The sequence below is a fragment of the Phyllostomus hastatus genome, unplaced genomic scaffold (genome assembly GCF_019186645.2).
Source record: "Phyllostomus hastatus isolate PE091 unplaced genomic scaffold, TTU_PhHast_1.1 phas_contig_524, whole genome shotgun sequence".
NCBI lineage: Eukaryota > Metazoa > Chordata > Mammalia > Chiroptera > Phyllostomidae > Phyllostomus > Phyllostomus hastatus.
The window spans coordinates 12430812-12502900 of record NW_025333900.1 but is presented as its reverse complement, the minus strand read 5'-3'; the positions used below and the strand labels follow the sequence as shown (position 1 = coordinate 12502900).

General features: G+C 45.2%; 1 long non-coding RNA gene and 1 pseudogene across 1 annotated transcript; both read left to right on the top strand.

The window, feature by feature from the left end:
* Positions 1-38285: 38285 nt before the first annotated feature.
* Positions 38286-54589, top strand: LOC123823934. The gene is made up of 3 exons (XR_006786625.1): positions 38286-38333; positions 38444-38557; positions 54440-54589. It is a non-coding gene; the product is annotated as an uncharacterized LOC123823934 (long non-coding RNA).
* A 4623-nt stretch (positions 54590-59212) lies between these two features.
* LOC123823974 lies at positions 59213-69661 on the top strand (annotated as a pseudogene).
* The last annotated feature ends 2428 nt before the right edge of the window (positions 69662-72089 follow it).

Here is a 72089-nt window from a genome sequence, read left to right as displayed (position 1 = left end):
TTATGAATTTGAGTCCATTGATGCCCTCTCAAAGTTGTACACATAGAAAAAAAAAAAACCCAATTTGGAAAGATGACTCTATAAAAAGGCAAGTCTAATAGAAAAGATAACTAGGCGTGGGATTTCTTAGATAAAGAATTAAAACATTAGTGAAATAACCAGTGTAAAAGCTTTGTATAGGAGGCTTTATAGTTTTTAGATAATTCATTTGTTGATATTTCATAAAATAGCATAATTCACAGATGCTTCAAAATTTTAACCTATTACTCATTCAGTCACTTGCTGCCTTTAATGGATGATATTCCAGCCTGTTATGCCAATTCCTCTGTCAGAACTTTTAAGCTAGGAAGTAATTCCTGGATAAAGAAAGTTATTTCCACACTGGAAGCATGTTAATAATGGTTGGCTAGTTGTAATTGCCATCCTAAACCATTACCTTTTAAGTTATGATATTATAGCAACTCACAGTTCTAAATCAGCTACGAACAAACCATAAAATAACTCATACTCCCTGTGGTAAGGGAAGTAAGAAGAAATGTACTATAGAGTGTGTAGTGTCACCATGACGGTGGCCGGGTTTTCAGGATTCGGTAAACTGTATGGACAGCTGTTAAAATGACCAAATCAAAAGGACTGGTCTTAAGCCTGGACCTTAATTTTAAGAATAACATTTGTTTTAGAGCTCTTATCCTATATGGATAAGATTTGTTAACCAAGATCCTGCCTTATACAGGTTAATACATATTTACTGAGGGATTCCTATGTGTAGGGCAGTGTGCCAGGAACTATTTTGCAAGTCCCCTTTCTAAAATATCTTGGAAGCTAGTCAGGAAGCTGAGACGAATATATAGGCACCCAGAGGAGAAGGCGGTGTAAGTGAAGTTGGACATGCAGCCACGTCCCGCACCGGTAGGTTGAGAGCTCTGTGCCAGCAGAGACTGTCTGGCATAGTGCCTAGCACATAGTAGCAGGTCTTCTCTCCATAAAGCTCTGTTTAAAGATCTGAAAGGTAAAGATCTAAAAACTCTCGGAAAGGAGAGTACTTTTCACTGGCGTTGTGAAAGAAGGTCCCCCTGAGGGGAGTAGTGTCTGAGCTGCACCCCAGAGGAAGGGACGAGACAAGGGCAGGGGTGTAAGCAGAGAGGGACCATGCATGATAGGTTTAGAGAGCAGGGGTCTTGCCGGAGAGAAATGTGGCTGGAAGCTAGAAAGATGCTTGTGGCCAGTTTTGCGGGCTCCCCTAAGAAGTCTGAGCTTGATTCAGCAGACAGCACCTTAAGAAGCTTACTCTTCTGGTTATGGTATGTCAGAAGAATTGAGTCAGGGGGACACATCGAGGAGCAAGGCCTCTCCTTGACATGGTGGCTGAGGAGCAGAAAGGAAGGACAGCTGTAGGAGACAGTATGAAGGAAGAACCAGTAGGATTTAGTGCCCAGTTGTGGGCAGGGCAGGAAGGAGAGAGAGAGGAGTTAGGTCTTGGGACAGAGAAAGGCAGCCCCACAGGTCAGGAGAGAGCCTGGAAGAGAGGGTTGGCAGCTCAATGATGATGAGCCTCAGACATGTTGAAGTCAAAGGGCAGTGGACTTCCAGGAAAAATGTACAGCATGGAGAGCTGGAAGAGGCGTACATACCCAGGCTTGGGAAGAGATCGAGGCTGGGGATAGAAATCGGGAGCCATTTGCTTAGAGGTGTTGTCTGAGATGTAAAAGTGGACAATGTCTCCAAGGGAGGGTGTGTGGTGACAATAATCCCCTAGCAGGCACAGTAACCTGCTCATGTGAAAGTGGAATGTATAGCTTTATGAAGCTGGGGAGCTCATGGCCCAGTGGAAGGGCTGCAGAAGGCAGGGCCTCCGAGAAGGGGTCTCTCTCTCTTGGTCTTGCATGCTCTGTCTCGCCTCTCATTTCTGCTGATCTCCATTTTTTTTTTCTGCAAATGAACTCCATGTAGTAGGGCCAGATGGTGCCAACAGCCCCAGAGCCACATCCTCTCAGCTTCATCGCACCAGGGTCCAGCTGTGGGGGTCAGGGAATGACATTGGTTGTCCCTGCTAGGGGCACATGCCCACTCCTGGGTCTGGGTCACGCGTCCACTTTGGTGCAGGGGATGGATTAGCTACAGAAGCAAGCAGGTTGATAAAGTTAGTGGTCTGACAGAAACAGGAGATACCGCTGGGATGTGACCATGTTAGGCTGCTGGAGGAGGAAGACCACCCAGGGGAAAAAAATAGAGGAATGTCCAGAGAGATTGGGGCGAAGAGGGTGGGACCCTAACACTGAAGGAGGAGAGTTTTGGTGAGAAAGAAGAGGTCCTGGCAATTAAGTAGAAAACCAGTTATCTATGTAATCTTAATGGATACTAAAAGACTCAATTCCTAAAAATAACTTGGCTACTGATCTTGGTAGGTTTCTCACTTGTTTGGGTTAAAGTAAGAATGGTCTCTACATTTGAATAGGGAGAGACACATCACATTTTATCAGATATTTCAATAAACATTTATGGATCCCCTACCCACCCCCCACCCTATGTGCTAAGCATGATGTGAGGTGCTGGGGAACACAGAAATGAAGATCTTTTTGCTCTAAAGATTATGGGGTAAAGAGCAACATGAAACATACATCACAGCGCAAGTGCTGTGTCCCTAACTCTGTGAATGCTTGTTGAACTTCCAGTGTGTGCCTGATCTGTGCTGGGCACCTGGGGGTTACAGGGCTGTTGAAGATGCAGCCTTCCACTTGAACAACAGCCAGAAGCCCACACTTACCCTCTTACCACATTCATTGCCCCCTATTGAGGTTGCTTTTATGTCCTTCCCTTCTACTCTGATCTAAGTCTCATGCAGTCCTGTAGGTGCGAATGTGTCTGCCTTGTTCCTTCACTGAAGGCCAGCACCTCTAATGCTTAGATGCTACTACCATCAAATATTTACCATCAAATATTTTCCAAATGAGTGGATGATAAATTGGACACAGTCTTGCTGTGATGTCACTTTCAGAGAATCCAGGAAATCTGCAAAGTAACTTTGTCTTCTCAACATTTAGTCTCTTTTACTTCCTTTCAGCTGATGTCACGATGCCAGTAGAAAAGCAAATGATCATTTGGAAATATTCAGCAGCCCTCAGTAGCAATATAAAAATGACCATCAAATACTATTCTAGCACCCTAAAGTAGTAACTTATTTAATCCTCAGGACAACCCTGTGAGAAGTAGTAGAATTTTATATGCATGAATTAACCCAAAGCCCAGAGAGGTTAAGTAACTTCTCCAAAGTTCCGTAGCTGAGAAGTGGCAGAGCTGGGATTTGAAAGCAGACGGTTGAGCTCCAGGGTGTACCTCCCTAACTACCAGGGGCAACCTCCACGTGGAGTCAAGACTCTTTTCCCTTTACCCTAATGTTCCTTGCCTTGTGAAGCTGGTCCTCTCTGAAGTTTCTGGCTTCAAAATAAGGGGAAATTCCAAAAGAAAGCCAAGCCAAAACCTGGTCTTATTTGAGAATAAAGGGCTGCTTCTTTTGCTTTGTTTCCAACTCATATAGTTTAATATTTTTCCACATCCAGATTATTTTTCTTCTCTGGAGCAGAAAAAGAAAATATTCGCCTGAAAGTGGCTCCTTCCCCCCTACTCCCACCCCAACAACATGAAATAAATTCTCAGCCTTCCTGTTATTCATTAAGAAATATGGGTCGTGATTACAATGAATAAACTAGAGTTTAGATTAGAAGGACCCTTCTGACTGACTTTCTGTTTATGGCATAATTAAGCCGATGAGTCAGTTTAATCCATAATTACCTCCACTTAGCCATCAGCCTTCCACATGCCTTTTCTACTGAAAAATCTGTGTCCTGTTTGCCGTCACGCTGCAAATGTCCGGGCTGAAGACGGAGCTTGCAGAACAGTCGCTGCGGCTCCTCCCGGCCTGTGGGGGCGCTCCACATCACCGGTAACGCTCCTTGGGGAATGTTGCTGGTGTCTGAAAACTCCTGACTGAGGTTGGCCCTAAGGAAAATCACCGTCCTATCAGAAACGTTTTTATCACTTGGCAATCAGGTTCCAATAATCATTAGGGCAGCCCTGAGAGAAAAGTCCCGTGGGGCAGCAGGAGTTGAGTTAGTGTGTGTGATGTGGGACTTGTGGGGAAAGACGGAGAGAACTTTACTTTTATAACTGAGAAGAATTTGGAGCTAGCTGTATGGACATGAACTACAAGTTCTTACTGGCTGCCTCCAAATATCCCAAGTGGGAAAAGAGCACCTTGTGCCCATATGAGAAAGTCACTTTGAGAAAGTCACTTTGCCTCCATCCGCATAGTCCAGAGAAGGTCACACTGTAACTCCATTTCTACCTGCAGTGTTTAGTTTCTGATTTCCAGCTGCTTTTTAGCCCAGGGGGAGGGATGCTTACCACAACCTCACACAGCAATGGTAACAACAGCAATGGCTGTGCACAAGGGGTGACCTCCGAGGTTCTCTTTCATAGAGAACCCATTCTAAATTACCCAAGAGAGCGGCTTCCTTCGCCACAGCCTTTGCTCTGGCCACTGTGCTCTTTCTCATGCTATCTGGTGCCTCCCCAGATAACCTCCACTTACCTCTGCCTCTGCTTTGCTTTCTGACCATGGTATGCTGGCTCTCACACCGGCCCTCTGAAGACCTGGTCCCTGGACCTCTGGCCTAAGCACTTTCTCTTGCTAAGGAAGGGTACATGCTGACTCTACTCCTGTACCTGTGGCCTTCTGGGCAGGACGCTTACTCTCTAAGTCAGCATTTCTGTAAGAAATTAAGAAGTTAATCCTTTAATTCAAATACTTCAGTTAATCCCAGAGAAAAGTAAAATGGACTTTGAGGCCTTGTGAATAGCTAAGTCTTACAGTTATAAGTGGTTGTGGGAATGTGGTGTGTGGGGGTGCCCATGTGTGTAAGCCATTTGGTTTCTTGGGTTTTCAGTTTCTGTCTGTGTGAGGTGGTCACAATGAAACCATGGTCCAGATCTCACCTTCTGTGTTTTGCTATCTTAGAGGGGTGCACATGTGGGCCAAAGTTTATTTTCATGGCTGATATACACTCATATTGAATAGTTAATATTTCCAAAATTTTTGTTTAAATTTTAAAAAAATATTTTATTTATTTTCAGACAGAGGGGGAGGGAGGAGAAAGAGAGGGAGAAAAACATCAATGTGTGGTTGTCCCTCATCTGACCCCTATGGGGACCTGGCCTGCAACCCAGGCATGTGCCCTGACTGGGAATTGAACCGGCAACCCTTTGATTCGCAAGCTGGCGCTCAACCCAGTGAGGCACACCGGCCAGGGCTTTGTTAAATTTTTAAATTGATAATTATCTTCTTCTAAGGATTACAGTTCATAGTTTCTTTGAATATGCTGTCTAAATTGACTTAGTTCAAAGCATCAAATATTTCTAGATATAAACTGGTTATGGAGTTTAAGACCAAATTCAGACCTACCATTTCTTTTTTTTTAAATACTTAAAAAAATCCTTGCCTGAGGATATATTTATTGATTTTAGAGAGAGAGGAAGAGAGAGAGAGAGAGAGAGAAACATTAATGTGAGAGAGAAACATTGATCAGTTACCTCCTGTACACGCCCTGACCAGAGATCAAACCTGCAACCAGGTTTGTGGCCTGACTGGGAATCGAACTCATAATGTTTTGGTGCACAGGATGACACTCCAACCAAGTAAGCAGCCCTGCCAGGGAATACCTACCATTTCTTTGTCACTGGAATTCAGTCGGATGTTAGGAGTCATTTCTTTGTAAGTGTTTATTTTAGTTCAGCATTAGCACGTGCAGTAACTGGTTGCTTCAGTCCTGTCACTGTCCACTGTTACTGAGACCAGGCCATGCAGTTGGTGCACAGTGAATGCACTGCTCTCGGGGCAGAATAACTGAAGCAGGTACACCTGTAGGACACATCACACAGAGGGGACAGGATGGTTGATGTGCTGGGGGGTGGGGCTAGGTGGCAGCTGATTGTATGATAGGCTCTGCACCTGCTTCTCAGTGTTTATCCCTTTCCAAGTTCAGCAGGGAGGACTGTGCCATTCTGGCAAGTGCGCGGTGGGAAGGAGAGAACTTGAGAGGGGCAAGCCAGAGAGGAAGACACAGAGCAATTTTCTGGAATTCTCCTACTTGCCTCTAAAACTTCCAGGTAAATTCACTGGATTCTCCCTTCAACTAAGAGCTCCTGAGACCTCAGTTCTTCAAAGCCTTCTTGATGATGGTGGACAAGTAATGGTGGTTTTCCCCCAGTACCCTCTTCCCACTTCCTAAGTTTTTCTCTGTGCCAGTCTAAATGAGTAGATTTCTCTTGGTCAGTATACTGTTTTACCAGTACTGATAAACATTTCTGTCTAGATTTATTTATTTTTAGAGAGAGGGGAAGGGAGGGAGAAAAAGATGGAGGGAAACATCAACGTGTGGTTGCCTATCACATGTCTGCTATTGGGGACCTGGCCTGCAACCCAGGCAAGTGCCCAAACTGGGAATCGAACCAGTGACCCTTTGATTTGCAGGCCGGTATGCAATCCACTGAGCCACACCAACCAGGGCATACTTGAAGTGTTTTGAGTGCTTACTATCTACACAGATTATCTAATTTACTTCTTATGACGTTCCTGGGAAGCAGATACTATAATTTCCCCTGTGAGAAAACATTGAGATATGGCAGAGCTGGGGCTCAAAGTAGGTTGTTTGGTTCCAGAGCATGTGCACTTGACCCTGATCCAAACTGCCAGCACCTCACCCTGAGTGCTCAGTATGCATCAGCTCAGGGTGAGGGACTGTGAGGGCACCAGAAAGATCAAGATGTTCCTGCTGCCCTCAAGGGGTCTTTGGTAAGAAAGACAGAAATATGTGCGATGACACAGGAAACACTGTGCTGAGTCTGTGACTCAAGTAAAACAAAAACTGCCGCAGAGGCCTGAGAGAGGGGTTTTCAGTTCTGGTGAGGAGCTATTTTATCTTCGCAGTCTCATCTGGCTAACTTGAATTATTGTATATGTTAAAATGACAACCCAGACTTTGAAAACTAGAAAAAAGGTGTCTTTACAAAAACAAAATGAAACAAAAAATGGTTGTATGGCTTTAAATAAAATTCCAGAGCCTATTTTCTTTTTATTTTTTAAATTACAGTTTACATTCAATATTATTTTGTATTAGTTTCAGGTGTAGAGCATAATGCAGGGGTGTCAAACTCATTTTCACCAGGGGCCGCATCAGCCTCGAGGTTGCCTTCAAAGGGCAGAATGTAATTTTAGGACTGTATGAAGGTAACCACTCCTTAACAGTTAAGCGAGAGCTCGGCTGCCAGGTAGAAACAAGGTGCCGGGTTGGATAAAACAAGGTGGAAGGCTGGATTCGTTTGCCACCTGTGGTATAGTGGTTAGACAATCATATACTTTACAAAGTGTTTCCCCTCATATTTCAAGCACCCACTGGCACCGTACATATTGAATAATACTGTCATTACATTATTATCTGCTCTATTACCCGTGCTTATTCTGTAACTACCAATTTGTGCTTTTTATTCCTTCACCGTTCTCACCCAGACCCTGATGCCCTCCCCTCCTGCAACGGGGAGTCTGTTCTCAGAACCTATTTTCTCATTTGTCTTCCGTGGTAGGTGGTTGGCAGGAATGTTTGGAAGCTCTTCTGTTCATTTTAGGTTTTTCTTGTATTGTCTATTCTCTTATTCTCTCCAAGGGTGGATCCAGCTTGCTTTGACAGCTACTTCATTAATTCTCATGGCGTGAACCTTGATATAAAACCTTTTAAAGTTAATGCTGAGAAGGGCAGGTCCTGGAGCTGACCTTGCCCTCCTATACCTGTTAGACTGCCCAGGCTGCTTGAACCAACAAGCCAAAGAAGCAAACAAAACAAAATCCACCCAACCCTCAAGTTCAGCCCCAAAGAATTGTTGGATTTATGTGTGATGTTCTGACTTGGTTGCCCTGGTTAATGACAATAGTGACACTGTTTTGATCTTGCAGAAAAACCCTAAAGCCTCACTGAGGTCTCTAGGTGCTGAAAGTATTAAAAAACAAAATTCCACTGAGTAAATTTGAGTATTAAATTAGCTTTATTCAGTGATTCATGAATTAGGCAGCAACCTATCTAGGAAACAGAAAGGACTCTGAAGAGCTGCAGGAGAGGTTTTTAAAGGCAGAAATGGGGCAGGACAAGAAAGCCATAAACAAAGGATTATTTTAGGCAAGGCCACCTTCCTGTGGAGGAGAACAGGGGTCTGTCAGGCAGGTGCCCTGCTAAGTCTAGCGCTGGCCAGGAAAGTCCAGAATGACTGGGTTGGATTACATTCCTGGGAGAAGCTGAAGCTGTGATTAGGTTAGGTATTAAGTCTTTGTTTGCTGACATGGGACATAGCATAAGTGATTCCATTTGAGGCCTGTTGTTTCTCTTTAACAAAGGTAACAAAAATCCTTAGGTTTATGTTATGGTTAAAAGGCCGATTAAGAGCAGATCAGGGTAGGTTAACTTTTTCTCCAGACACACTCACTTAAGATGAGGCAGCGGGAAGCCCTGGAGTAAGAGGGGCCAGAGTAAACCAGAGACGCATCCTAGGCAATCTCACTAAGCCGCAGGCTGTGGAGGGTGGGGAAACCCCGCAGGGCTCCAGCAGCCCTTATCTTTTCTGGAAAACAAACAGATTGAGAGTTCTGTTCAAACTGCTACGTGATACCCAATACTCTGTAGCTGAGTAAACAGATCCACCCTTGGATAACTAAGGCCCTGATTATGCTTAAAAATGTAACTTTCAAGGCTAACAGATATTCCGGGAAGCAGACCTTCTATCTGCGCCAAGGATACCCAGGGGCAGGGCGCGCAAGGTCGTGGCTTATTCCCTGCTATGAAACAGAGGCGTAACTTTACTTTTAAGACACAACAGTACTTTCCCAAGAATTTCAGTTCTGAGCATAACAGCACGAGAAACAGTATCTTGAATAATGAATTTTTCTTTAGGAACCCAGAGGAAATATTAAAAAAAAGAGAGAGAGAGAGATTAACAGTGTAAGAAACTTGTTCAGATCAGATGTATCTTTTCCCCTAATTACTAACAAATCAAAAAGTTAATTATAGTATGGGACTAGTTTAATTACCTAGATGTTTTCTGCAAATCTTTATTATAAAGGAGCAAATTAGACTAAAACATACTGGGGCTGGATCCCTGCCCCTTTGATTGGGCGGAGAGAGACTGTGAGGCCTCCGTGCAACTGCCTCCGGGCCCCTGCAGAGCCGCTCAGCGGCCTGAATCCTGTCTGGCTGGCCCTTCTAGGGAGTTGACTCAGCTGCTGTCTTGCTGAGACATTGTATTTTTTGTCATTCTTTTAAAATTAATACTTTATTTCTAAGAGCAGTTTTAGGTTTATGGCAAAATTGCGTGGAAGGTACAAAGATTTCCCGTGCGCTTCCCGCACTCCACACATGCACTGCCGTCCCCATTACATTCCCGTTCGCCCCTGGTGTTGTACATTCTGTGGGTTTGGGCAAATGTGAAATGACATGTATCCATTATTAGGGTATCACACAGAGCCCTAAAAGTCCTCTGTGCTTCACCTGTTCACAAAAATGTGAAAATGTGTCCTGGCTGGTGTGGTTCAGTGGATTGAGTGCTGGCCTGTGAATCAAAGGGTCGTTGGTTCGATTCCCAGTCAGGGCACATGCCTGGGTTGCAGGCCAGGTCCCCAGTAGGGGGTATGTGAGAGCAACCACACATTAATGTTTCTCTCTGTCTCTTTCTCCCCCGCCTTCCCCTCTCTAAAAATAAATTTAAAAAATATTAAGAAAATATGGAAATGTTTCATGCTAACCTTCTATTGTTCTACTGTATATACTACTGAAGAGAGCACTCAACTTCTTTATGTCAGGCAAAATCGAAAAGGCCCTTCTTTGTTGAAAGTCAGCGCACAGACATGGTCACTGGAGGGGGCAGCTGCCTCAGGTTGTCTTCACTGGGCCCTGACCAGTACCCCCACCCCTCGGCCCTGGTGGGGAACCACTCTCCACCCTCTACATGAACCTGTGGAGGACTCAGGTCTCCATCAGCAATTTCCAGATTTGAAATTTGATGAACTGGCCATTCCTACAATGCTGAGGGCAGGGCCAGTGCTTTTAAAAGAAAATCTTTATTGCTGTAGCTCCAGTTCTAGGCATTGAATTGTCATACAATAAATATTTGTGGAGTTGAACTGGGGGAAAATATCATTGTTCTTAATAGTAATATCTCTATTAATGAAGCACATACGTCTGTTCCTATTGCACACTTAACTGCCATTAATGTGTCTCCCAGAATTGGGAATAGCAGAAGGAGGATGAGTATTCTCTCTTCCCACACCCTGCCAGGACACACCTTGTCTCCCTCTCCTCCAGACGGGGTGGACGGTACTGCTTTGCCTTATACAAGGGGTGGGATGTTCCTACTCTCTGTGTTTTATCTGCAGTGGTCAGAATAGTGCCTGGTACACTGCAGAGGCGCATGGTAGGAGTTCAGTGAATGTCTGTGAAATGAGTGAATAAGTGATGACTACCCATCCCAGGGACAAGAGGGCCTCATGTAGGGGCAGCCTGTGCAGTGCCCTCCACCATCCTGGACTTAGACGTGTGGGAGTCCCATGTATAACCTCCCACCCTCCGCTAGAGTGGGGGCTGCCTCTGCCCTGCTGCAGCTGCTCCACCTCAGTCAGCTGCCGCTTTCAATCTGCATCCTTTTAGATCAGCTTTATTACAATAAAGTGTTTGCAAAGCAAGCATGTGTTATTCTGTAATACTTCCTTGGAGTTGATGCTTCCTGGATTTTAGCCCATTATTATGGCCTTCTTCCTCACTTTCCTAAAAGCACTCTATTTGATAATCACTTTTGTGGAGGGATGAGCAGAAGAAAGTCTTTGCATGTTACCTACCCCTTTAATCGGTGGCCCACAGTAATACTTTCAATCTCTCTTTTTTCCACCCCATCCTACCCATCACCACATTTGCAGCCTGTTCGCCACCACATTGTTGATTTGTGCATAGTGGATATTTGCCCTTAGATTCAACATTGGTCCTCCTCTGTTGAGCCCTATGGGGTAGGAAAATGCATTTCCCAGGCTCCTTTGCCCTCCAGCTTCTAGGTTTAGTGATTGGGAAGAGGAACTGGTACAAGACTGGAGGGCAAGAGGAAGGGAGAAGCCAGGGTATTTCTCCCCATCTCCAGCCCTCTCTTTGGTCAGCATGCCCATTGTTGGCCTCTGCTCATCCATGGACCCAGCAAGGCAGTCCTACCCTGGGATCTGGCAGCATCACCTGTTGCCCCTCCATCCCTGGGGAGAGTAGCAGATATCTACTCTGTTCCTCTTTAGATTGCTCCCCTGCGTCCTCTTTGGTTTCTCAGTTCTTTCATTCCTTCTGTAACTGGTTCTCTGGATTAAATACACTCTGTTTGAGAAACCTAGAGAGATTTCTGGCTTCTGACTAGACTCTAATAGATACAACTTGCACATACTACTGCTGACTTCATGTAAGCTTCTCAGTTTCCTTCTGACGGCCCTGGGGAATGAAACACCTACCTCATAAGATACTGTCATAATCAGTTGCTTGTGGAAGATCTCTGAAATCCTAGAATGGCTGGTGAGGTATAAGTGCATTATGTCACTAATTAGCATTCATCCACATGCTCTTTGCATGCTAAAGAATGTTCAATTTCTACTCCTTTTGGAGCAGTTATTTAAGAAGTCCCTGATTGAAGAGACTGGGTCACCCCCTTGACAATGGTTTTGCTCGCCTTCCAAGCCTGGATGTAGCTATGGTACCTGACTTGTCATTCAGTCAATGCTAGGCCACCTTGTACCTGTGCCAAAGCCATTTTCCCCCTCAGCTATGGATGTCCGTGTGCATCCAAAGCCAGGTTCAGGACGGATATCCCCAGACACCTGGCAGATGACTCAGGGCTGCAGGTTTGGGTCGATGAGGCTCATTGGAAAGAGCATGGCCCTTGGGTTTGAATCCCAGCTTTGCATCTCCTAAGCTGTGTAAGATTGGGAAAATTATTTCACTTCTTTAATCTTAATTTTTTTCTGACATCAAATGGAAATAAGGCTTTACATGAGGTGGTTGCCTCAGAGAAAAAGGCTTGTCTGTGGCCCCAGCCAGCATTTACAAATCTAAGACCTGGCTGTTGAGAGCTGGCTCTTCTCCTGTCCTATCAGCTCACTAGTATGTAATGTGACTGCAATTCTATAAGGGCTATAAGAGCTCAGAGCCCACGCCCATCCAGTTCCAAGGACGTTCAGAAGTAACCCAGAACATAAGACATTTGCAGGAACACAGTAACTCTGTTTTCTTTTTAAAAAAATCTTCACCCTGGGACATTTTAAAATTGCTTTTAGAGAAAGAGAAAGGGGGAGAAAGTGAGGGAGGGAGGGGAAGAGAGAGAGAGTGCATGTGAGAGAGAGAAGAGAAAAGAGAAGCATCTATCAGTTGCATCCCGCATGTGCCCTGACCAGGGATTGAATGCAAAACCTAGGTACGTGCCCTGACCAGAAATCAAACCCACGTCCTTTCAGTGTATGGGACAGTGCTCCAACCAACTGAGCCACCAGGTCAGGGCAGATGTTTCTACTAAAATATCAACCTCCCTAATTTATTTCTTTTCTGTTTACTCGTCTTGCCTGTTTATTAAACACGTTTGATGGCTTAGTCTTTGAAAGTAGGATATGAAAAGGAAGAGGTTAGGAATACTTACCCTTGCATAGCTCTGAGCTCAGACCTGGCAAATATTGGATGGTGCTGACAGGAATACGGGTCCTGAATGTCTGACCTTGAGGGTCTAGACAGGTGTTTTCCATTATGAGATGTAGTCTAAGTCCCCGCCTGACCGAACTCTAAGCTGGAGGGCTCCATGTCAACAAACTCTCATCAGAGTGCTATGAGCTCTGTTGAAAGGAACTGATTTCTGTCATTTGGGGGACTGAACAAACTAAAACTATACCATTAACTGAATTTTATTTAATCATTCTGTTAAATATTTTTAGTCATTGCTTTAACTACTTAACAGGAAAAATGTAAGCCAGTCAATTTACAAGATGATCTTCTAGAAAACAAACCTAGGTAGATGAATGGGGAGTGTGCGGAGGAGGAGTCCTCATCCTAAACCACCCTACTGAGTGCTGGTTTGCATAGGTTTGAAAAGCATGGTTAGGAAAGAATCTGGAGCACAGCTGTTCTAATGAGCTATCGCAGATTTAAGGACGGAGATATTCTGAGATTAAGAGACACAGAACTTCCTAATGAGAATACCATGAGGACCCAAGTGAAATCACCCTTATTTAGGATAGATGTGATCAATATACGTAGCGTCTCTTTTCAGCTTTCTTCCCTGGTCTGTAGGTTTTACCGATTAGCCTTATAGGACATGTACATTTACTTGTTTACTCTCATGGCCTGTGCTCAAAATGGAAATAAGATAGACAGCACTCAGCTGAGCCTTTTTAGTTCTGCAATCTGTCCATCAAGCACTCTTCATCTCCTGAGTGGAACTTCTTCAGCTCACTGTTTCCCTTCTCCACACAAGCAGTCTATACAGCTCTCCAAAGTGTGGGGCTGTGGTTAGCTCACTGGACTTGCAGATTCCATGCTGGGAATCTTAGCCAGATTAGAACATGATTCTTTGTGCACACTGTTGAAGAATGTATTGGAAGGCAGTGCAAGTTAGTAACACAGAGGGCTCTCAATAGAATGAGTACACTAGTTGGACTTAGTGCATTTGCCACTTGAGTGAGTCTTGTAGCCTTAGAAACACAATTCATTTATGTGCTTCATTCTAGGAATAAATTCCATGCTTAAAAAAAAATCCCACGAGAGATAACTATCTCCATCTATAAGTCCAATGAATTTACCAGGCTGGAAAAATATAACTCATAGGTAGACTAGATAATCAAATTGAGCTCACTAGCATGGTCTTTTCCATTGAAAAGTTGCATAGGCAGCCAAAGTATCAACTTACGGATACTGGACTCAGAACCAGGGAACACAGTTCTAGGATGCAGCTGTTGGGTGGCCCAGGCTCCCGACAGCTGGATGCATCCTTCTCCACAGCTGGGAATTCTAAGCTCTCATTGGTTTCCAGACCATCTCCACTCAGTACACCCTCTAGTGTTGTGGGATGTGCTAAAGTTTGTCTCTGAAACATTTCTTTTCTGCTTCTGTAGGTTATTAGCACATTCCTCCATGAAATATGCCAATACTTCAAGGAAATCTTGTTCTAAAATCATTCCTTTACTGACTCTTAGATTAGACATGCAGGCAGAACATTAGTGGGTCTTGAGTGTTCACTCCAGGTTTACCTGTGCAGATGCCTCCTCTCTGATCACTTGGGTGATTTGACTTGGTAGGAGGGCAGAGCAAAGGGACTCTGTGACCCAAAATTCTGATCCCCAACAATTTGTTTCTTCCTATAAATTAGGTAGAAATTAGCCTTCCTAAAAGGCTGAGTTGCCCTTTAAGTGTGTATGGCCACCCCTGGTGAACTTGAACAGTTCAACTTATTCCCCAAGAGTTTAGTCTTTCCTGGGAAATGAGATGTTGGAAAGTCACCTTAGCATTAGGAGAGGTGCGGCCTGAGGTAATCACATTAGCGGCGGTCTCTGTGAGGCCTCCCAGCCCATTTCCACATGATAGCCTCACTTGTGTGAATCCATCGACTTTTGAGCCTCCCAGACCTGGTGTGGTGGATCCACCCAGGAGCTTTCTCTGTCCTGTCTAGGTTTGGGGCCCAACCCAAGACATATTCAAGTTAGGGAGGTGAAAAGATAAATTAGCAAGATACCAGCCAGAATGACCCAGAAAAACCCGTTCTTCTGGAAAGTCACTGTTCTTATACCAAGTCGTGAAGAAAGTGTCCCTACAATCTCAGTTGGGAAATTTACCAAGCACATGTTCTGAACCTGTGAAGCTGGGGACCCCAGGCCCGGGGCCCCTGAAGGACAAGGCCAGCGTGGAAGAACCATTTCACGGTCTTCCCAACCACGGGGCTGCTGAGAGACGCTCAGAATGAAGCTTTAGTGATGCAGAGGCACTGACACATATTAACTGAATTCAGTTACATTAACTATGTTTTGCATATCTTCGCTTATTAAAATCTGAAGACTGACAATAAATTTTAGAAAAATTTTCAGTAAGTCTTGAAATAACAAAAGATTACTTTGTATAATTCAGTTTGTAATACCAGTGCTGTCCAATAGAAATACAGTGTCAGCCACAAGTGTGAGTTACATGTGATTTAAAATTTTCTAGCAACCACATTTAAAAAGTAAAAGTAAACACATTTTTCTATCTACTTCTGTCATGTTCTCGTAAAATATAAAATATGGAGGAAAACAGGTGAAAAGAAACAGGCGATGTTCATTTCAAGAGTATGTTTTTCCAGTCCTGATGAGCACCTGCCTCCTCCCTGTTGTGAAGATTCCCCTGAGTCCTGATGTCTGGGTTCCACGAACCTGAGGGCGAGCCTGGTCCCCCCATCACGGACAGCACTAAACTCTCTCACAGGGACCAGGAGCAGCAGGTGGTGGGGACCAGAGGTAGCAGGAGAAAAAGGGAGAGCCTGTTACCAAAGGCTTTGACTTCATTTGGAAAATGTCCTATCTTAAGGGTGTGATTGCTTTCCTTTATCTTTACTTTGCCTAATTAACTCCTTTGAGAAGAGAAGCTATGTTATTCTTTTTATTGCAACTGGTCTATCGGTTTCTCCACGAATGATAGTATAAGGTGAACTGGTTCTCAATAATTCTGTGAGCAGCTTGCCAGCAGCTTAGCATTCATGACCTTCCATTCAATACAAGGTCAAGCATTTTCAAAGCACATATGGTGTGATTAACAGGCTACTGGGCCCTGTAATGTATAAGGAAAGAAATACAAGGCCTGGTCATCTTATTGAAGTTAGGCTTTTGCTGGAAAACAATACAATACTGAATAAAATGCACATGCATGCTGTATGTAATAAAAGATCTGAGGAGAGAAAAAGAGTCTGGTTTACCTAGCCCAATATATCAATACATTAGCATTTCAATATAGAATCAGTGTAAAAGTATTAATGATATATTTCACATTCTGGTTTTTGTTTTTAGTACTATGTCCTCAGAACTCAATGTAATTTATACTTATAGAACATCTCAGTTCAGACTAGCTGCATTTCAAGTTCTCAAGGGACACCTGTGGCTAGTGGCTCATATACTGGGCAGTGCAGTCTAAGACTCTTTCATCCTCTGAACTTTCTCATTAATTGAAATGCTATGGTTTTATAATTTGACTCAAGGAACCCATCTTTTAAAAAAAGATTTTATTTATTTCCAGAGAGAGGGGAAGGGGAGGAGAAAGAGGGGGAGAAACATCAGTGTGTGGTTGCCTCTCACCCACCCCCTACTGGGGACCTGGCTTGCAACCCAGGCATGTGCCCTGACTGGGAATCAATCTGACGACCCTTTGGTTTGCAGGTTGGAGCTTGGTCGAGTGAGTTACACCACTCGACCAAGTGTACCAGGGTGACTCACGGGACTCATTTTTAACTCACCTTGGTCTGGGCTTCCTGGTATGGCTGATGAAACTCATGTTAATAATGTACTAATAGTCTATCACCCTAGTCTCCTTCCTGGGATATTCTAGATTCCACTCTGTTTTGCACACACAGCCAGAGTGATCTCTATAAAGCCTATGTTAGATACCATCACATCTCTGCTTTCCACAGCTGCCATCCCAGTCCTTTCATAGCCTACAAGGCCCCACTGGATCTGGCCTCTGCCTATATCTCTGGTCCCATTTCCTTCTAATTTCTTCTGCATTGCTCAGACATGTGATCTTGTTGCTATTCCTTGTAGTGACAAGCACACTCTTGCCCCAGGGACTTTGCACTCACTTCTCCCCTTCTGCCTATAACCTTCTCTCCCACATCTCCTTGCACTTTCTGCACTAAGGTCACTTATCAGAGTGGCCCTCCTTTACAACTGTATGTAATAGCCCTTAAATAGGGTTTCTTTTACCCTATTCTTACCTGTTCTCATCACTCCGCACCTTCACTCCCTATCACCTGCTTTAGTGCTTTTCATAGACTTGCTTGTTTATTGGTTTATTTCCTGTATCCCCCAGACCCCTCCTCCCCAACCAATGCAATGTGAAATCTATGAGACACTGCCTCTGTCTTCTTCAGAGGCACTGAAGACCCAGCAGTAATAGTATCTGCCACATAGTAGATGCTCAACACATTTTGGTGAATGAATAAGGGAAAAATCCAACCTTGGTGCGACGTGCTTGTAGGAATTGCAGGCTCTCATAACAATGATAGATTTACATCTAAGGTCCTTGTTTGCATTCCATCTTAGAATCGAGTGACTGTTTTCCCCAGTGGTAAATAACTTGTCTGAACAGAAATTCAATGGCCACTGACCTAAGTCACTCAGCCCCACTTGGGGTCTCCCTGCCTGACTCCTTTATTGCTTTTCTTGTCATTTCTCACCTGTTGCAGGCCCAGAGTAGGCACATATTGTTTTTATTTGATAAAACATAAATTAATAGTTGTCCAACAATCCTAGATGTGTTTCTTTGCTAGTGGCTCCTAGTACCTCAAATTGCTTAAAACCAGGTCAGTAAACTGTGTCAAAAAACTTGTGTTCTGTGACTATCTGATTGCCCTTATCTTTATTACTATTTACGCATTTCCTTCAGGAATGCAGGGAGGGACGCCCCACATTTATTTGTAGGTCACTGGAATTCATGGCAACTTCCCTGACTGGCTGGGCCGGGTGTGCACAGGCACAGCCATCAGCAGCTGCTTTGTGCTTCTCATGCAGATGTGTTTTCTCAGTCCTGCTTCTGAGAGGATTAGAGTTGCTGTTCTAGAATGAACCATCTAATTGAACTCGTAAGCACTCCTGTAACTACCTCTGTGAGGGTGTGAAGAATCTGCCTTAATTAATCTACATTTTCCCACGGTCCCCCACAGGGCCTATAGCACTGTGAGGGAACAAATCTGTGGAGTCTCTGGTCCGGGGTGGAGTGAGGCCTGTGGCCCAGGGACTGGCGTGGTCACCAGGCTCCACCCTGAACGTCCCCCAGACATTCCACAGACACCGTGTTCTAACCAGGTTACTGGCCGACCAAAAGGGCTTCTGATGTGTGGCCATGGGATTGGACTGAAGTGAGCCCACAGAAAGCTGCACACTTGGAACTACTCAGAGGGAACAATGTCATCAGTAAACACAACCACAGATGCAGTTTCGTAACCAGTTAAATGAATGACCAAGAATCTCCTTGGGAAGTACCGTATTTTTTGGACCATAAGATGCACCTAGGTTTTAGAGGAGGAAAACAGGAAAAAAATTTTAAGGCAAAAAAATGTGGTAAAATATTTAATAACATAGATAATGTAATATTTCACCAATGTAAATGTAAACAGAACTCAACAGCAGCATTAACAACCATTATTCCTCCCAAATTTGTGGGGGGAGGCACGTATTATATTCTGAAAATACGGTATGCTTATTCCACAACAACATAATACACTATAAACACACAGTGAGTTCTAATTAATGGGAGGACAAAGCTTTTTATAAGAAAGTAGAAAAATGGAATGGGCACAGGACATTGGAAACCACCTTTTGGAATTGAGTAAATTGTTTAGAATGTGTTAAGGGCTGTGAGATCCATTGCTTCTCTGCACAGCTGAGTCCAGGTTTAAACGTGTCCCCTGACTGCGTTGTGCCAAGTTCTCTGTCATTCGTTCTCCTGGGTGCTGTTTGTTTCTTCAGCAGCAAGTATCGTAAGCACTAATTACACACACGTTTGTTATCTTGTTTCTTACCTGTATCCCCGACAAGACTGTAAACTTCACAAGGGCAACCGAATGTATATATTTTATTCTCCCTGGTAAGCCCAGGAATATGTACGGTACCTAGTGCACAGAATTGCCTAACATATTAGTTGTTAATAATATTAATTGAATGGCTAGATCAGTGACAGTCTTATAAAAAACATCTTTAAATAATACTACTAAATCAAGATGAAGCATTTTTCATAAGTCACTGTCATGTCAATATCAATTTCAGAAGTTTAAACTATGGACAATTTTAATCCAGAAGTTAAAACATGTTCAGTCTTGAGAGGAAAGTTATTCTAACTAGGCAAACAATAGTTTGTGTTCAGGATTTTATATTCATGTGACATTGACTTATGAAAGTTTGTGTACTTTGCCCAGTTTTACCCAGAAGCGGTAGGAGCAGCTGAGACGCCGGCTTGACCAATTCCGGGAGCGTGAGTGAGGGCTGGGTTGTGGCGCAGCAGTGGATGACTCCACCTGCCAGGTCAGGATGCTGAGCATTCAGTTCCATTCCACAGATAGTTTTCATTGATTAACAGCACTCCAGGTAGCCTAACACGGATTAGGTTGGGTTCTTGTACTGCCTGGATTTATAATCTTTTGGAGGAAGACAAACTCCACTCTTTGACAAGCACTCAAATAAAAGTATGGACACTGTGCTTTAGTCACTCAGAGGAGAGGTGGCCTGCTTCCCTGCTGTGCTGGGGAGACTTCCCAAAGGAGGGGCTGTGTGGAGCCTGCCTGTGAAGGGCTCCATGTGAGGGTCCTTCCAGTCCATTCCTGGAACAGACCCCAGATTTTCTAGACCATCTTAGGTTACCCCCACTGTCTCCCTTTCTCTAAGTTATCTCCTTGGCACTTATCATCATGTGACCTTACCTTGACATTTGTTTGTTCATTTGTGTAGTGTCTGTCTGATTCCTCAAGAACGTAGGCTCTGTGAGAGCAGGACCCTGGTGTTCATTGTGCACGAGTGTATACACAGGGCCTACAGGAGTGTCTGAGGCATAACCAGAGTCTAGTAAATGCTCGCAGAGGAACCGAAGGACTCAGCTGCAGTAGGGAGCCATGGGAGCTCCTTGATTGTGAGGCGATGTGATGAAATTGTTCTGGACAAATTATTTTAGCGGTTTAGGGTTTAGGGGTTTAGGATGAATGATGTGGGACAGACTCAGGGCAAGAAGAACAAAGAAAATTCCTTAAAAAACGTAAATGTGAGGGCTACAAGTAAGGATGTGGGATGTGGGATGTGGTGGAAGGCATCGAAGGGCAGGTGAGTCCAAGGTGCATGCTGAAAGAAGAGCCCGTACTCACACTGGCCTTCTTATGCACCCTTCAGGCGTAGCCCATTCCCACCTCAGCTTTTGTGGTTGCTCCCTCCTCCCAGAACTCTCCTTCTCCGGCCTTTGCGTTTTATTTAGGTTTCTGTTCACGTGACACCCTCCCAGAGCTCTTTCCTGATACCTTTCTTCAAAGCACCCTGCCCTCTAGGCTGGTTTTGTTTTTCTCCCTAGGACACTCACCCTGACATCACATTACCTGCCCTACATGTCCATTCTTGCTTCTGCCGTGTTCCCCACTGTGTCTCCAACACATGGCACAACACACAGGCGCTGAATGAACAAGTAGGTCAGGCTAGGTGTGAAGATGGTTAGTGGGAGAGACTGTCCAGAGAGACCTGAGTCATTAGGAAAGGGAAACGCCTGAAAGAGAGAGAGCTTGCTGGGAGTTACAGGTCCACGAGGGCAGCTTTTCAGTAAGGCAGATCCAGCCAAACCTCTGTTTCTCTGTTTTGTGACATCAGACAGTGCCTGACACAGAATAGGCCGTCCAGTAGTCCAAGGTGAGCTGCTGGGTGCTGCTCGGGGTGACCAGTGCTGTCAGGGAACACAGCCGCCTTGTTGGCTCTTCCAGCTACTGTGCATGGAGGAATTAGTAGCGAGAGCGTCCTCAGTGAGGCATTTCCTTCTGTCGTGGATTTTCCTTCCTCCCCCGGTGTGTTTCTCATTTCAGTCAAGAAATGAAACCTCCAGAATTTCTATTTGGTTCTTTTAAAAAGTAATTTCTCTTTATTTGATAAGATAGCCTTCTCATAGTTTCCTTTATTGTTTTAGATGTGGTTTCCTCTAGTCCTTTAAACCTACTTAAAATAACTAATTTATTTATTTTTGCCTACTAAGTCCCACTTCTGGGCTTCCTCAGGGACAATTTCTAGTGACTGATTTTCTCCCCCTGAGTATGGGCCATACCTTCTTGTTTCTCTGCATGTTTCAGGTTTTGCTGAAAACTGGATGTTTAAGAAATATAATGTGATAACCCCAGGAGTTAGATTCTTTCCACTCCCGGGATTTGTTGTTGCTTTTTTATCTAGTGATTTTCTGTAGAGTCTGCATACTTTGTCATGTGTGGCTACTGAAGTCTCTGCTCACTTGGCTTGGTGGGCAGCTAATAAATGGACAGTAATTCCTTTAAAACTTGGTACCAGCGAGCCTCACGGTCCATGCTGCGGAGCTCTGTGTGAGTGCTCAGGGCCCCATGAGCACTCGGTCAGGTGGTCTCCCTCTCTGCCTTCCTTTCCTGCTTATGCAGAGCCTCAAGGCCGGCCAGAGGTGGGAATTGAGGGCCTTCTCAGGCCTTTCCTGAGCATCTGCATAGCCTTGGGCAGGCATGTAGCCTTCTAGATTCCCAGAAATATGCCGAAGGTTTTCAAAACTCCCTATAGACCCCTCATTTCCCAGCTTTTTCTTTTAGGCTCTTTGGTGAGCCTGATGTTTGACCCAGCTGTGATGCATCTCCTTAGACAGCTGTGATGTCTTTGACTCATGTCCTGGGGAAAAGGCTCTCTGCAGGGGGTGAGCACCGAGTCAGTTCGAATAAAGATCGCTTTGTGAATGGGGTGTTCAAGAACCACCAGATATATCGTATAATGACGGTTCCCTGGGAAGAAGGCTTTGAAGGAGCCCCAGCCACAGCGTGCCCCCTCCAGTGGCTGCCAGGCTGCTGGATTTCACTGTGCTTATTAGTCACCAAGGTTACCACTCAGTGGAGCAGGGGAAATGTAGATGGAGCAAGTCACAGTGTCACACATCTTGCTGTTCTCACTGGGATTCAGTCTTTTTTCTTGAACGAATTCTTCTCAGATGGCCACATGCCTTTGATCCATCTCCAGATTCTGAAAAAATTGACTCTGACAAGTTTTGCCAGCATTCTGGTTTTAGGGGGAAGGTTTTCAGAGGTCCTTACTCTGCCATTTCAGTGGAATTTAACCTTTCCTTGACATAAACTATTATTTTCAAAACATTGACAATCTGAAATCCCAGATAGTTTAGATTATAAGTTTTTAAGCAATGAGTTTTCTGAGACAAATGTTTGTTCATATAAAACCAACCACCAGGGAAACAGGGCAATTAAAACATGTAAGTCACAGAAAAAACTGCCCATGGCTATCTACAACTCTCTTCATTGTTTATCTTGTTTTGCTCGTTTCCTTCGGCCTGGGCCTGCTTAATGTGAAAATGCTGGTTAAGGTTCAACTCTGTGTCAGCTCCCACTGTCCTCCCTGAGCCCAGGCAGGCCTGGGGCCACTGGGACTGAGGTGCCAGTGGTCTTTAGCAGCCCCCTCGCTGCTGGCTCTCCTTGTTGTATCTGTTAGCTCGGACTGCCATACAAAATACCACAGAATAGGTGGCTTAAATCAAAGAAATTTATTCTCTCACAGTTCTAGTGTTTGAAGTCGAAGATCAAGACACCAGCAGGTTTCGTTCTTCCTGTGGCTTCTCTCTTCGGCTTGTAGATACTTGGCCACCTTCTCGCTGTGTTCTGACACGGCTTTTCCTCCGTGCAAGCCTGCTCCTGTCACTTCTTCCCCTTTTAATAGAAACACCAGCTCTACTGGTGAGTCTAACACACTATGAGCAGGTTCTTTGTAAACATTTTCATTGACAATATGCATATTCCCATTCCTAGCCCTTTATGCTCCTGTACTGTCATAAACCCTCTGTAAGCACCTCCCAGAATAGGCTCTGTGGCTTCTGGCCTATTGGGAGAGCAGCCCTGTATGGAGCTGCCAGGCTAATCTTGGTGCCAGAGTTCAAATCCCCATGCTGGTACCAAAACATCTGTGTGACCTTGATTTTAGCACAGCCTGCTCTAGCTGGAAAGGTGGGAGGAGAGATGTACATACTCGTGGTAAAAGTTTTTTGGGAAAAAATTAATCCTACAGTTCACTCAGAAATCTTGGAAATGAACCTTTTAAGAAAACAAATATTTGCATTCTTTTATGGCCCTTTGATGGTGTTATTCACGAACACCTCACATGTGGTAGGAAAGAACTCACTTTAGCATCTTAGTCCAAGAGGGGTCCACCATGGACCCCTAACCAGATCAACCAGGTGTTCACCTGAAATGCAGACTCAAGGGGCAAAACCGCCATCTGCCCCATGTCACAGACGCTGTCCCCTTGTGCTTATGTGTTTTGATGTAGGAACCACATTTTGTTGTCTTCCCCCTTCCTAGCACCTAGAAGCTTAGGCAGACCTTCTGTGGACATAACAGTCCTGTTCTCTGAGTGAAATTATCTTCATGTCAGCTGCTTAAAAAATGAGGCAAAGCCGAATCCAAATTTTAATACTGACATTGTCGCTGAATTGTTGGAGAACTAGATTATACTATTTTCAATGAATCCAATGGGAGCTTTCCTGACCTTTGGAGTTAGCAGGTTAGCCCTTTGGCTGTCCTGGGCCCAGTGGGGCCTCTTTGTTCGCAGGCAGCGTGTATGGTGGGGGTGGTAGAAAAGAGCAGTGAGCGAGGCCTGGGCTGCAGGCCACAGCCAGATTCAAGTTCTAGCTCTGTCCTTCTCCACTTTGGAACTTCGGCAAGGTGCTAACCTCTCTAAGTTCAGTTTTCTCATCTGTGAAATGGGGAGGATGCTATTGCCTGCCTTGTAGAGTCATTGTGAATATTAATTTTGAAAAAGCATTAATTAAAGTCGCAATGACTGGCAACATAGTGAACTGGAAATGTTGGCTTGGAGAACCAACCTCTTGGGCAGGAAGGAGGGCTTTCTGTTTCTTCCATTTTTTCAGGATCCACAGAGCACGCTATGATTATTATTATATTCTTAAAATTATTTTAACATTATAATGATTTTAAATATTATTATCACATTTTTTGTTCTTTAAGCCTCCCTATGAACTTTATCAGGAGAGTAGGATGTTCTTGAACCTGGACACAGGCCATTAATTTGTCCTCCAGATGTGCTTTTAGAAACAAAACCACCTTAGCTTACAGGTAGAGGGCCACCATCTTGTCGTTTGGCGGGATTTGAGTGCTTTTGTAAGAACAAAAAGATATTTGTAGTCAAGGCGGAAAAAATAAAAAATATAATTAAAAGCTTCAATTCTTTAAAAAAATGCTTACAGTCATCATCTTGTACATTTGTGCTTATTAGCAGTAGTATATTCTTTATAAAATAATGCCTAAAGCCTTCAAGAATATACATATAATTTCTTCAAAGCCATGCCAAAAAATGAAACACATATTGGTTCTTGATACTGATAGAAATATCTGCAAAGTCTTTGCAAACCAATGAGTCCAAACACTGCACTTCCTTCTCTTTTCCCAGCCTCCCTCCTTCAAGGGAGCACTCCTGTTTTGTCAGATCCCAAAGGGACTTTGAATTTATGTATTGGTCATCGGAGAGGAACATTTCAAGAGTTTCCTTTCCCACTTAGGAATATTTTAAACCATTACACCCGGATAAACAGAGACTGTATGGAACTAAGCCAGCTTCGCCTTGAGTTATTGGAACCCTAGTGAGCCGTCAGCATTTCCAAGTCCCAAAAAGAGATCTTAAGCAGGGTCGTTGCCATGTCCTTGGAGAAGGGAACAGGGGTGAGCTATGTGCTAGAGAGGGTCTCGATCATAGTAATATTAGAAATAGGAAGGTGAATCCACCAGGACCTGAAAAGTTTTCTTGAGAAGTGGGGGTGAGAGGTGGTTGGATAGTCACACTTATTGCGTTGCTAGAGACTGAAGTCACAATAACTTGGGGTTCAGTGAGGCATCCCAGCTGCTCTGATATGTACAGAGGAGGTTCTGATAACCAGCGGCATTTCGGAAGTTTACACACATGTGCAAATTCCTGTGTCCACACCTGCAGACCCCGGGTTCTCCCTTATGTTCTGGAACTCTTGTAACAGTTATGCTCTCACAAGCATAACTCACTATTTTTTCCTGAGTCTGGGGGGCAGGTAGGGGAAGCAGAATAGAACAAAGTTAGAAATCTAAGTAAGTGAAATGACCCCTCCCTTTTCTTCATCTAGGTTAGCATGAAAATACTCTGAATGTGTCTCTCAAATGCATGATTTTTTTTTAGCAACTTCCCAAACCAGAGAATAACCTTTGGTTCACTATGTATAGATGAAATGTCTATCAGTAATAGAACAAATAATCTGGGGTATATTCAACACAGTGGAATGCCTGGCGACAGAAGGAATGGCCTACTGCTAATGAAACAACACGGTGACGTTCATAAACATGCTGAGTGAAGGCCACTAAATCATAGACACTAGAGGCTTCCTTTGATATAAAACACAGAAGCAGGCAAACTAGTCAGGTAGCTTCCTTTTGTAGGAGGAGGTTTAAAAGGGTCTTCTGGTGATATTCTCAGTTTTTGTTTGTTTTAAGTGCAGTTTACACAGCTGCGTTCTTTGTAAAAATTCATTAACCTGTATACCAACAATAATAAGTATGTTTTCTGTATATTTCATTTCATTAAAATAGCCCACTTTAAAAAAAATAATACATGGAAAGCAAGAAACTCAAGCCATTGGCCAAAATATTTCCTGATTTCAGTCTGATTCCCTCACTTAAGTTTTGGCCCTGTCTGCATTTGTAACTTGGGTAGGGAGAAAGCTCTTTAAGACTTTTCAAAATTTTCCACGATAGCATCCCTGGTAAACACCATCAGCGTCTGTGGTTTTTGGAAGCCTTATGATTTATGGCTTTCCGTACAGGGATTCTGGATGCTTTTGACGGATAAGTTATTACAGACGCCCGGATACTCTGGCTGGGATCATGCGAGCTGCCAGCTGAACTGTTCTTTTGTTGACAAAGATTTAGGGGAGATGCAGGCTCTTCTATGGCAAGTTGCAGTGGTAATGGTCAGCAGGCATGAGTTTTGTCTATTTTCTTAGCCGTATGAGATTATGAGATTTCTTAAGCATCCACAGTGTCATCTAATCTTAGGGAGAGAGTGGAATAATTCAGGTGCAAGGAGGCTGGAACACAAGCTTTGAAAGGGCCTTCTGAGCACAGAAACATGGCAGTTTTTTAAGTATTGTATTTCTTCTTTATTTTTGTACTGATTGGTTAACAATCAAAGATTTTCCATGATTTTTAATAAGAAAGGAAAGCAATTATGTTAATTGATTTGCTTTGATAATTTATTCAGTGAAAGAACAAAATTGGCTTTAAAGTTGTTTTATGCTAGTAATGACGTGGGAATCTGGACATATCTTGAACTCATCTGAAGAAATATATTAAAGCAGTTTTAAATACTCGAGTCTTTAAAAATGTCCATATGAAGTTAGCTGTGTATTTTTTCTTGATTAAAATTATTTTTAAGGAAACATTGAATCTATGTATTTTTTTAAGTAACAGTGAAAGTTACTTCCCTTGCCAGGTAGCTCAGTTGGCCAGAACATCATCCTGATACACCGACATTGTGGGTTTGATCCCTGGCCAGGGCACGCACAGGAATCAACCGATGGGGGCATAAATGTGCGGAGCAACAAATCAATGTTGTTTTTTCCCCATCTCTGTCTAAGGTCAATAAATAAAAAAAGTTTTTTAAAGAAAGTTACTAAGACATAATTTGAGGCACTATTATATATCCAAGAAACGTTGTAAAACTTTAAAGAACATCTTTTTTAAATTCCTTCAAATAAAGCACTATATTTGTGCCATGAAGTTTCTTGAGTTTAATCTTAACTCCTTAAGCAGATGACTGTGTGTACCACAGCATACCCATTCTTCATATAGCAGGTCTCATGTTCTGATATACAAGAGGTAAGAAGCTCTTCTATGCACTTTTTTAATTTTATAGCATCATTTAATGATGGGTTAACAGTCAAAAGAAGTATATTCCTTTTAGATTTAGATAAAACTGTTAACAGCTTTGCTTTTAGCTTCAACTTATGTAATGAACTATTAGGGACCAGATAAAATGGAGACAGAAGAGCACAGTTGTATAGCCCTGGACCTTAAGTCAGGAATCAAACACCAGGGTTTTGTGAGGTGCTAGATGTGAGATGACGGGGTTCAGACACACTGCCCTGCAATGTGACACCTTTGGTACCATGTAACATGGTGAATGTTCTAAGCTGAAGGAATTTGAGAGAATGGCAGGAATAAGAAGGCAGTCTCTCTGACTATTCTTCCATTTTTCTCCCCTGAAGCAGGCCGTGAAGCCCCTTCATATCCAGCATCCTGGGATGAAGGGGCATCCTCATATCCAGGATAAAGGGACACCAAGAAAAATCTGCACAAACAGGCCTTGTTAAGTTTCCCCAGTTTACTACACTTACTTGTGCAGTCGTAGTTCTCCACTATTGTTTGCTCTTCACCAAAACTAACACAAAACACTCAAGTTTAACCATTTCTTCACAGATTTTTCATGTCACCTAAAACTTATGTTAAATAAAGTTGTGTATTTTTTTCCTTAATTGTCTTTATCAGTTTAATTTTCAGACCCAACCAGGAACCCTGAGAGAGTCAAATAAAACTTTTTTCCTCTCTTAGACTAGCTCTTATTCTCTCTGAGCCTCAGTTTCGAAATCTGCAGATCAGTTAGTAACTCTGGCCGTGGCTAAATGATACAGCTGTTGTATCACTTGAGCTCATTTAGTTATGAATGTTTTAAAAATTAATTTTTTGAACAGGAGGTTTAAATGCAGCTCTGATTATTTTAAACCATAGAAACAGTAATAATAATAAAATAGATAGGGGCCACTCCTACATGAAAGGCCCTTCAGTTAGAAGGAGCTGGCTCCCTGAGGCAGTGGAACTTCCGGTTATCAGCTTCTCCAGGCAGAAGCCCAGTCCCTCCTCAAGCAGGCTGGGGTCTGGCCCACCGCCTCCATCCCAGGCAGGAGGCCGCTGCGGGGTCAGGACTCTCGGTCCCCCAGCGGTGCCAGTCCCTTACAGTTTGTTTACCTCTCTCTTCTGCCAAGATGTGTGTGCGATTGTGTTACATGTATTTTGGTGTTTGTCCACAGTTCCCGGCTCACAGCTCCTAAATCTCTTGTAATTTCCTAATTGATTAGAGCAATAAAGGCATTTTTTGGTTATTATATTTGGGTTTTGTCCTCAGTTTCTGAAGCAGCTTCAGAGTGATAAGTTGGAAATGGTTGCCTTTTGTTGTTCATTACAAACCCTTTTGACTATGTCTGAGTTTATGTTAGTGGGACGACTTTTGGAAAACCCCTAGATAACCACAACAGGGGCTGGCTGTCAAGAGAACCGATCATGTGATTAGCAGGTTGGAATTTTCAGTCTCTCTCCTACCATTTTAGGGAGGGGGGAGGGGCCGGGGGTGAATTAATCACCAATGGCTAATGATTGTCTCCATCATGCCTATGGAATGAAGCCTCCTAAAAACCCAGAAGGATGGGGTTTGGAGAGCTTCCAGGCTGGTGAGCACAGGAAGATGCTGGGGGACAGGATGCACCTAGAGAGTTCATGGAAGCTCCGTGCCTCTTCCCACGTACTTTGCCCTACACATTTCTTCCATCTGGCTGTTCATGGGATACATCCTTTTACAATAAATTGTTAACATAGTAAGCAAATTGTTTTCCTGAGTTCTGTGAGCTGCTTGAGCCAATGACTGAACCCAAGGAAGGTGCTGTGGAAATCGCTGATTTATATATAGCTAGTTGGTCAGAAGCACAATGTGAGATAATAGAAAAAAATATATGTTGGTCTCTTCTCCTGTGTTCCTGGCAAAGAGCTCCTAAAACTCTTGTACTTTCCTTCTAAGAGATAAGAGCACTAGGAGCATTTTTTTTTAATCTACATTTGGGTCCTTGACCCAGGTTCCCGACACAGAGTTTCTATGTCCTTTGGAATTTCCTGGATGATAGGAGCATTTTTTTGTTCTAATGAGGCTCCTAAAAATGAGTGCTGGTCACTAGAAAGACCCAGCCATGATTGCAAACTTGGAATCTTTAGCTCAATGCCCGCCCCCCCCCCCCCGCCCCCATTCTCCAGAGAGGGGAGAGAGGCTGGAAATACAGTTAATGACTGATCATGCCTACATGATAAAGCTTTCATACAAATCCCAAAAGTACAAGGTTTGGAGAGCTTCCAGGCTGCTGAACACGTGGAGGCTCTGGGAGAGTGGTGAGCTCAGAGAGGCTATGGAAGCTGCACGTCCCTTCCCACACATCTCCCTCTTACACATCTCTTCCATCTGGGTGTTAATCTGTACCCTCTATCATATCCTTTTATAATAAGCCAGTAAGCTCTTAACTAAGTAAACTACTGTCCTGAGCTCTGTGAGCCACCCTAGCAATTTGATTGAATCTGAGGAGGGGATTGTGGGAACTTGTGATTTATAGCTTATTGGTCTTGAGATTGGTATCTGATGTGTGAGACAGCTCTTCAACTGTGGGGTCCGACACAATCTCCAGGTAGTGCCCATCAGAATTGAGTTAAATTGTAGGACACCCAACTGGTGTCTGAGAATTTCTTGTTGTGTGGGGGAAAAACCCACACACATTTGGTGACCAGTGTCTGAGTGACAGAGATGAAGAGTGGAGAGTAGAGGGTTGAGAGGAGAAACGCAAGAGGTTTTTCTCCTTTGCAAAACCACAGTGATTCTTTCTAGAGTCAAGCTGAGGATTGTGAGTGTAATTCTTACAGGGAGACTGGGACTTAAAGTCCCCAAATGTGATTTTCTAAAAGGACAAATAGTCATAATGAAACTTTCCTTCAGGATCAGACGAAGTAACCTGAGGAAGGAGTTGGCAGGGACGGGTGGGAGGAGTGGCAGGGTGGAGAGGGCCTCCAGCCACCTCTCAGCGGGTGCCAGCCGTCCAGCACAACAGCAGGCTGTGTTGGAGCCCTGCCTTTGACAGCCCGTCTCCCTTGACCCTGGAACAAGGGCAGCTCTTCTTTATTTATTTTTAATTTAAGTTTATTGGGGGCAACTTTGGTTAATAAAATTATATAGGTTTCAACAGTACAAATCTGTAACACATCATCTGTATATTGTACTGAGTGTTCTTCACCCAAAGTCAAATCTCCTTCTGTCACCAATATGTTTGACCCCCTCTAGCCTCTTCTAGCTCCTCCCTACTTTCCCTCCCCCAACCACCATACTGTTGCCTGTGTCTATGACTTTTTATTGTTTGCTTGTTTGTCTTGCTTGTTCATTTGTTGCTTTCAGTTTTATACCACATATGAATGAAACTGTATGGTTCTTAACTTTTTCCCTCTGACTTATCTCGCTCAGCATGATATTCTCAAGATCCATCCATGTTGTTGCAAATGGCAGTGTTTCATCTTATGGCTGAGTAGTATTCCATAGTATACATAGTATTCCACAGTATACATGTACCACAGCTTCTCTCTCCAATAACTATTGAAGGAGACTTCGGTTGTTCCCATGTCTTGGCCACTGTGAATACTGTTGCAGTGAACATAAGGGTACATAGATCATTACAAATAAACGTTCTCACTTTTTTTTCCTCAGGTAGATACCCAGAAGAGAGGTTGGTGGGCCATGTGGTAGCTCTCTTCTGAGTTTTCTGAGAAGCCTCCTTATTGTTTTCCATAATGGCTGTACCAGTTTACATTCCTACCAGCAATATATGAGAGTTCCTTTTTCCAGAGAGAGCTCTTTTTAGTTACCTAAAGTTCCCTGGATTCAAAGGAGAACTAGAGAATTCTTTCTCATAGGACCAGGATGCCCACATCAAAAGCTGAAACCCTCTAAGCCTATTAATTTTGTGTCATCTCCCAAACCAGCATGTTGCTTAGGTTTGATCCCTCACAAATACCTGCAATTTACTGAATACTGAAATTACTTCACAGTTTGTCTGTGTCTGTCTCCTTGAACATGAAACAGATGTCATACAAAATAGAATACTTTCTCAGGATGCTTGCCTATCCAATCCAGGTGGCCAAAGACCGGTCAGCCAGAGCCAACACGTCAGCTACATTAAACACTGTACCCTCAGGTACTTCCACTGAAGGGCCTGCCTTAGCCAGGCAGGACCCGCTTTCTCTCCCTCCTTCTTCATTCTGCCATAGGAAACGCCTGGGCTGGGCCGTTGACCCAGGGTCATGTAGAGTCTGTCTGGCAGTGTCTGACGTGACCAAGCTCAAAATGATGAGCTCACCCAGGATTTTCAACTAAAAATATTAAGAGAATGAGTTAGCACCAGGAGCTGAGCCCAAAAGGGCATATTCAGAGAGAGATGAAGCTGGGACCAGGCAGGGTCCATGGTCATAGCATCCAAAATTAAGGGTGACAGGAGATCAAACCTGAGGTAAGCACTAGATGGGGGCAAAAATAGGACTGGGCCGAGGAAAAGTGCACAATAAAAGGGAGAGCAACAGAGAAAGAATTGCTGAGAACATCTCCTAAATATTCTGGGTTTTTTTCTGGGTTTTTCTGTACTCTTGATAATGAACCTCTATTCTTTGATTTGACCTGAATAAATATCTACCTCTTGCCCCCTAAAACCAGAAGAGTCAGAGCAGATGCCTGCACTCCTCCCTTCTTCCCCTCAGTGATTGGGGCTGGTGTGGGGGAGATCTCAGATTATTCTTGTTATGGATCCTGAGGGCTTTTAATAGGGTTTGCTAACTCAACAGTGGGCCTACAAACCTTCCACACCTGAGATTGATATATGTCTAAATTTTGAGGCTAAATCTACCTCACCCTCCTCATTTCCAGTTCCCTTAGCAGTGTGATGACAGGGCTCTCCTGGCTGAGAGAGAGGGGGCGGGGGAAGAGAGAAGTCTTTGGCTCCCACAGCTTTCTTTCCAAGGAGGGGAGGAGGGACTTCCACAAGGAGGCATTTTGGACTTCTTTACTGAAGGAGAAGCAAACTAGAAAAGGCCCATCATCCTGTGACAAAGACTATTTTCTATATTGGGCTGCTGGGCATTAAAAGAAAAAAAAAAGGCTCAAGCAGCAACTGTGACCTTTAGAGCAGTTGCAGTTCACCCGGTGCTGAGTGATTAGACTGGTATCTGTCAGGGACAGTCCTCTGTGAGGAGGATGTAAACCCCTCAGGTGCCCACGCCTGCTGGAGAGCAAAGCAACGGGGACCAGGCCAACTCTCCCAGGGTGTTCTGCATCTTTTTGTCTTCAGCGCAGGGCTTTATTGCACGATCGGATGCTTTATGGTATTTTTGCACCTAGAAGTTCACTGAAGGTTGATTTCTTCTGTTAGTTGCTCTTAAAAAGTTATCTAATTGTAAACTTACACTGTGAATGAATTTAAAAGTGGCCGGGCTGATCCGACTGGCTGTACTTCTTTCATTGTTTTTCACCTTGAAAAGCATTTGAAGCTACTTACTGAAGAAACCCTGCTTTCTTAAAATGCCGTAGCTCATTCCTTTCAGTCTTACGGAAAATCTCACTGTTGAGGAGTCACTGCAAAAGCAATCGGAATAAATGGTGTGTCCCCTTCTCCAAGTGGAGGGGACCAGACAGTTTGGGAGGTCAGCTCAACCGAAACAGAAATTCCTTACTCACAGATCACCGCAGGTGTCACCCTCTTCAAGGAGCTCTGACTCATCCCCTTACCCCCACTTCGGAGAGGCCCAGGAGCCCAGCTCCCTGTCCTGGGTACAGCACAATGGCTGGGACTGAGAGAGACTCAAAAAGAGAAAAAGAAGTCCCAGGCTCTTCCTGCCAAGCATGAAACAGAGGCCTGTTTGTGTGGCTTCTCTTTCGTCAGCCTGCCTCTGTTCCATGATAATTCACTCCATGAAAAGAGTGGGCAGGAGCCCCAAGTTGCTGCTGCTGTGAATCCCCACCCCCCAAGGTTCTTCTTTCATCTGAGTGGTAATTCCCGTCAGAGGAATGTCCCCAGTTTACCTCAGAATAAAACCCCTTTCAAGAACAAGCGTCCAAACCATCCTCAAAGACAAGGGCTCTGACTAGCATGGTGGTGGTGGTGTTCCTTCACGGATGGGAAGGGGGTCCTTGGGCCTCGTGGCTCCACAGATGAATCAACACCGTCGCTAAGCAACCATCTCTCACCCCAGTTCAGGACTAACAAGAAGAGAAAAGACTGAGGCCACTTATTCCTCAGTCCTTGTTCATTGCCAGTCACAGCTTTGTCTGAGCAGACTGAACACATAAAGGTGACTTTGGCTTTGCTTTAGTGGTAACCATGTCTTTCATGAAAGAGTGAGGGAGATCAGCTATGGCCTTAAAGCAGGTGGGGTCATCTCCTGCAGCCCTGTGAGTTGTGCAAGGCAGCAAAGTGGTACCAGGGCCCATGATGTACAGCACGGTTTTACTGCGATAGTTCACTAGGCCACACAGTCCTGGGAAGGGGGTGTTAGCTCTGCCTTACAGATGATGGACTTGAAGCTCTGAAAGGTGAAGTGGCAGGGCTAAGGTCACACAGAAAAGGAGCAGCTCAGGCAGGGCTGGGTTCAGTTCTGTCTGGTCTAAAACACGAGTCCACCCCCCCCCCCCCAACTTACACAGCAGCCAACAGACTGCAGCCTCACTGGTGTGGAAGGAAGTGAGACAGCCAGGTATGGGTGTTTATTCATAGACTAAATATTTGCTGATTAAAAGGCTGTATTGGATTGCTCAGCAGCTGATCATGATTTGACCTCTTTCTGGCCACATTAGCTTACTGCTTATCTACATATTTATGCTCTTGTGGTGTTCATGGAATGAGCTTTGAGCTGCCTGGCTTCACACACGGGATGAAGTCGGGCCTTCATGGTGGTGAGGAGGGAATCACGTTCTCTCACCTGCCCCGCAGCACAGGATTCCCAGCCCGTTAGGCAAGAGTACCCCATAGGCACTGTGGCTCAAGGGAACATGGTGCCCGAAATCTCCTCTCATCCTCTCAGACTCTTTTCAGTGAAGCCCTCATGGTTCTTCCGGGCAGTTCCTTGCTCCCTTCCCTGCTCTCAGAGCACTCGGGGTGATGTGGTGGGCACTGCAGCACACCACCCAGATCCCCTAATTGAAAGACTTGTCCCACAAGCTGGGGTGCCATCCAGCCCCCCAGGAAGTGCCCCCACTGCCCAAATCATGCCCTCTTCTGGTGGGCCACACCCCATGACTGGTCGGCGCAGCAGGTGACATTATCTCACTTCACTCTGAAGGGCCTTTCCAGCACCAGAGCTCTCTGTGTGTCCCTGAGGCCATCATTAGGCCTACATTGCAGCGCGCTGTCTCCTTCTGTCCACCCTGCTTCCTCCCGTCCCTTCCACAGATGACCCCAGGGGCACCCTGCATGCTCAACTCTGTCTCAGGGGCTGCTTCCTGGGGAGGACGGCAACTGCCACATTCTCCCTTAGAACTTCTCTGTATATGACTGTCTTGTCCTTTAGAGTCTGAGCAGGTGCCGAGACATTTCCAAACCCACAGTGTCCACCCCAGGCCCTGGCATCCAGTAGGTGCTCAGGAGGTGTCTGTGGAATGAATGAATGCTATTGTGAGATGAGAGGAACTGAGAGACTGATGTCTGTGCCTGGGATGCCTCAGCCAGTGTCTTTGGGTTAGTGTCGCCTTCCCAGAAGACTTTGCATTTCTATTATCTCTCAAGCAACTCTATTGTCCATCTTTCTGGACTAAAAACTGGGCTTTGGGGTATGGCTCCACAGGAGCTATTACATTAAAATGAGGAGCTCGGATGAGAAGCCGTGTTAGCAGCCCAGCCATGCCCAGCTAGCTAGAGGCTGGTTTTTCCAGAAAAATAACCTTGTGTTCTGTAGCTCCCTCCATGTGTAGATATTTTCTCTTAGTTGATTTCTTTTTATTCTAACTTCCGTAATTTTTAAACATACCCTGTTTCAGATAAGATAAACAAATGTGTCACTAACACTGGCCCAGTAAGTCCCAGGGTGAGTGCCTGGTAGGGCAGCCGCAGTGCAGCCCAGAGGTGCAGAGGTGCAGGGGAGGAATGTCGTGTGGCCTTGGGGCAGAGTCAGCCATCAAGGTGAGGAACTTGGGAAGAGCAGCGATTCCTCCATGCTCCTTCCTTGAAGGCAGTTCAGAAGCAGGGGTTCCTGTCTCCATTACCCCTAACAGAGTCAGGAGGCAGATGCTGACCTCCAAGTTGAAAAGCTCTCCAAAGCTTGACATGAGGGACCCCAGTGGGCACTTTGAAGCTCTGTAAGTCTCAGGCCATCACCCTTAACGATCTCAGGATTACTACATCAGGGGCTTCAGGATGATTGTCCCAGGTCTATTTTTGGAGTAGCCTGGGCCCAGCCACCACCAGCTGTAGAAGTTGCTTGCTGGACTTGTCTCGGAATTGGAAAGAACTTGGTCCAAAGGAAAAATTGGCAGAGTCATGTTCCCCCAGGGAGGATCTGCTTCCTCCCCTGAGAATGTGCCAGGCACGTTCCTGTGTCATCTCAGACTCAGAGTGACTCCCTCTGACATGATGCTGGGGCCCTTCCCAAGGGCGGCTGTGCCTCTGATTTGCCACCATGCAGCTCTGCTTGTGTGACCTCAACAAGAGCTGCCTATGTGCTGCCCAGAAGACTCGTAAGATAATTGAAACACATCTTTATTTGTGTTCTCTCAGCTCTCTTTATGATCCGTTCGCTCTTGGCGATCCTTTGCTGCCCCTGGACAAGAACTCCGCGTCAAGCCCCAAGAATATTTTGCTTACTTTCAGGTAAGGGACAATCCTAAGGTCATTTTAAGCAGCAAGTACAGACTCCATCCAGCAATGAGCATGTCCCCTCCATGAGAGCAGTGAGAACTCTGAGCCTGATGAGATGTTGGACCTGGTCTCCTTCCCTATTCAGCCTCTGTGGCCTGGAGGCAGCTGTGGGGAACTGGGTGCCGGTCATGTTGACTTCTCACGGGCGAGGAAAAGTCTCACTGCAACAGAGATTGTCATAAACTGGCCTCACCTTTTAAGGCCTGCGAGTCATCTAAAACTGGCTGTCTGACTCTTGGGATGCTTACCTGAGCAATTTGTAGGTTCCCCACCAGGCACCCCTTCCTGGTAGTGCCCTTGTTCCCAAGTCAGGGCATCTCTATTTTGGGGGATTACTGGCACTCCTTCAGCTCCTGGTCATTTACCTCCAATTTCTCACTGCTGCAGTCTTTCCTCCAAGAAGCTCTTAGGCTAAGATCCTGGATGACTCTCCATGAGATCTCTCTGCTTTCAGTTTGTGGTCCCAGCATTATACAACTCTCACCCCAAAAAACTTGGAGTGCAGGCAACCCTGCCACAGCAGTAGGCTCCTGGCTCAGCTTCCAAAGCAGGTGGCCTGTCCTCTGGTCTCTCAGACCCTGGTCCCCAGTTATAGGGGTCACATATGATGCTCTTTGGAGGATGAGGAGGCAGAATCTTTCCTCCCTCAGGGAAGAGAGGGGATGGGCACAAAGCACAACATCCTCCTCAGAGAATCCTCTCTCCTCCCCCTTCTTTGTATTCTCCAAGTGGTGGGGAAGTTGGAGAGTTATGAAAGAGGCTCTCAGATGTTTCTGTTGAAACTATGCACGTGGAGAGTTGACACCTTAACCTGAGATTGCGAACTTACTGAGTTTGGGTGACTCGTCAGAGCTTCCGTTTAATATCTTGTTACATAAAATTTATAGATAATGTTTATTCATCCAAATGTTGATCCTTACATCATAGTAGTGGCCAGGTACTTAAAACAAGAACTGTATGGCTCACAGGTAAGCCTCACAAATAAACTTGCTGTTTACCTGGAGTCAAAAATCACTAGAAAGAGGACAGAGTCCCAGATTCAGTTCTGAGGAAAAAAGGCCTTTTTTGCAACACTTTTTACAAAATTCAAGGACTTAAGGAATGCAAATGCACGACCACAGCCTCTGCCCCGCTGGAGAGAGGGAGATAAAGAAAACCTGGAAATGGATCTAGGTGTTGGTTTGGGTGATGGCAGATATGGAAGCAGGTGAATAGCAGGGAAATCCTTTCACTTTCCCAGGCTCCTGCAATTGGAGCAGCAGTGTGGTCAAGGGCATGGATTCCAGAGCCAGCCTGCTCTGGATTTGAATCCCAGCACTGCCACTGATGATCCGGGTAACTTCCTGCAAGTGTTTCACTTCCTTGACCCTTAGGTTCTTCAGTAAAATGGGAATGTTGCTTACCTCACATGAGGCATTTGTGAGTAAGACACAGATGTTGTTATTTCCACTTTACCAGGTGCTGTGTGTTAGTTAGAATGAATCAGGAGCAGAACTCTGGGGAAGACATCCATGTTAAAGCACCTGGTAAAACTAACAAGAAAACCTCTCAACTCTGAGCTGGAAAAGAAGGGAGTAGGAAAAGGTACTTATTGATCACTTCTATGGGTCAAACTGAGACTTTAAAAGAGCCTTTTTTGTTAAGATTTTACTTATTTATTTTTAGAGAGAGGGAAAAGGAGGGAGAGAAACTTCAATGTGTGAGAAGTTGCCTCTGACACGCATCCCAACCACGGACTGGGCTGGCAACTCAGGCATGTACCCTGACTGGGAATCAAGCCCATGAAGTCTCGCTTTGCGTGACAATACTCAACCAACTGAGCCATACTAGTCAGGGCTACAATCTTCTTGAAGAACACTTTAAAAGCGCTTTCTCATTTAAAATTCAGAGTAACTCTAGGACATTGGTAGTTTTTATAGAAAGACATGAAGGCTCAGAAATGTCCCAGTTTAGTTTAGATTTTGATGCATGTTGCAGAAAAACCCAAAGTAATAATGACTTAAGTAGGATAGAGGTAGACTTCTCTCACATCTGAAGGAAGTTTGGAGATGGACAACCCAGAATTTGTAAGATATCACATAGTGTCAGGACCCCAGCTCCTTCTATCTTGTTGCTCTGACATCCTCAGCGTTAGTTTCTATTTCGTGGTCCAAGACAGCTGCTTGAGCTTCAGCCACGCCTTCGGCATTCCAGCCTGAGGGAAGGAGGAAGAGGCCAAGAAGGATACACCCTAATGCTTTAAAGATACTTCCTGGAAATTTCACATACACCACTTCCACTTACAACTCATTGGCCAAAACTTAGTTACATGCAAGGAAGGTTGGGATATGTAGTCTTTATTCTGGATAGCCAATTAAAAAACACAGCTTCTGTTACCAAGGGAGTAAAGAATGGATATTGAGCTAAACAATGGGCAATTTCTGCCATGAGTATTACATAACTTCCCCCAAATTTTTCAGTTGAACCCTGTCTGCAGAAGATGCCGGCCACACCAGAGGGAAGAAGCAGTAAGGGAGGAAGGTGTGTGTGTGGGAGGTGGAAGCTTACTTAGTATAATGTCTGTGCTGAGGTCTGGAAAATGGCTCTGGAGTCTCCTACCTGCTTTACTGAGATTCTGCTTGCTTTGCCAGGAATCTAGTGGCCTTAGCTAGCCACCTGAGTTAAATCTTCACTGCCACCTGACTTTGGCCAGAGGATACTGGTGCTGAAGCCTGCATGGCAAGGCAGTGAGGAAAAATGTCAAGGTCAGTGTTGAAAGGGTGGGAAGGGGTAAAAAGTAGATAAATTTGCATTTTTCTCCAGCTTTCTGCTCCCTGGATTTTCTTTGAGAATTGTAAACTTGTGGTTCAATTCTAGTTATGCTAATATGTAGTGAGTTTTGTGCTAGACCCAAGACAGGCCCTGGGGGATACAGAGGGGAGTGGGCAGGGTTCCTTCAGGAGGACAGATAAGTACACAGATAACCTTAAGGGAAGGCCTTTGGAGAGAGAAAGTGACTTGAGAGGTTAGGGTAAGGATTTGGGGGAAGTGTTCAGGGAAGAGAAGGCATTTGAATTTGACTTTGAGAAACAGAATATTCATCAGAGTAGCTGGGAATGTGGTCACCCCAGAGAGAGAAAGCAATGTGAGCAAGAAAGAGCAGAGAGAGCCTAAGGTAAAAGAATGAATGTAGAACCATCGGAGTTTAGGGAGACGGTGGGGGAAGGAGATTTGAGGATAGACATGGGCCTGGGGAGTGGTGGGATCGGGGAGAGTTAAGAAGGGGCAGGCAGGCTTGAACTAGCTCATGGCAGACTTCACATATGACAATAAGGCTTTATTATGGAGAAAATAGGGAGTCATCAAAAGGTTTTGATGAGGGGTGATACAATGGGCTCCCCTTTCTGGCCTATTTTCTTTTAACAGTATTAAAAAGCAGACATTCCCTAAGGAGGCCCAAGACCAATAGAAGTCTTCCATGGTGAGGGCTCAGAGGCCTTTTCAGTTTCTACAAGGAAACATTTTGTAGTTGGGTGATGAAAACTTCCCATGGAAAAAACCCCAAAGCGGGCAATGAGCATGGTTCTGTTCTCTTCCAAGGAGGTCGGCAATGGGCAGGGTCACTGGGGGAAGGCTCCAATGATGTGCAAAGATACAGCCTCCCTTGCTGTGGGTTAGATACAGCCTGGCTACCCAAGAGCGTGGCAGCTGCACTCAGTGCAGTGGCTGAGTAAGGTGAGTGACCGGGGGAGGCAAGAGCTTCTTCTGCCAGGGCTCAGGGCATCTGGCAGGCGGGTGGGTGTCTCCTGGAGGGAGTGAGGGGGTAGGGTGTGTGACCTGTGTGACAGGCACGCGCATCCCTCTTATCCTCTGCCGTTTACACCTGTAGTGTTCTGTATTCTGATAGTGGGTTAGTCAGCAGGATTTCTCCCATCATTTAAATAGTGTTTAATCCTCTGAGGAGCCCCGAGACTTGGGAATATGCTTTATTTTACTCCAGAAAATATGTTTAATTCTTTGGCACTCACTGAAAATATGGGGCATGAAATCAAAACCACAAGTGCTTTGCCCTGGCCCAGTGGCTTAATTGGTTGGAGTGTCATCCTGTGCACCAAAATGTTGCAGGTTTAGATCCTGGTCAAGACACATTATGTAGGTCGCTGGTTTGATCCCCAGTTGGGGTACGTAAAGGAGGCAACCAATCAATGTTTTTCTTTCACATCAATGTTTCTTGCTCTCTCTCTCTCTCTCTCTCTCAAATTAATAAACATATCCTCAGGTAAGGATTAAAAAAAATAAATAGAAAACACAGGTGTTTTGAGCCCATGAAAGCCAAAGGTCATAGCAATATTTCATTTATTGCCAATGATTTGAGAATTTGGAGGCTCACTGGGCAAGGCTTTTTTTTTTAATTTTCATAGACTAAAACACTATAGGCTCTTAGGAAGCTTATAAATTTTTTCATTGTTTAAAGTGGCAACTTTGAACAGATATATTTTTTAATAATTTTTTAAAAGATTTTATTTATTTATTTTTAGAGAGGGAAGGGAGGGAGAAAGAGAGAGAGAGAGAAACATCAATGTGCAGTTGCTGGGGGCCATGGCCTGCAACCCAGGTATGTGGCCTGACTGGGAATCGAACCTGCGACACTTTGGTTTTCAGCCCGAGCTCAATCCACTGAGCTATGCCAGCCAGGGTTTGAATAGATATTTTTTACGAAAGTGTTCTGGAACTTAGGTTTGAGAGGTGCGTAATGTATATAGTAACATCCTATTTATCTGGGACCATCAGGGAAAGTGATATTGCAGAGGAAAAAAATATTCAAGTATTTTAGTTGTATTCTGTGAGGAACTCAGTGCTTGTGTTAAATATTTTTGATGGAAGATTCCCCCAAATCTCTTGGGTAATCACTGAAACAATAGTGTAGTGACTGTCAGATCCCATTTGCCATGCTGACTTAAGATTGTCCTTTTGAAAGCACATGGGATCAGGGTCAGTGTCATTCCCAACTCTGCACCATGAAACTTGTTGGCTACTTGCCCCTCCCTCAGAGGGCCCAATGGTTGTGATGCAGTAATGCTCCTGTTAGCCATTAGCACCCCTGTATCATTGCCTGGACAAGAGCCGGAGGGTGTCTTATAAACTGTAAAGTGTGGTACCCATGTCTGGGGTTGGCATTAAGGGTCTCCACCCCAGAGAGAGCTGGTTTCCTTGGGTTGCTTTCATTACTCTTGCTTGCTTGTAATTGAAGTCAAAAGATCAGATTTCGAATGCCAGTCTTCTTTTTCTTGCTGCTTGGCCCAGGACAAGTTATCAGCTCCTTTGTGCCTTCGTTCCCCCACTAACCAAAATGGTAGCAACAGCACTGTGCCCAAGGTTGAGGATTAAACTCTGTCCTAATCTATGACATGACATGATATGAAAATGTTAGCTTATTTAACTAAAAACACCCGCTATGCAGATATTTAATCAACTTAGAAAAACCCGGGCTCCACCTCCATAAAAACTGACAAAACAATTTATGGGGGAAATGCACAGGTGTCCAGTGAATTGAATCAATTCTTGTAAACCACGGGGGAAATTCTAAAAGCTAAGTTGAAGGAAAAGAGGATAGTAGAAATAAACATTTTATCTTGAAGTGATAGAAAAAATAAACACAATAAATTAAATGGCCTAGAGGATTCATAAAGCAGAATCATAAAAAATAAATAAAATAAACACAAAGTCTTGTGGTTTGAGCTCCATAAAGATAAGCAATTTGAAGTCTGTTTCTTTCATGACAAGCTCTTTCCTGTTAGTATAGGCAAAAAGTACACATTTGTAAATCGATGTAAGTGTGCTTCTGGCCATTCTCCTCATATTTCCCCATTGTTGCTAAAGTACTTCTTAGGATGTGAGAATGAAGTGAGATGCTACTAAGCTGACAACCAGGAAAAACTGAGTATAGTTAAAATGGAATCTGAATAATGCTTTCTTCTTTCTCCTTCTTCCTTCTGCTTTTTCCATCTTCCTCTGTTCTGTTGGTTTCTATTGAGAACTGTCTGTGTGCCCTGGGCAGGAGCTGAGGAGGCCCTATTCTCCAGAGGCTTGGCTCATTCATTCACTCAACCAGTATTTCTCGAACTCCAGCTACGTACCAGGCTCTTCTCATGTCCCTGGGGACTCAGTGTTAAGGGTGACAAAATCCCTGTTTACATCTAGGGGCTAATAAACCAGGTGAATGAATCTATGATATACTTTTAAGTACTGTTAAGTGCTGTGAAGAAAGACAAAGGAGGGAAATGGGAAAGAGAGCAGCAGGTGAGGGTCTGAGGCTGTTTTATGTGAAAAGATCAGGGACGCCTCTCTGGAGCAGATGGTATTTGAGAAGAGTCCTGAATAAGGGGTTGGAGGATCTGGGCAAAGCATGTGGCAGAGGCCAAAGAAAGAGAATGTACAAAGGTTCTGTGGTAGAATAGCTTGGCAAGAACTTAGGGAAAAGGCCAGTGTGGCTGGACCAGAGTGAGCTGGGGAGGAGTATAAAGACTTTTCAGGTGCCAGATCACATAGGGCCTTGTGGAACCTGCTGAGGAGTTTGTTCAGATTGCATTCCAGGAATGACAGGAAGCTTTTGGTGGGTTTTGAGTCATATCATTTGTTTCTTTTAAAAACACTCTGGCTACTAGAGAGTGTAAAAGGCAAGAGCAGAAGCAGAGATGGCCATTAGGGTACTCATGAAGGGGTGGAGAGGTGAAGCTGTGGGAACAGATGACTGGGGTTTGAAGGGTGGTTCTCCGTTAATGAGCAGTATGAGTGAGCATGGAGAAGTTAAAGAGCTCCTCTGTGCCTCGGCTTTCTCACCGGTGAAAGGGAAGTGAGAAGAGTCAGGGCTACCACCTCGTGCAAACCTGGCTGGGGCCAGGTCCTGGAGCCTGTGAACACAGTGTGCATGGCTCCCCTTGGAGAGGTGCAGTGCAGAGTCTGAGTCAGATTCCTACCTTGTCCCACCTCATTGGGCTAAACCGTCGAACATAAGGGGAGTGCTTAGAACAATGCCTGGCACCCAAGGAGAGCTTAAGTAATATTAGCAATTATTTCTAGTTGAAATGAAAGATGATGGTAGCTTTGATTAAAGTGGTATCAGTGGAGGTGGCAGTTACGTGCTGAAGTTTGAAATGAAATTTGAAGAAACAGCTTGGACTGGCTCCCCAGGGCACAACTGGCATTGATGACAAAACTCACCGGCACACCCTGTAGGACCTGGAGGTGGGTTTTCCCAGTCTGATTTACTTCGGAGCTGAGTTTTTCAGCATCTTTCCCACCAGTATATTTCCCCCCTAAAATGACGATTGTATGTAGTACATATTTTATAGAGTGATGGTGAGGATTAAACAAGATACTGCATGTGAGTCCCCTAGCTTAGCACCTAGTACATTTTAAGTTCTAATAAGCGTTAGCTAATACCATCATCACCATCAGCCTCATCTGAGCAGCTGGATGTTCCTGCAGAATGGATGCGCACACCTATGGCTCCACAGCAGAACTCAGCAGCTTTCCCCTCTTCTGAGGGCAGCTAAAGAGCACAGATGCCTTTGGCAATTACTGTCCTGAGGCCACAGTGTCCCTGAGGTCCTTTGGGTCATTTCTGAGAGGCCTGTCCTTGTGCCTTCAGACATTCTCCATGGCTCCATAAGGGCTCAGGTAAGAACCAGCTGGACAAAGAAGAGAATCACCAGGACATAAACAAAAATACGATTCAAAAGGTGTGATTGATTTTTATTTCATTAATTTTACCACTTATATAATAGAACTCAAGTCAATCTATGGTCAAAACATTTGTTTATGTTCTTTTCCTCCTCTTTACCCACTTGGCTCTAATGAATCTCAGACACGAATGGAGGAGGTGGCAGGGTACCCAACCGGCCCAAGAGCTGTAGATACCTAACTCCTCCCAGGCCCTTCTCACACCCCGCCCGGATAGCTTCTCTGTCCCCCACAGGCCATAGGTGCCAGTCATAATGCTGTCTGGTTACTCATGCACCTGAGGTAACCTCCCCATTTTGTTTGTTCTTGGAGGTATGAACCATATCATTTCTTCAGAAGTTGTAAGGTTGAGACTCCAGCCAATAACAACATAAAAAGCATCACCATTTTCTCTTCCTCTGGCGTGGCAATGACTCCTGCCTTGAGCCCGTCATTATGGAAATGACTCAGCCATTCTCTCCTGCATTAATAAGGTTTTACTGACTTTGATGCTCACTCCCTTCTCGGAGCAATGTGGGGATGATAGAAGCTGCAGTCAGGTGTGTCACTATGTACATGTTTGCTTGACTTACCCAGATCCTAAACACACAGGGTCCCTTCCAGCTCATTGCCCTCCTTCCAGGACGGCTGCCATCTCAGCCCAGTTAACACAGTGGGCGTCTGCCACCTCCATCCTTGCCTGCCAGGAAGCTGAGGCCACAGTTCTGTTTACTGAGGGCTAATCAGGCTCTCAGAGGTGGTTAGTGGACAGAACTTGAAATAAACACCTGAGCTCTCTTTGCATCCCAATCATCAACAATGCTTAGTGTCTTCTTTGGGTGGGGGGGGGGGGCGCGGTCTAAGGTCTCAATTAAAATCTCATAGGAGGGTTACTGGGGTCTCTCTGTTTTGTTGTTGTCGCTGAAATGATCACTTTGGAGCACATGAGGGGACGTGGCAATTTAGAGGTGAGCTAGAGTTCACTCATTTATTCAACACACATTACCAATTACCTACCCAGTGCCCAGTGTTGCTAGGCATTAAGGATGGAGAGACAAAGAGCACAGTCCCTAATGTCAGGGACCTTGAGGTCTAGTGTGGGGGACTGATGAGAACATAATTGTAGAGTGGTGTGAGTGGCATAACAGATCTTTGAGTGCTACAGAGACATTCAGTGGGTATCTAACCCACATGGGTGGTCAAGAAAAAATTCCTAAAGGAAGTCATATTTAAATGACTGTAGGAGTGTGCACAGAAACTGTCTAATCAGAGATGGGCCAGAAAGGGGGCAGAGGGAATTCACTAAAGGGAAAGGGAGCAGTGTATAAAGCACATGAGACAAGGCCCGCAAGCTGTGACCACCAACATCCATTTTCTCCTCCTTCCTGGGTGCACAGTGGACTATAATTCCCATCCTCCCTTGTGGGTAAGTGTGGCCATATGCCTGAGTTCTGGCCACTGGAAGGTGTGCAGAGGTGATGGGCGGGCCTGGCCCAGAAGCCCTTCTCATATGAGCTTCCCCACTTCAGCTCATGGGGAGCAGGCAGGAATCAGGCCCTGGATGCCACTTGAGGGACTCCAGAGTTACAGGTAATAAGCACAGAGAAGAAATCACATTTAGTTTTTAGAATAATTGAGGTGACACAATATTAGTGACAAAGTCGAACTTCATCTGAGTCCCATGCTCTGGAAACAGCAATGCTTAAGAAATCCCCTACTTTTTTGTTTTCCCAAGTCCCCCATCCTCCTGTGTTCCAAGGCCAAATCTCAAAAGACCACCTACCCTCAAATATTTTGCAGTAAGACCCATCTCTATCCTTCTTCAAGGCTCCTGGAAGACTCAAGGATGACTCGCCTGTCCACCTACCTGTTTAAGCCAAAGGGTCCCTTCCTTTTCTTTGAGACCTGCTTCTTTCATGAACATTTTCCTTATTGTAATAACCTGAATCAAAACATTGCCTTAATTGTCTGGTATGTTTTGCTTTCACATTAACATAACAGCACTGAACTAGGAGCCAGAACCTTCTGAGAGAAACTTGCTTCTACTTGACAGGAGACCATCATCTGCTTTACTTTTCTGTAACAACTTGTATTAAATATTAATTTGTCATCAGTCATTCATGTATCCTCATTTCCCTGTCTCCTCCTTAAGCCTGAAAGGCTCCTCTTAGCCCTTCTGCCCCAGTAACGTTGCTTATGGGGACGGGTACAGGGCTGGGTGAGAGGGCCCCGGCTGCAGAGGAGGAGTGGGCAGCTCAGTCCGTGTGTGCGTCTGCTGGAGCAGTACCATTCTGGCCACTTTGGACATGCATTTGGCCTAGGGGTCCTTGAAAGTTAAAGATTCACTCAGAATTGGCCAAGTGAGCCTTTCAGAACAATCAACAAGAAGTCCTTAAACCCTGCTCCACGCAGGGTGCTAAGAACTGGGGAAGAAAAAGATCCCAGATGAGACCTCTGCCTTCTAGGAGCTTCCTGGTCTAGCTGGCCAAGGAAACAAGAATGCGGGATACAGGTGGTGCCCACCAGTGAGTTCAGGAAGGGACCGGCACTGTTAACATCGGGGCACGTGGTCTGTGTGTGAATGATGGCATCCAGACAACAGAAGAGACCAGGAATTCGACTGTAGAAGTGGAAAGCATCCTATCTTTGACTGTGTCTCCTTGACCTACCTGGGCCTAAGCTTGGCTGAGGAGCCTCTTCTCTTGTCAAGACTCTGCACTGCTCCCCCTCCCTACCCCCGCCCCAGCCCCTCACTAAGACTGAGGAAAGGACCCTAAACCAGTGCCTGCAGATTTCCTCAGAGTTAGAATCGGTTCGGTGGACACTGGGGTATGGCTGCATAAAACGTCGTCAGGTTGTAGTGTCCTGGAGCTGGCTGACCTACTCTAAGTTTCTGAATGGGAAATCAGTGTCTTAGCAGAGAGTGGCACAAACCCTCCCTCTAAAACTAGCTAGATTGATTTAGATACTGGGAAACTGGCAGGACATTGTGATGAACAAAACCTGTAGTTTGAGGCTGCTTCTTCTGTAGGCGTGGGAAGTTGCACAAGTTCCTCTGGGAAGTTGCACAAGTGCCCCTGGAGGCCCAGAGTGGGGTGGGAGCCAGCGTGCGGCAGGAGAGAAGGAAGATGGCTCACTTGTGCTGGTAGGGAAACCCTGGCAGTTGGGGATCCAACCAGCATGAGAATGGCTTATAAAATTCCTTTTGTGACCGCTTAATGAACAGGATGGGTCAGGATGTTTCCAGGAGGTGCCTGGGAGAACCATGTGGACTCCTAAGGTGGGTCCATGTAGTTCTGTAACTGTTGTGGGGGGAAGGGGCAGAGAAGGGAGACGATCTCTTCCTGAGTCCTAGCTTTTATAAACTGTGGCTTGGGGAAGAAAAAAAGGAAAGGAGTGTAGCAGTAATAAGTAAAGTGAGTACTGGTAAATGTTTCCTCAAGAGGGTCATTTGCAAGCAAAGGGATCTGAGGGCAGAAGGAAGGGGTTAGCGGAGAGGGGTGCGTGGGTGTCTTTGGAGCACTTCCTGAGTGCCTTCAGGAAGAAAGATCCCTTTTATTGTCTTGATGCCTCCTTCCTCTCTGCCCAACAATTCTGCAGAAAACACTCACCGAAACTATCCCTAGAAAGGCTTGTTTATTTAGTCATTCCCTCCTTATCAATGACGTCTCCCTACTCAGTTTTCACTTCCGATGCTGACTCACAGGTTGTCTTAAAATCTGCAGGTCTGCACCTTGGAAAGATAATTTGATAACGTCAAGGCTGCTCACTGGCCTGTGTGCTGTTTGGGTTGGTGAGTTATGAGAGCAGTAACACTATCTGAAACAAAAGTTCAAAGCCCAGGTAAATGGATAGCTGGGGCAAAGTCCCCAGTTCCATTTCCAGATCTCCTTCCCCTGTCAATTAGGATATTTAGAAAATGTCTAAATAACAATGCCAAAAAGATGAACTTGACTTACTGTCTCTATAAAAAATAGTATTTTCCAAGTTCCAAATTTCAATATTTAGATGTCTTAGGTTATTAAAAATTATTTTTTAAAATATATTTTACTGATTATGCTCTTACAGTTGTCCCATTTCTCAAAAGAGAAATCAGCTGACAGTCTTATGGGCACTCCTTTGTAGGTAACTATCTCCTTTTCTCTTGCTGCTTTTAAGATTCTGTCCTTATCTTTAATCTTGGGTAACTTAATGATGATGTGCCTCAGTGTGTGCTTCCTTGGGTCCACCTCTTTGGGACTCTGAGCTTCCTGGACTTCCTGGAAGTCTACTGAAATTTAAATAGCAATAAAGCAACATGAGTCCTGGAGGCAGGGGAAAGAGAAGGGGTAAACATTCTTTTATCTATTGACTATTTGTGCTGTGCCAGGCACCATGGGTGCTTTGCATACATTTTCACTCTCCCCAAAATGGGGTATTAAGAAGTGTGATTAACCTCACTTCACAGTTGAAGAAAGTAGGGCTCAGAAAGGCTATGTACCATGACTAAGTTCACGTGGCTGATAGAAGACATGGCCAAGACTAGAATCTACATCTGCATGACTTTAGAGCCAAGACCCTTCCCACCACACCAGCCTCTCCACAAAACCCAGAGTGCCTTCCTCTGCTACCGGAGTCTCTTCTGACCACCGAGCTGCACAGTGACTGTTGCTTTTGGCTGTAGTGTCGATGCAATCTGTCAGTGGTTTTGTGTGGATAAGCAGAATTATCTGTTTAATACTAAAAACATCTTTTAGATATAATTGCTTTATGATTTGTAAATGTCTTGAACCCATATGATTTAACTCTTATCACAACCCTGTGGGGTAGGTTTCATTGCTAGGGATTATGGTGAACACCTGTAGTTTTAGCTGCCACAGCATCCATTCCTTTTTTCTGGGACCAATATGATGGCTTCCTTAGGGGATCACTCCTCTTCCACCTCAGTCTATGTAGTTTGTGTGAGGCCAACCATACCGCTGGCTCTAGGGGTCTAGCCAAGCCTGGCCAATGAGAGCACCTCATTGCTGTGATTGGTTTAGGGATGGGCACAGGACCAAGCTGAGTTGATCAGAGAAAATGGGAGTCAACTCCTGAACTTTGGCTGGAACCATGGGAAAATGATTCTTTCTTTCTGTTGGTGGTGTAGAGCTGTAGAAGAGCTGGTGGTTATGTTTGCCTTACCTGGGAAGAGCCTGTCTGAGAAGGAATCTGATACGGAGGAAAGAAGAGCTGAGGAGGAGGGAGGGAACAGGCCCCTGATGACGGTGTGGGGACCCGGTCCAACGGCACTCACAGTCCAGGGCAGCGTGGGCTGTTCAGTTCACTGTGCTGATAAATTTGTTTTTGCTTCATGGAGTTTGAACTGAGTGTCCGACCCTTCATTATGTATTATTCAAGTCATTGCTCCTATCCTCGGAGGAAAGTTGATTGAGGTCATGTTCATTGTTGTCAGCCTTATTGACCACTTATTAGTTGTGGATTCTGAGGACACAGAAAACATCTAGCTCCAGAAATGTTTCAAGTTTCGCTATGGGGTGAGGAAGGTAATGGTGGTGCTAATACTAACAGTGTAAGGTGCTGTAGACTAAAATTTGCACTTAAATCCACTCTTACTCTTTCCTTCCTTCTCCTCAGTCTCTCTCATTTAAAGGGTGCGAGAGAGCCAGAGGAACTGACAGCTGGGGAAACAGGAGGGAGAAGAGGTCTTTGGGGACATCGTCTGTGAGAAGGGAAGCAGAACTTCCATGTGAAATACACATTAGACAATATTAAATGTGGCACTAGGTATTTGATGAAAAACAATGAGAAATAAAAATGCAGCTTTAGGCCCTGGCTGGTGTGGCTCAGTGGGCTGAGTGCCGACCCGAGAACCTAAAGGTTCTGTTCCTAGTCAGGACGCAGTAGCGGATGTGCAAGAGGCAACTGACTGATGTTTCTCTCCTTCTCTTTCTCTCTCCCTGCTCCTCTTTCTAAAAGTAAATAAATAAATAATTTTTAAAAAATCAGCATTAAGAGCGAAACATGATGTTTCGGAGCCTATGCGCAGAGAGGAGTGTCCTGGACTAGCACCGAGCTGTGGAGGAGATGACTAGTTAGCATCAGTGTCATCCCAGGGGACACTCATGCATGAAGGTTTACTTTAGAACACAGAGCAGGTATGTCTTCAGATATATACATATACATTGATTTCCAGAAAACACAGACTCTTGCTTGAGTCATAAAATCTATTATCCTATCATAAGGCATTAATATCTTGGCAATTGAATAAAATGTGAGTATTTAGAGGAAAATGCCTTCAGCTACTTTAACCATATTTATAGTTTTCATTTTGTAAAAAATTTCAGAATGTCTAAGAATTAAATATTTTTATGTATTTCGAATCAAAACAAAGCAAAATGCCTACCAAATGATAAGGCTGAAATACCAGCTTAGAGCAGAGCCTTGCCAACCTTTTGTGTAAATCTAGGTTCTTTTATTTATTTTGAGAAGTCTGCAGCCTTGAAAGTACATCATATGAGAAGATGTGCTCTGATTGCAAGTAGAACTTTGTATGTAAAGATTTTGTTTTTCCTGGCTTCAAGGAGCAAACCCTTGTTTATCTAGAATGAGAGAGAAAAAAGAGACATGTGACATTCCTGAGTTAAATACAAACATCTCATACACTTGGAATAGACTGAGAGTTGTGTTATTGAGTTTACTTGACGTTTTTCAAACATTTCACTACTTTTCATTAGGTAGCCCCTGCCTTCCAGGCCACGGGTTCTCCATGCACATTTGTTTAGGGTGATGCTGATGACGACGCCAGTGCTTTTTCAATGAAGCCCCGCGAAGATGCAGCTCAGATGCGCTGCGCAGACCCAGACTTGAGCACCAGTCTGAGGGCAGGGCCCATCCAGGGGCTGTTGACATTTGGGATGGGATGCTCTGCAGGATGTTTAGTGTTCTCCTTTTCACCACTACACTACTTAAATACTTGCAACACCCCTCAGTCATTGCGACAATCACGGCAGCATCATATTTTTCAGTGCCCTCTAAGATGTCCTGTCTCCTACCCACCTACTCCTCCCCACCCACCTTAGTTGATAAGCTTTAGAGAATCATCTCTTTGCATCTGAAGATGTTAGCTTTGGGCACCTCAAAGGGTTAAGTGTTAAAAGATAAACTGAAGCATAGTAAAAAAAATAAGAGTTTATTTCAGCAAAAATTAATTGGAATGGAGCAACACCAAACTGGAAATGGTTTCAAGTGCTGTGAGGACAGGAGGAGGTGGAGGGGGAGGAAAATTTATGTAGAGTTAAGTACAGAGGCAAAGAAAGAAAATTATCTGATTGGCTAGAGCTTAACGACTAGTCGGCTGTTTGTGTTGGCTGTCTTTAAAGTTTTGATTTTGTAACCATGAGGCATTTACAGGCTTAGATTTTGGTTTGCTTACATAGACTGGCATGGTATTAGAGCCATGTTAATCTAACCTAACCCAGCCTAATCCACCACTCCTTTCTGCATGGACGTGCCCCTTTCATCTCTTCGGCTGTCAGGCCGAAGTAACAGATACTGGGATCTTGTTCACAATCACCATCCCACCCTTGATTTTCCCACTAAATTGCACACAAATGCTATAGATCTGCTATAGAAGACTTTGGAGTTATTCTCTGGGAAAGAAATATTTTAGAAATTTAGAAAGTGGTGTGGAGCCAAAAAGACAGAGGGGCAGTAGCCCAGAGCAACATGCAGTTTCTGAAACCCTTCTGGGCGTAGCTGTGGCTACAAGATGATCTCGGATGGTGTAATGCCTTTGTGTTGCCCTCGACTCTGAAGAGCTCACCCTGTACCTTTCCATCCGACGCCTGCCATTCCAGCGGCACCTCCGCCCTGACTCTGCTCCCAATTGTGGTGTCTTATTTCTTGTTGATCCCTATGTTTGGGGCCCTTAACACATGGAAACTTTTATAGCTGGGCTATTATTGAAATCATTTGAAGGGTTTTTTAGAGAGGTTACAGAACGTGGTTTCAATGAGAGAATACCTGGGACGTCCCCTTATAGGTGTGCTGTCCTGAGAGCACTAAGTTGTAGTCCCCACGATATTTGTGAGGCAACATAGCTGACTATTCCACGGCTGACCTAGATCAGAGAGCCAATCGGGGAAGCTGCTTTAAGGTGGGTTGTAAATGCTTCCTTGGAAACAATAATTTATCTAGAATGGAGTTACTACTCATTCCACAGGAATATAGATATCTTGACCACTAAAATAATGGAGAAGATTCATGAAAGTCTCTAGAAATTTGGAGAAAGTAGTGTAGTGGTGAAAAGGAGAACAGTCATTGGCATTCTGAATTCAAGTCCTAGACTGATTCTATTGACTGTGTGACTTTGAGAAAGTTACTTAACCTCTCTGAGAATCCTATGATTCTCAGCTATTATATAGAAATAATAATTTAACAGGGGATGATGACAGGGGGTTGTTTAGAGGATTACATGAGATAAAATAAGTGCAAAATTTTGATAATTCCTGGCTGTAATAAAGATTCAGTACATTGTAATTATGATGATTATCTCAGTGGAAAGAACAGACACTTGAGAAAATAAAGCTTTTGTGGGAGAAAGTAGAGGAAAGGAGAGTTGAGGCAAATGAAATAAAAACCTTTTTTATAATTATGAATTTAATAACCCTCAAAATATTTTGAGGTTTCAGAGAAACATAGGAGCATAGGAAAAAAAAGAAAAAAGAAAAAAGCGGGATGTATATGGGATTAATTAATGAAATAGATTTAAGAAGGAAGAATTTTGAAGCCTTTGAATTAAGATGCTAGGATTTATAGCAGGTCTCCTTGCCCACCAAAGCTTGTTAATCTGATTCTCTAGAGATCAAAGGGATTTCTTACATTCTTCTGGGGCCAGTAGAGTGGCCCCATTTAAGGGTGGAGCCCCACAGCCCCAGACTGAACTGTGGATGACAAAGCCGTCTCCGACTGGCACGAGGAGCTCCGGGACTGCCTCTTCCAAAGAGCAGCAGAGGAGCGGCTCACGAGGCAGCATGGTGTGTGGTTAATGCATGAAGAACTGTAGGAGTGCTGAACTTGATTTTAATTTCAGGGGAAAAAAATCTGCTAACTGTTGGATTTCTGTTAGGAAGCCTGTGGAAGGGTAAGTCTAAGGGTTCTGGGGAATGAATGACAGACTTATGAGTAGCTGCCGTGGGACATACGTGTAGGTGTGAGGAACATAGGCATTAGGTAGTGAGTTCTTTGAAACTCACTACCATGCTCTAAGCCCCACTCTGCATTCTGGGCCTCTCGGGTCTCCTCTCTTCTGAGAGCATTGTTAATAATGCCCAGACTGATAATAATGGTAAGAGTACATTCATAGTAACGATAGTAATTGCCACTTATGTAATATATACTAGGTGCAAGGCACTGTGCTGGGAGCTTAGCATATAATATGTATTTCTTAACAGCAATTCAGTCCTAGGAACAATGCCACAAGCTTTACATATATTGTCTCTAATTCCTATTACAAGCAAAGGGGGTTTGATTTTCCTTGTTTCACGGACAAAGAAATAGACTTATTTAGAGAGGTTGTAGTGTGTGTAAGGCCACACAGCCTGCTGGGACAGAACTAGCCTTTGGACCCTAACCTTCTCTAGGGCAAAGGTCTCGTGTCCATCTTTCGTACCCTTCATAGCACAGCCCTCAGCTCATTGTTCTGCAGAAGGCCTGAAGCAAATACTAATTTATTAAATGATTTAAATGAATATTTGCCACCTGTACCCAGAGGCAGTACTGCGGTATGTGCCTTTGTGTGTACATCCTAGGGGTGGAGTAGATGTGATTTCTGAAAGACCCCTGGGTGTCAGCGCCCACCTGCCCTGAGCTGCCAGGTGCCATGCTGCCTCCCCCCAACCTTACTCTTCCACACCTCAGAGGATCCAGGACTTGGAGCCGGAATTGGCCTTGCACTCCATCTGGCCCAACCCCCTTCATTGTATAGGTGTCCCATCTATATACCTAGAGATCTATGGCCTTTTGGAGAGAAGCTCACACTAGTGAGTGGCAGGGCTGGAATGTGAATGCAGACCACCTCCTAAATCTTCTCCAGCCCTTTTTAAAAATCATATAATAGCAAGACAGGGAGTGAGGGGATGTTAGAGCGAAGGGACCTTGTCCTTCCTCAGTCAGCCATGGTGATGCCGAGTCTTGCAGCAGGTCTGAGGTGGAGTGACCCAGATCGCCTGCTTGTCCGTCATGGCTGCTGAGGCATCACTTAGCAGCCCAGGTGCACACCCCTGGCAGGCAGGCCGTCAGGGTCATGCAGTCTGCCAAGAGCGATCGACGATGGGACTGACTATGTGGACAAGGGGAAAAGTTTGCCTCTGAAAGCCGACCTCTGCATACTTCTTTACAGACCAGTCAAGCTACACATTTGTGTACATTTCTCTAGATAATATTTATTTGGTGTGCCCTGCTTCTTTAAGGTTTCTGCTGCTATCCCTGTCTAAACATTCCTGGATTAACTATGTATAAGAAAATCTCAATTAATCATTTAAAAACATGAATATATGTAGTTGAAAACACTTTTATTGGACAAAGTAACTTTTTCAAAGTCTGCACCAGGTTTCAGGACTTCACTGCTGGGAAACTGTCCTACACAATAGAACCCTTCCTGTGTTGCACCTTCCCGCAAATAGAACAGCACCCTCTTGGGCATATGTTATATGGAAGGCCCCTTGGGAGAAAACAAAAAGCTGTGAAAATTCCCCTCTGTCCTTGTAGGGGACTCACTGAGATGCACTATGGCTCCAGCAGCAAGGGTATCTGGGAGCTGTTGGACTCTTAACTCCCTGTGGTTGCAGGCTTGGCTGACTACCCCGAAAACTGGAATGCCCCCAGAAAGGGGGTTAGTGAATGTATAGAGTGTGATAACTGTCTGATGTAATCTGTTAACTCAGGGATGCACTGTCCTTTCCGGTGGCCCACGTGACTGCCCACCGCATGGGTTCCTATGAACTCCCACGATGAGAAAGAGGCCCTGCCCGGGGAGCCGTGTGGATTTTCCCCGGCCGGCCACCCTGGGAGCAGCAGCTGCCTTGCCTGTGGAAGTCTCTACCATTAAAGCTCTTACGAATTTGAATAAGGCTACATGTCAGTTCTTTGGAATCAATTTTGAATTTAGACTTTTGGGCCGTCCCCCCAACAGTCCTCAAGAGACATGCAGTTTAGTTGCAGAAAGACAACGACACCTGACAGGCACTGAACCCTTCCCGCCAGCCATGCCCTGTGCAGAGCACACGCCATCTCATTTACCCCTCCTAACACGCCTGATGAGGGGGCCGGGAGTGAGAGACTGAGTGGCTCGCCCACGGCCACACCTCTGGGAGTGGCAGAGCTGGGATATTTACCTGGCCTTGCACTGTGGCCAGCAGGCGTCACACTTAATAGTCACGGCTGGGCATGTGGTGGTTCCCCAGCAAGGGAGCAAATGTGTGGTGAGCCCAGTAGCTTACAAGTTTTGCATCCTAACAGTCCCATTCACGGGCCAGGCTTAATAAATGTTTTGTGGTTGATTGTTCAGAATCGGGGAGCCACAATTCCTGCGGTGCTCTGAGCGTTGAAATACACCTTATAAGTAGTAAACCCTCTGTGCAGCTCGGATGAAATCGGGCTCAAGAACAGTTCTGCAGATGGAGCCTGGGCAAGCCTAGCACACGGGCATGTGGGCATCTGCTCATCCCAAGCTGCTCAGAACTCATAGCTTAGGCATTGCTATGCCCCATTTTCTCGAGCAACTTTACCTGTGGTAGTGGAGAGTCAATATTAAGTTCAGGGGTCAGGAGCCCCATGTACAGATTAAGAGCTGTGTGGTATCATTAAGGAAAACGAAGCTTGGAGCTGAGCCTGTCCTCCAGTGCTGCACGTGAAGCTCTCAGCTGCGGTATTGCCTTGGTCCTGGCACCAGAGGAAATGTGTGTGCCTGTGTGTTTCAATCTATCTCTTCATTTTTTTTGTTTATTTAAGTGTTAAATTTTGCTGATGAATCCATAAGATTCTACTTTGCTTTCGTGGGAGGAAAGCCTTCATCTGGGCTCCACTGCAAACATCAGTGTGTAAAAGTCACGCTGCTGAGGGTTGGGTCTGGGGAGAGGCAAGAATCAAAAAAGAGGGGCCCAGTCCACTGGGGCCTGGGTCCTTCCTGGAATATGTCACCTGTGTCATTTAAAGCCACCAGAGACATTTCCCAGCCATCTTCACTCCCGGACACTGGGACCTGGAAAAATGCTTGTGTTTAGCCTCCCTCTACCTCCCCTTTCACTTTGGTGCTTTCTTTTCCAAGAGCATAAGAGCGCTACCTGTGTGAGTTGGCCAGGCTGCTCTGCAGCCAGAGAATCTGAAGACTGGCTAGGTCCCAGGGATGCCACACCCAGGACTGCATGCCCTGGGGAGGAGAGGTGAGCTGGTGACTCAGGCCAAGGAAGTGCAAAGCCCAGACCCTCCTGTTCATCAGTTCCTCCCAGGCCTTAGCCCAGGCTTGCTAGTCAGGCAGTACAGACAGACACTGAGAGCCCAGCCGATCACCGGGATTCCCTGAAAACCAGCAGTCTAGGACCTGTGGATGACAAAAACGACTTGATCTAATCTTCATTTCAAGTGCCAAAAGCTTTTTTTCTATTCTTTTTTTTCCTTTCTTTAACTTATTTGGGAATTTTTCAGTGAAGTTATATGAAATGAGCTTGTTTCCCAAACTCAGATCTAACCAGGATTCTGCAGTATCCTTCTTGTTCCCTGCCCTCCAACTACATACAATAAATAAATGCTATGGCCAAGTATTATTACATCGTGGGAGCAAAGTTCAGGCTGAGCCTTGCAGAAACCACGTGCAAAGGAGCCCTGGACATCCTGGTCATGGTTCTGGGGGCAGGGCAATAATTAGGGTTTGGCCTTCTGCCTGGGAGAGCAGGCCCAGCTCCAGGCGTCCCGCCTCTGAAGACCACCTCAGAGTCCTTATGCAAGGAGCCCTGGGCTGGGTCATCACGTCCCATGGAAGCTGACCGCTCCAGTGCCAGAGAAAAACAGAATGTTATGAAGACCAAATTATTGCTCCATTACAGCTTCAGATGCACAGACAGTCAAAGAGCCTTTCTCTCCCTCCCCGAAAGTCTTTGAAGAGCCCCTTTCATCTGAGTTTCCCTGAAGCGAGCTCCGCTTAGTTTGGCTTTTTTTTTTTTGAGGATCTACTAAGTGTCACACCTGTGCCAGGCAACATGGAAAAAAAGATGAACGTCCACATTTTGTGTCCTCAGTGGCCTCAAAGGGCATTTGACCCAGTGGTTGCTGAGGCAGATGTAATAATGAACCCACAGGTGGTGATAAGAGCCCACTGCTCATGTCAGGTATTTAACAGGGGCTGCCCTTCCCTGGGATTTGAGCTTCATGGAATCCTAAAGGAGACACTTTCTGACATTTGCTTTCTTTCTAACACTCCCTACCTACTGGTTTAATGGGCTTATAAAGGAAGGAAGTAAATATAAAGTGTGTTGAATGAGCAGGTTCCTATGTGCTCACCTTTCCACTGGGGATGCCTGGGAGACGATGTAGAGCTTGCCTGGCCTCATCCCCCTACCTGTGGGCTCAGGATGCCAGGGGATGTGTCTGCAATTTTCTCTGTTTTCAGCGGAGGGTATTAACTCCTGGCAAGTCTGTCCTGACAGTTGGCAAAGCATTTTCCTGAGGACAGAAACATCCTGAGAAATCCTCCAGCAGAGCTGCTAGAGGATGTGGGAGGGTGAACACGAGTGAATGTGGGCATCACAACACCTACCTGGTACAGCCAGGCCTAGGCCTGAAGGAGCAACACGAGGGAGGAGGCAAACCTCCGAGGACAAGCAGAGAAGCAGCAGGCCTTGTGGGAACGGCAAAATTAAGGCCCAACCCAGGGAAGAGGAATGCAACCCCATGGGCGTTACTGTCAGTTTTTCTGCTTCCCACGTGTGGGAGGGGTGGTAGGTTCAGAGGTGTTGTTTCATACAGCTCTCTCTTGGGAGAAATTTCCTTATGAAATTAAGTATGTGCTTAGGGCAATAGGTTTGAATTAACCTTACACACATGTAATGAAGTTTCCTGAGCCCACTGAGGGCCTGAGTACAATCTCCAAGTATCGCCTGTACAATTCTTACACCAGCTTACATACAGCTTCAGCAGGTGGCAGGGGCTGCTGGGTAGGAACCTCTGTGTGATCCCTGCTGTTCATCCTCATATAAATGTTCTCTGGGACCAGGGGCCCACCTTGGATGTTCTGGAAACTGCTCCACCTCTGGGTATCAGGGACAGTTTCAATGTTCAAGCTTGTCTGTCAGATGGAAGTTTCTGTGACCTAGAAACAGGTCTGTGGGAGGCCCCATTCGGCTGCACTGAACCAGCTTTCCGGGAACAGAGGCGAGTCCCCCTGCCCAACTCATGGTACCCAGACTCAACAATCAAGAAATCCTGCAACGGCACTGGGGTCAAGACTTGGTCCAAATTCTTGTTGGAAGTTCCTCTGCCTGGCTTCTAGGTGCCAAGGACTTTGTTAGCACTTATGAGCTGTTCATTAGCATTGGAGGCCATCAGCCGAAACTGGCAGGAAGGGCGGGCTGGGGAGGGAGGCTGCCTGAGCCCTGAGCATTTGTTGGCCTAAATAGTTGGGCACTTGGTCAGCCACTCTCCTGCTGGCGGAGCCTGTGACGCCACTCACCACAGCCTGGGATGAGCCAGCAGCCACCTCTCCCACCCCACCCCCAAAAGTTCTGAATGCAGCGAAGAGAACACTCCCGTGTAAGCCCCCTTTTATCCTCACATGGAGAATAGATTGAAGCTCCTGAGGAGTCTTTCAACACTTGGTTTTCCACTGCACCACGTCTGAATTTTCCATTTGGGCGAGAGGAGGGCAACGGAAAAATGAAAATTCCCATCTTGACTAAGAGCACTCTCTGTGGTTGGGCATGCTCCCTGAGCAGACATCCTGGCAATAATGGTCTCCTCCAGCTCAGTGATCACACAGTGATGTCCAGCCCTGGACTACCGGGCCCGTGTGCTTTTTCTTGCCTTTCTTTTTCAGGGCAATGTCTCAACCTCCTGAGGGGAGAAGGAGCAGCAGGTGGCCAGAAGAAATAGTCATGCTCCAAACATTCTGCTGGAGGAGAATGTGCCAGACCGGGGGGACCCCACCCATCTCAGCCAGAGCTCCAGCTCTTCCCTCCTCTGCTGGGGGTTCGGGCCTCTGACGCTGCCTGTGCTGCCTGACAGTGGTTTGTCTGTGAGGGGCGTTGGAACCTTCCAGGGCACGACTTGGTCTAGGGAGAGAGACAGGTGTAGTGAGCCGAGCTGGGAGGAAAGTGTTGGCTGTTGAAGGCCGGGCGGGATTCTGACTTTAGCCCAGGTGAGTCTGTCCTCACTCTGGCCCCTTGGACACAGGAGCAGAAGGAGTGCCAGTAAAATATGTGGATAAAATAACACATATTTTTAAGAGGCCTGCTCTGTCCCTCACTCACTGACTGAGTGCCTTTGGGCAAGCTGCCGAACCTCAGTGCCGGGCTCCCTCAGTATCAGTAATGGTACAATGTTTCCAGCTCCCAGGGCTTCGAGGTCCTATGAGAATGTTTGTAAACCGCTTAGAACAGTGTACCTGTCAAGCGTTTATTAAACAAATGGAACCCAGAACATCCATAAGATGTAATGGTACGAGGGGCATGGCTTTGGGACCCTTTAACAATGCACAAGGTGAGGAAGCACCCTCTTCTGCAGACAACACGAGGCTCTAGTGCATCAGATAGCAGCACCCCGCACAGTGACTAGGGTGTCCAGGGGTCTCCCACAGGCAGCAGAACCCTCTGGGGACACAGAGACACCTGGGATGGGGGGCTGGGCACTGGGGTGAAGCCCTGCACGGGCGGTGAGAGGTGGTACAAGTGGGCGCACATTACTGTCGATGCGGCCTCGTACCGGCTAACTGCTGAGGCTGAAGTTCCTTTCTGTTTCTACTTCTGTGAGGCTGGGCTCTTCCTTACACTCCTGAACTTTAATCCTTGTGGACCTCGCTCACAGAAAACCCAATTTCAGATCTTCTGTCTTACCAGTTACAGTGGTTGTTAAAATTGACCATGAAAATTTCTGGAAAAGGCATCACCAAAAGATGGACTTTCTGGAATTTGGCTAGAGGGGTCGTTGCAGGAGAGTGGGGGGCCCGTACTGCCTTTGACAGAGCGTTAGGAACCCTCATTCTGCAGAAGGAAGGGCCAGACTGCTCGCTCCAGGCTTGTTAGAGGCTTCAGAACTGGCCCTGCTGGCTGCCCACAACCCCCACCCCAGCAACATATGCAGAGGCCCCAGGGAGGAGGAGGAAGAGGACGAGTTTCTTCAGTGCCGAGTTCACGGAGAGAGTTTGTTTCTTCCGAGAAGCAGGTGGGGGCTGAATGTTCTGAGACTGAGGGGACATCTGAGTGGAGCAGATGTGGTGAGACCAGGGAGCTCCTGGGGAGCCTGACGTGTGTGCCTGGCGTTTGGAGGCACCCATGAACCCTGAGGCCCAAACCTGGACATTTCTGAGGGTAGAGGCCTGCGGGGACAGCCTGGGCATAGGGGTGAGAGGGCTGTCCCCTACTTACTTGGCAATAAACCGGTCAACTATTGCCAAGTGAGGCAATACCCACCCAGAGGGGAGGTCAAAGGCACAGACTAATGCTGGCCAAAAGGAGATGTGGCTGTCCTTAGGGGGCCTCAGAACAGGGGTGTGCCTGGACGTGGCCTGGAGAAAACCTCGTCCCCCACTTATGCTGAGACCAGCACTCCAGCTGAAGTTTCCAGTATCACACGGATCCCAGGTGAGCCGGGAAAAGACTAGTGGTGCCTCCTCAGCACAGGCGGGTGACCAATCATATCAGAGGCCCGGTCCCTCTCCCTCCTCTTCTTTGCCTTCTTCCAAACTAGAGCAACTTGACCTGTGAAAGGGAAGAGGAAGAAAGAAAGGGCAGATCTCACGCCTGTCTTCCTGAAGCCTAACTGTGCCAGGGAGAAAGGGAAGATAAGATTGAAATGGGATCTGAGATTGGAGTTTTGGTCTAGACTGGACTGGATACTGAATGTGACCGGTGAGGTAGAAAATTTCCTTAAGGCAGTGTTAGAGGATGGGCAAAGGAGGTCACTGGGGGAACTAGTACTTTATTATACTTGTTCTCGACTCAGTTGAAACTCTTTAAACTGTTTTTGCAACCATGTGTACTGAGAACTTCAAAGAAAATATTTTCCTCTTGAAACACAAGATCTAGAGAAACCTATAAAATGGAGTCAGAGTGGTTGCTCTGTTTGAAGCAGAGAGCTGAAATCCCTGAAACATTCTTTAATTCCTGGGGAGGTCTTTTTCAAAGGTTGGTTAATACATAGTACATTAGTTTCCTATGGTTGTTGTAACAAGTTACCACAGACTAAGTGGCTTCATACCACGCAACTCTATTCTGTAGGTTAGAAGACTGACACGGCCCCTCTGGACAAAAATCAAGGGGTCAGCAGGGTTGTGTGGAGTCCTCACATCACATCACTGCAGCCTGCTCTCTTGCATCCCTCTCTCACGTTTAAGGACCCTTATTACTGCATGAGGCTCACCTGGATAACCCAGGGCACTCTCCCAGCCTGAAAGTCACTTGGTTAGCAACCTTAATTTCCCCTGTAATCTTGATTCCCTTTGCCATGCAACCTAACATAGTCACAGGTCTTAGGGATTAGGACAGAGACAACTTTGGGGGGGGCCATTATTCTTCTACCACACATGCTTATATGTTAGTGAATTCAATGCAGTTAAACAAAATTGCATGTGACCCTCACCATACAGAGCCAAGATTCTGTCACATTCCATCACCTCGCCCCACAAGGGTGTAGGGAGACAGGCTCACTGTGAACTCTGAGAGGCAGTAGCCAAGAGACTGCCAGACATTCGTCATGTCTGGAGGGCCATGCAAAAGCCATTCAGTCTCACTCAGGCCCCTGAGCAGAAGCGACTGAAGGGACATGTGTCCCAGAAGTGACTGAAGGGACATGTGTCCCAGAAGTGAGGGGCTCCAACCTGCCCCCCAGCTGCTGCTCTGTGGCACTCATGGCTCTGCCAGCGCCAGGTCTTGCCCTGTCCACTGTTAAGCATCTTCTGGTGCAATTACTCGGATTTCAAGGTCCCAGGTGGCCTTCACCAGTGTCAGGTGCTCAGGATGCTGCTGACTGAGGGAACAGAGACGGTGGTGAAGTGCCCTGTCACTAGCACTCCTGAGTGTTGAGGCTCACCTTCCTCCAGGGGCAAAATCTGCTTAAAAGCTGCACCTGCACAGGCATCACAGCCTGTTTTGGAGGGAGAGCTGGAGTCCGCCCCTCCTGGTCTGCAGGGAAGATGGTGGGGAGGGGAGGGCTCTGTGGAGGCTAGGCCTGGGCCCTGTTACCTGCGCTTGCTGGGATGGGGAAGCATGCATGATTCGTGCAACTTCTCTGGGTGCTGCAACACTGGCGCTAGTCCCCTCATCTCCCGGCTCAGGGTGCGCTGACAGTTCTTGTCTGGCCTCCTGTTGCGGAAATGTAAACTGTGTCCCCCTGCTAGGACTGGGTTCCCAGGACACCCATCGGTGTCCCGGGGTATTGAAGAAAAAACAAAAAACAAGGCTTCTGTAAAGCTTTTCTCCCCTACCCATGACCAATCAATGAGGCTCTCTGGGTTTGTGGGGCCTTGCCATCCTCACTAGTGGGTCTCAGCAGGTTAGGCTGGCCCTGGTCCAGCATAGGTTCTGGATGTTGGAATGTTTCCCCTAGGACTCTCTCCCCCGTCCTGTCATCCGGGTGCTTTGAGGATGAGAAACCCACCTTCAGACCACCCTGAGCGATGGAGTCCTGGCAGCTAAGCCATCCTTAGAGGCCCCTGCTCCTGGGGCACTGCACTCTCACACCCCAGGTCTTGTACACAAAAGCCCTCATTCTCTTCTTTGCTTTACACAACGATTAACAGCTTGTTGGAAAGGACATGATGACCCGACAAACTGGAACCTCAAGCCCATAGCAACACAAGGCCGTATTTACTCTCCTGGAGAGTGAAAAGGGCCCGATCCTCCCTTAGAGGCACATGACCACCAGGACCTTGGACACAGAGAATGCTGGGAGCTCTCATGCCTCCAGGATGAGGTCACCTTCCCCCAAGGATGGCCCAATAGCTTTTATTCTGGAGCACAAATATCCACAAATCCACTCTGCAAGCACACTTTCTATAGTGAGCATTATTACTATCATAATGAAAAAATAATCTCCTGTATTCTTAAATGTTTGACTAGCAAGGCCATACAGATAGCCACCAAATACAACCATGCTTCCAAGTGGAAGGTGTGGTTTCTCTGGTTTGGGTGGGAAGCTGTAGCCTTACACAATGATTTTGTCACAGTTACTTTAGGGGTGTGGAGACTAGGATTTTTTTTTTTTTTAGCCCAGACAGAGCTCTGGAATACTTCTGAAGACCTGGTTGCCAACCCCAGCTCTTATGCTGACATGACCTTGAGCCCTCCATTTCTTCTTCTGTCCATAACACTGCCTGCCTGCTGGGGGTGCTGTGAGAGGCTGATGAGGTGAGGCAGTGCAAGCACATAGGAGGCTGTACAGTGCAGTGTCCTGGAAAGGAGATGAAGTGGAGAATCCGCTGTGGTTTTGTTGATTTTATCTGGCAAGGGTGACAGAGCATCCTCCCCAAAGCTCCAGCCTCCCCCAAGCACTGTGAAGGAGGGTCGGCCTCAGCAGAGAACGGGACAGCAGTCACAGTGCAGGGATGAGCCAGGGGCCATGGGAGGCTGGACTTGCTGACTTCCTTTCTGGCCTCAGTGAGAGATGCTGCTCAACCTGGCAGCCAGGCAGGACAGGACACACTCCAGGGCACGCTCCCCACAGAGAAGTCACTTACAGAACATCCCCACGGGGCCCCCTACTCTCGGCCTGTCCTGTGGGCCCATGCTGGGGCTCCAGGGTGCCACGATTCCAGGGTGCCACGACCTGCTGACAGCCACCGAAGCTACACCTTGCGCTCCAAGATGTGCCCCTCTAGTCTTGCTCCTTCTCGAAGGTGGAAAGTGTGTGTGTTGTTTCCCTGTGCTGCAGAAATTACTGGTCCCTGGACTGCGTGTCGGCTTCCTAGAATACTGCTTTTACTAAATTAGTAAAATGATGCTGAAGGTGTGAACAAAAACCATTTCCACCCACACAATTTACTGCAACATTAAAACCACTTGCTCAGGAAGATTACAGTTGCAAATGACTCTGCTCACCTCGGAATGTTCCCTTCAAAGCCATTTAAACAAACACGATGGTTCAACTTTTCAATAATTAACACCAAACAAATATTTACTTTCCAAAACTCTGAATTCCTTACCTTTTTGTGTTCCCCAGTCTTTATTATATTGTGATCCTTACTCGGTTCCAATCAGGCTTCTGCACAGAAAGACTTGCTTTAAACCAGACCTCAACGCCCCCAAACCTCTCACCTTTGAGATGCTGTCAGTGTGCAGTCACACTTATCAGGATAAGCAGGCACCTCAGGCTTGCCTTTTCAAAAGGTAGTTTGGGTGCTGCTTTTGGAGAGCCAGTGTTTGACAAAGGAAGAAAGTGTGTTTTCTGGGTCTGTTAGAGAAGTATTCATTGCCTTACCAAAGACACTTACCGTATTTTTTGGACCATAAGATACACCTAGGTTTTAAAGGAGGAAAATAGGGAAAAAAAATTGAAACAAAAAATGTGGTAAAATATTTAATAACATAAATAACATAATATTTCACCAATGTAAATGTAAACAGATCTCAACAGCAGCATTAACAATTATTATTACTCCCAAATTTGGGGGGCGGGGGGGCGGTGCATCTTATAGTCCAAAAACACAGTACTTTTCTTTTATTTTTTTTCTCTTCACCTTTACTTAATTTATGGCATCGTGACTCATTTTGTGTATTCTTGTACGCCATCCCCAGCGTGGAAGGGGGCAGGCATTGGAGCTGATGCCGTCAGTTTTCCACCCGTGTCCCTTGGACCTGAGGTCCTGCCAATTTCCAATGACCAGAATCTACACATGTGCTTGAAGGGTCTCCCTTCTCCCAATTCAGATCTGGGAAGGCTGCAAAATCTGTGCTTTCTTCCACAGCCAGAGGTGCTAAGAAACAGACAGATCCCCAGCATGAGCAGATCAACCAGAAATGCAGAAATTAGTGTGTAATTATCTCAGCTTCCTGGCTGTCGGGTGGAAGGAATGCTTTTCAGCCCTGTGTTTTACACTTTTTCCCACAGTTCCCCCTTAAGGATAAGCTTCAGTTGCTCACTGTGGTAGCTGACTTCTTAAACCTCCTTTCTTCACTGGATCTCCTTCCCATTTGTCTGCAAGTGTTACCCGTGCTCCCCAAACAAACCATTTCCATTTGAGTTGGGGAGCATTCTGGGAAAATCCAGACTAAAAGAGGTATAAATAAACAAAAAGGAATAGAAACCAGTAAAATATCTTACACATTAAAATATTCAAGTAAATGTTTATTACATTAAAGAGACAGCAACACAAACTGTATTCTCGAAGTTTAGCCCAGGGCTGAGCATGTGGTAGTGTCCAACAAATGCTCGGAGAGGAGAACAAGTAGCTTGTGGAGTGTAGGCTAGATGGTCACCCAGTGGGAATGTTAGGGAGGGGTTGATGAGTCATTGACCAAGGGGACAGATGACCTTCCAGGATTCCCGCAGACCGGGAGTTCTGTGGGCTGCCTGTTGCCACAGAGTGGGTGAGGAGCCTCTGGTTGCTAAGAGGGAGAGAGCTGGCCTAGGAGTCTTAGTTCACCTCTCTCATTTTCCTATTAAATTTCTTGGATCCCACAACATTTATTTTACATAGCTGTACTGAGCTATAATTTTTATGCCATAATATTTGCCACTTGAAAGTGTAAAGCTCAGTGGCTTTTAGTATTTTCACAGAATTGTACAATTCCTACCACTATTCAATTCCAGAATAATTTCCATCACCACCTCCCACCAAAAAAACCTGTACCTATTAGCAGGCATCCCCACTCCCCACTCCCCTGAGCGAGCACTCTTCTATTTTCTGTCTCTATGGATTTGCCTGTTAGGGACATTTCATGGAAACGGAATTATTACCGGACAAAACCAGCTCTGAAATCTCAGTGGTCACCAGCTGAAAGACAACTCGGAGATGACCCATGAGAAGGAAGCTTACTGCCAGTGGGCACTCGTGGACGCGCTGGGGATTGTTCCCAGAGCAGTGTGTCCCCAAACAAAGCATCTAAACCACTTTTATTGGGGGAAATCATGCATAAACATCAAGGTAGACTTTGTCGTTGCATTTATAGGTGGCGACATTCCAGCTCACGCAAGTCAGGAAACAGGGCTATAGATATGTCACATGTTGAAGATGAGGAGGTTGCTGGAAAGGCTTTCAGGCTTCTCCAGCCAGTCACAGGTGGTTCAGTTGGTTCACCCCCCCGCCACTCCCCCTCCTCCCCAGTCATGCAAAACATCTTGGGCTCATTCCTGACAAATGAGTCTAGCAGTCATCAACATTAGGGACTGTGTAGGTATGAATAAACATCTAAGTCTTGGTTTTTCTGTGAAACTTTCAACAAATTACAAGATGGCAAACCTTATCAACTTTAGAGTGAGCTAAGTGGAGTTATAGGTAAATCAAGGCAAAGTTGTAAACTCTAAACAAAGCTTAATCTATGCTAGGTTACCTGCTAGGCTGCACGTGTAGGTTAGGTTACAGAATCATACAGTATGTAGCCTAGTGTGACTGTATGCTTTCACTCGGTAGAATGTCGTCACAGTTCACCTGTATTATAGCATGAATCACTGCTTCATCCCTGTATGTCTCCAAATAATTTCCATCTCATGGCTATACCATATTTTGTTTATTGATCACTTGATTGACATTTGGTCTATTTCTACTTTCTTAGTATTAGGAATGATACTGCTATGAAACTTAACACACAAGTGTTTATGTGGACAAATGTTTTCATTTATATATCTATATCAAGGAGTGGGACTGCTGGGTCAAATGGTGACCCCATATTAAACTTTTTGAGGAACTTCTAAATTGTTTTGCAAAGTAGCTATTTTTCATTCCCACCAGCAATGAAGGAGGGTTCCAATTTCTCCTCATCCTCACTATTATTACTGTCGGTCTTTGCGGTAGCCATCCTAGTGTGTATGAAACAGCATCTTATAGTTTGATTATATTCCCCAATGACTAATGATGTTAAGTATCTTTTTATGTGCTTATTAAACATTTGCATATCTTATGAGAAATGTCTATTCAAATTCTTTGCCAATTTTTAAATTGTAGTTTTTGTTTCTCTATTGCTGATTTATAAGTGTTCTTTATGTATTTTGGATACTAGACCCTTATCAGATATATGATTTGCAAATATTTTCTTCCATTCTGTGACTGTCTTTTTACTTTCTTCATAGTGTCTTTTGAAGCACAAATGTTTTCGACTTTGATGAAGCCCAACTTTATGTTTTGCTTTTGGCTGCTTGTGTGTTTGGTGCAACATATAAGAAGTCATTGCCCAATCCAAGGTCATGAAGATTTACATCTATGTTTTCTTCAAAAATTTTTATAGGGTTAGTTCTTAGTTTTAAGTCTTTGGTCCATTGTGAATTAAAGTTTGGTGTCAGCTAGAAGTCTAACTTCATCATTTTGCGTGTGGATATCCACTTGCCCAGCACCAATTGTAAAAAGACAAGTCTTTCCCCCATTGAATTGTCCTGGCGCCATTGCCAAAACTAATTATTAAAGTTTCTTTTTATACTCTCAATGCTGTTCTGTCATCTGTGTGTCTATTTTGACTCTAGTGCCACACTGTCTGGACTGCAGCAGCTTCGTAGTTTTGAAGGCGGAAAGCATAAGTCTCCTAACTTTGTCCTTTTTTTTTTTCAAGATTGTTTTGGCTATTCTGGGTCCCTCACATTTCCATATGAGTTTTAATATCCTCTTGTCAATTTCTGTGAAAAAGCCACCTGGGATGTTGATAGGGACTGTGCTGAACCTGTAAACGATTTGGGGAGTGTGGCCATCTTCACAATATTAAATTATCCCATCCACAAAGATGGGATGCCTTTCCATGTATTTGGTTCTTCAGTTTTATTCAATGATGTTTTTTGATTTTCATTGTAGCAGTCTTGAACTTCTTTTGTAATATTTGTTCCTATATATTTTATTCTTTTTGATGCTATTATACATAGAATTTTCTTAATTTTATTTTTCATTGTTAATGTATAGAAATACAACTAATTGTTTTATGATTCCACAAAATTTTAAAGTTTGTGTTTTTACCTTCAAAATCAAGAATCATTATTTCTAAGAAATATTTTCTTAATCTTAAGGCATGAGATCCTTTGAGGCCTGCTGCAGAGTACCCAAAGCTTGCTGCCGTCTTAGAAAACAGAAAGTAAAAATTTTAGGTGTTGGGAAGTGAAGTATGTGGTTTACTTAGTCCAGATAAGGGAGGCTCACAGAGAGTCAGTTTTGAAATTTAAGAAGTCCTTGAGCATAGAACACAGATCTAGGGGTGCTACAAAGGGGTTACAAAATAAATTATTAAGCTCAAAGAACTAGGAGATCATGAGTGCAGGATAATGCATATTAAAAACAAAACAGAACAAAGCACAAAAGCGCCCTCCTCCCTGACCGCCTCACCCCCACCCCAAGGCCCTGGCTGGGTATCTCAGTGGGTTAGTGTGTCATCCCGATACACCAAAGTTGTGGGTTTGATTTCTCGTCAGGGCACATACAAGTATCAACCGATGAAATCATAAGTAACTGGAACAACAGATCTCTCTTTCCCCCCTTCCTCTCTCTCCGAAATCAATAAATAAAAAATTAAAAAAGAAAAAAGAGCCATCCCAGGGGAATGGTGTATGCATTACTAACTTTGGGCCCTGGCTATGAGATGTAGAGCTTGAAGGGATCAATGATCATCTACGCTGCTTCTCGGAATTTACAGATGAGAAAGTGGAATCTAGAAGGTTGAAGTGGTATGGGGTGCTATACAAGAGGAAAAGCAAGAGGTTTGGAAACAAACAACTTACGTCATCACTACTTGGAGACCGTGGGGAAAGCGGAGCGTTTCAGGAGGAGGTGCTGACCTGTGTGCAACTTGGCATGAGGCCAGGTCCTGGGCCGAAGCAAAAGACAAAATTTTCAGCTGAGCCAGGGTTTATTTTATTTTATTTTCTCAAAGAGAAGTTATTTCTTGATAAGTTGAAATAAAACCAAAAACCATTTCTGGTCCCTTTTGCTTCTATTGACATCTCCATATGAATGTCTTATCTTACCCAATCAGTTATTCTTAGTCAGGAGGACAGGTTTTACAATAGAAAGTAAATGGAATTTATGTCAACATCACTCAAAGAAAAATAAAAGCACATCTGTGCACACCATCCCAAGCTGGGATGATAAGAATGATAAGGACAATGTAATTATGGGGAGGAGAGAATAGCTTCAAGCTCTGGATCTGAAGTCCAGGCCCCTGGGAGTCATTACAGGTTTCTGCCTGGGGAGGATCTCTCTGTCCTGCTGGGGCCACAATAGCGAGGGGCCTGCAGTCCTGCCGGGAGCAGGCAGATGGCAAGAGCCAGGCTGGAACCACGGAGCAGCTGGTCACCATAAACCAGGTGTCAGGCAGTACGTGGAGCCAGCCCTCTCCAGACCTTGTGCTTGAGGGCAACAACGAGCTGATGCTGAAAACAGTGCCTACTGTTCCTGCACCGTTGCCCTGGCTTTCCACCCCTGCCCTGGGTACGGGAGGGACCACGGCCAGTCCTCCATCCTCATGTGTAAATCAAGATTGAAACTGGCATGGTGAAGTAATCGGCCAAAAAAAAAAAAGTATATGAAAAGGAAGCAAAACAACAAGAAGATAAGATTGAAGAAAACAAAAGCTATGAATGATGAAAATTATGCCATTAAAAAGCAGGCAGAGATCCTGCAAGAGTCCTAGATGATGATCCCAGATGTCAGCACTGGTTGGAATCTGCATATATTGATCTTCTGCACATACTAGAGAGCGCAAGAAGAGTTGGAAGAAGCTGAGGAATATAAGGAAGCATGATTAGTATCGGATTCAGTGAAGTTAGAAGCCTAAAGTTTTCCTGTACAAGGATTTTTTTTGTTTTTGCCATGAATCCTGGGATTCATTCCACATTCATTATTTTTGACCACTGCTATATGTTCAAGTAGTATGAGAATGTCATTCTTTTTATGTAGTTGCACATAGTTTTCTTTGCCTAACTTAAATTGTCAAATAAATGAATTCTTCTAAAAAAGGGAAGGAAGAAAAGGAAGGAAGGAAGGAAGGAAGGAGAAGAGGAGAAAGAAGAAGGAAGGAAGGGAGGGAGGGAGGGCGGCGGGGAGGGAGGAAACAGCACTCAGTTGAGATCTAAAGGGCTGGATTCCAGGTCCAGCTCTGCTTCTCACTGGTGGTGTGATCTTCATGGAGTCAGCTCAACTCCCTAAACATCGGTTCCCTCATTTGAATAAAGAGAAGTGGGAACTAGATTAGTCGCAATAAACACCCAAGCGGGGTGCCCCTCTACCACATCTCACCAATGGCAGACATTGCTAAAAATCATCCACAACTTTCGCAACCAGCTGCCCGAGACTCCTTCAGAGGTCAGTGTTACGTGGGGCCAACACCAAGCATTCGGAACAAGCGCAGGATACAAGCTATTTGCCATCCTTGACCAGACCATCTGTTACAGCGTTTTGCACTGACATGTGATTCTAAATCATGTTTTGTAGGTTTGTCCAGGCTTCTACTAAAGTTGTCATTAGGCAGAATATCGATAACTCTAAAAAGGAACAGCCCATGGTGGCTCTATGTAAATGCAAGCTGTTGTGTATGTTGCTATACTTTATGCAACATACTTTCAACACTGCTGTCGCACAGAGCTTCCAAGCTGCTGAAGGAAGGGGCCCCTGCTTAGCTTGGTCAAAGGTGGTTCCTGGGGCTTGTGATTGAGCAGCAAGGGAGAAAAAGAGAAAGAATTTCGACATGTTTTTTTTTTTCCTTCTGAAACATAAACTTTTATTTCTGTACCAGGATTAACTTCATTCCACGCAAGAATTGTTAGGGCCATGTTGCTAGGTAATCAGCAGATCTTGGTCTGGATGAGCTTGGACAGGAATGTGCTGTTCTTTCGGTGCAAACTGGGAAGGGGTCTGAGGTAGAAGAGATGGTTCTCTGTCAGCATTGTTCGAGGAGCCACAGCACACAGGGCCTTTTAGGCAGAGCTAAGGTGGGGATCCCTCCCAAGGTGATCTAATTCCCAGGACTGGGTGACCTGGAGCTACTCCAGGGTCCCCTCCCATCTGCCTGGTTTGTCACTGTCTCCCATACAAGTGCTGCCTGTCTTCTGACCCCGAGCCTGGCTTCTGGGAGCCTGGGACCAGAGTGACCCCTGAGCTGAAAGGAAGATGACACTTCTTTAGAAATGAGTCCTGGAAAGCTACTCACTCCCAGAGAATTCAGGCTTTGGAACAGCAAACTGGAGCCCTTAAGAATACCCCTACCCTTCCCTGGCCTCACCTCACCCTGCCACTCCTCAACCTCTTTCCCTGCTTTATTTTTCTCCATGGCAGTTGCCACTGGTTAACATTTAATGCCTTTTAGTGACTTAGCATCTCTCTCCTTTCTTGCGTGGAAGCTCCGCAAGGGCATGGCGGTGTGTCTGTTTTGTACACAGCAGTTTCTCTGGTGCCTACCACAGTCTCTGGAACATGGTAGGCACCTAGTAAGTATTTATTAAGTGACCAAATCCATTCATCTATTTGACATTTTGTTTATCCAGAAAACTGGATTTGTTTCATCTAAGAAAGCTTTGTTGAATACCTTCTGAATGCCTGGAATTATTCCCCAAGTTCGGGATTGGAGTCCGGAAGAATTTGAGAAGAAAAAGAAAGTTCCCACTGAGGCTCGAAGGGGAAGGCCACATAACAATAGCCTCCCTTATGCATCACTTCTTAATACACTTTTGAGTGCTTTCCTATTGTTTATTTCTGTCTCAAATCAGCCATTTGAGGTAAATAACTTTATCTTAGTTTTTCAGAGGAAGAACTGGAGGTTCATAGAAAGTAAGCAATTTGCCCATGCTGACAAAAAAAAGTCCAGCTCATAGAAGAGCTTTATGAATTTATTTGACCCAAAATTTAGAGGACCTGACTAGGAGCAAAATCTCAACAAATTGAGGAAATGCTCCAGGGAATGGCAGTTTTTGCAGTTTATTTAATGCTTTAGCACTGAAGGAGAGGACATAAAGAGGGCCTGTGAATGCCATTGGTGGTAGATTACGAAGTGCGAGAAAGCAAAGTGGGGAAATCTGTAGGATCAGACAAAAAGCAAAATGGAGGAACACACACTTCTTTTACGTGATGGGCACAGGATAGTTACAGATTACAGGACGGAGATGGTATGCGGGGAACCAGATAACAATGAGGTTTCTGCGATCTGTTCCAGTGGTCCTGTGCCCGGTGCCTGCGGTTGTGCCTTCGAGGGATCTAGAAAAGAAAATCAC